Here is a 72,089-nt window from a genome sequence, read left to right on the forward strand (position 1 = left end):
CTTATCTTTCCATCTGAGCGAATATGCCTACAGTACTAAATATCTGGAAAGAGGGATAGGCAGGTGACTACCGACCTAGGCAATAATCATGGCACTCATCTGTTTAATGAGAGACCTATCCAGCTGGTGGAGCAGAGAGAGGCTTTAGGAGTGCCACCTTTCAGGCACCCAAAGTCAGTGTGGAATATAGATATAACAAACAAAATATCTGTATCTTATTCTAGCTATGTAGAACAATACAGATATGATAATAGGTTCCCTGCCTCGGCTAAGAAAATGTCTTGTCCCAGCCCTGCTATAGATAATTTCCTAGTAACTCCCGCCAGTCTTCATGCCACCACCTTTGTCATTGTGAAAATACATCTTTGATTATAGCTCATCAACCTGCTGTAGATGGACAACGCTAGGCATTAAGTACAATCGAAGGTCTTCTCGGCACCATACTGGATTTATCTGTACTGCAGCCAAACTACTTTAAATGAAACTATATAACTTCCACCAACTCCTTTCCATCGTCTCCTTGGTTTTAAAGTAACTAAGGGTCCACAGTTTTTTCTTTTGCACACAATAGTCTATATTCCATGACGTCTAATAGGGTATTTGTAACAGATCTATAAGAGTGAGAACATTGTGCCAAGTGATTTGCTTGTAATTCAGATACAAATATTCTGCTGAATTTCTGAAGTTCATCATAATGTCAGTAGATGGGCATACCGGCCTCTGGTACTTTGGTATTCCAGCCCAGCCCTGTCCAAATCAGGGTAATCAAATAAGGCAAGGGAAATAACGTGCCCATTGAAATTAGGGGGTCAATCATGGAAATAGTTTAAAGCATTAAATTATTACTTTTTATAGGGTATACAGACAGTAGTGATGAGTGGAGTGGTTAGGCTGGGTTTGAACCCAAATTTTAAACACCTGTGTGACACCTACAATCGGTGTCACAGTGTAGTGGCAAAGTCGCCAGTAGAGTTAAATTAGTCGCGCACACTGGCACTGATATGTTTGTAATGCTGCACAGTGACCTTTTGGTGAAGATCGTCACTCCCGATTACATCATTGAGAACTACGATCCTCCCCAAAATGGGGGCGCTCTATGCTACTGCCATGCTAGTGCCAGGGTCCTGGCTTTGCCATTTAAATAACGCTGGTGGCTTTGCCAATGGCAATTAAACAGTTAACATCTGTGATCAGTGCTGGCAGCACCTATTGCAAACCATAAACGTTGGGAGAGTTTGAACCAAACATCTTCATGTTCCCCAACTTCGCACCTGCAGAGTTCGGTATGAACTTGAACTTTGCCATTTGGGTCCTCTCATAACTCATTGAAAGGTCTTTAAAAACTCAAAAGCTTTTTTTGAGGCTTCTCACAAGAGAACATGGCATGTTCTGGACAGCACAGCCATTTATTTCTTATTGTAGAGTTGACTTTTAGATTGACCATGTACTTGTTATTTACCAATAATTCTTCTTGCTATGACGTCAGCCAAGACTGAAGTCATGGAGAGAATAGCCAATATTCATTACAAATTGTCGCTTGTCTGGTTCCTCTATAATACATAAAAGGAATACATTAAAAACTTACATCTTACCCTGAAGGATTTGCTTTCAGCTATGGATCAAGGCTTCTTTATGGCAAGTGTTTTGCACTTAGTACTGTCCGAGGGGAGATTGCATATCTCCTTATCACCGTCCTTTCATTTCATGCAAAGCGCTCTGAGCCCACGTACACATAAAAGCAACCTTGTCTGCTCATATTTCTTCCAACATCCAACCTGACAACCCCTGTGCTCCACCAGGACACTCTCTATGTTGAAATTTTCATGACCACATGAGAAGACTTTCAAAAAATTTGTGTGTACAGAACATGTGTCCAGAAAACAGCATTAAGGAAAACTAATCCTGCCATATCACTGACAGATAAACACTGCTGCCTACCCATTGACTTGTAAGTGAGATGTATGCACAAATACACATTACAGAACTCATGGTTTACATCAAATGGAATCTGAGTATATGTCTCTTAAATAATCCATTCCCAAAACGTCTAGAAACCAAGAAAAAGATAACAAAGATAACAAAAGGCCTTGAGCGGATTTTTACTCAAAAGTGGTTCTAGGTATTTATTGGGAGCAGTTTGTGCTTTGTGACCATATGTCCCAAACTGAGCAGAAGGAGCTGTATTTGTTGTTTTGGATAGAAATAGCGTTTTTATATGTTCTATTGATGTTTGCTATGACTTCCCCAACACTCGGGCTTCTAGTGTCCTTCCAGAATCTTGTGATTGCTAATTTTGTAGCCATTAAATGTGGGATAAAAGGAGCGTTTATCCAGCAACCAGGCTTGTGAATCTTGCAATAAAACTTCTGTTTATTTCATCATGTAGTAAAAAAAGGTTAAAAAAGGTACCATGTAGTAGACATCTGACGTCAGATGTCTACTACATGGTACCTTTTTTAACCTTTTTTTACTACATGATGAAATAAACAGAAGTTTTATTGCAAGATTCACAAGCCTGGTTGCTGGATAAACGCTCCTTTTGTCCTAAATACACTGATCCGGCTCAGCATATCCGTGCACCGGCACCTGATGTATGGCCATGGAAGGGTGAGCTGATTTACTACATTTTTTCCCTGTTTGCATTAAATGTGGGATGTTATGTTTCGGGTCCTAAGAGGGAGTTCATTAAGATCTATCAGGAGTAAGGCTGTGGTTGCAGTGAAAGGAACATTTACGTTGCTCACATTTTTTATTAGGTTATAAGTTTCCTGTCAGAAATGTTTAATTTTGGGGCAGGACCATAAGGTGTGTACTAATAGGTCGTATTTTACCATATATACTCAAATATAAGCCTAGTTTTTCAGCACAAAAAAATGTGCTGAAAACCCAAACTTGACTTTTCAAAACTCACCTTTCTGGCTTCCCCCGCTGATGGCTATATACTGGGGCAGGGGGCTGGCTATATATTGGGGGATATGGGCTGGCAGGCTATATACTGGGGGGGCAGGTGTTGGCTACATATTATAGGGCAGGGTCCGACAGGCTATATACTGGGAGACGGTGACCAATGCATTTCCCACCCTCGGCTTATACTCGAGTCCATAGGTTTTCCCAAGTTTTTGTGGTAACATTAGGGGCCTCGGCTTATACTTGGGTCAGCTTATACTTGAGTATATACGGTAGTTACTTATTTACTGGATTTGCATATACTCATCTGAAAATGTATGGAAATAAGATCTAACAATACAGTGAAATAGCCAAAATTCTATGTCACCTCATTCCACTAATCTGTACATTGTCCATCACAGATATTTTGGATCCCTTGCCACAAAAATATATGTATGTAAATCTTTATTGGTTGTCAAAAATACTTCTTGCAGTCTGTAACCATAAAATACAGTAGGACATTTTTGATCTTTCTCAAGTCTCTTTACAAAGCTGATTTTTTAATTTTAATAGCAATGTAGAAAATTGACAGACTGATGGATACAGGGGCACATTTACTAAGAATGTAGGAAACTTTACTAAAAGTGCTCTGCCTGTGTATAATGCTCGGTGTGCCAGATTCATTAAGATTGTGCGCCAGAAATCATGAATCTGGCGCTTCCCTGTATTGGTCAGACAGGGTTCACCAGCTTTTTTTGGGTGCACCTTTAACATAGGGCGTGCGACAGACTTTGCATGTTAAATCTGGAGCACCGGAACGCCTCCTAATTTGTTCACCAAGTACACTTACATGCTGATGCCTGCCCCCTATGGCAGGATCTGCTCTTCCTTTATCTTCTTAAGCCCCTGTCTTTAGAAAAAAAAGGATTTAAAAAATATGCAAAGGAGACTGAGGGGCTCCAGACTCAAAATATGTCAATCAAGCTTGGAAACCATCAGCCCTATTTACTTAATTTTTAAACCCTTTTTTAAAAAAAAGGGCTTAAGAAGTTAAAAGAAGAGCGGATCCTGGCAGAGGGGGCACACACCAGTGTTCTTGGTTTACAAACCTTCATCCTGGTGGGAGATTTAGATTCCTTTAACTGGTTCGCGCCCGCCGTGTATTCACGGCGGTGGTCAGGTCCCGCTGCATGGAGAGGGCTCACGGGCTGAGCCCTCTCCATAGCCGGTAAGTCTTTGCTGCATATTGCGTAAGGTTTTCTGTAAAAACTTTTCTGTAAAATTTTCTGTTGTCTCAGACCCCCTAAAGTGGTCAGAGTTGTTTTGGATACACATAGGGTTAATAGGTGGCAGTTCTATATTGGTTGGAGTTCCATCCTCCTTGTCCTGCTTACCTAGCTTTTCCTCTAACTTTCAGGATCAGTTGACCTTCCCGCCCATCCCATTTGATGACATCGGAGCAGGACATGCCGGCAGCATGATGTCCAGCAAATCTATGGTTGAGGGGGCAGTAGTTCATCCTAAAGGGTAGCCAAAGATACAATGAAAAGAGGAGCAACTTTGAAAATCAAAGTGGGTGGGTCAGTAATAATTTGGAGTTTCATCTTTGGTGATTGCTAAATAGATCTTTATGCATAAAGACTGTAATTTTTATCTTACTATTTTTGGCATCCTAACTTCCCATTTTAATTTGCAATAAAACCTATTGCAGACCAAATTGACAAATGAGTCTCCATTTTAACATTCATTCCAATCATCTTCTGAATAATTTGATAGGATTTTCGGCACTAAATTGCCCTCCGCGGAATAAGCTGCTTTTTGAAAATATGATTGAGGCTACCTCGTGGGATCCAGGTTTTAGATGGGTAATTTGTGCAGCAAGATAGCTTTTACTATATCACAGGAAATGCTGAACCATCCCAACCCCACAGTGTGAGCGATTTATCTATAAGGCGTTTACAACACAGAATGTTTACAGAGCGGTTCTAGAAAATATCTATCTCCTGAATATTATCACATAGAGCATTTCACATAAACCCCAGTCTAAAGATGGTCTACATTCCAAAACAGTGGTGGATTAATATTCTTCCACAGCCCTGTGATGCCATGTGAGACTTCATCACTTTTTTATGTTCACCTTTGACATCTAGGTGGTTGCGATTTGTGCCCATACATGTCACTGTGATAGTTAACATGGTGGAATTTGATATTAGTGTGTTCAAAAAAATTATCTCTTATTGGGTTCACCGCCGGCAATAACCAATTTTATATTATGATAGATCGGGCATTCTGAGACTGAGGCTATACCTAAAGTGCCTGATTTTTACTGTTTATTACTAGAGATGAGCGAACACTAAAATGCTCGGGTACTCGTTATTCGAGACGAACTTTTCCCGATGCTCGAGTGCTCGTCTCGAATAACGAACCCCATTGAAGTCAATGGGAGACTCGAGCATTTTTCAAGGGGACCAAGGCTCTGCACAGGGAAGCTTGGCCAAACACCTGGGAACCTCAGAAAAGGATGGAAACACCATGGAAATGGACAGGAAACAGCAGGGGCAGCATGCATGGATGCCTCTGAGGCTGCCTAATCGCACCATTATGCCAAAATTATGGGCAACAGCATGGCCATGACAGAGTGACAGAATGAAGCTAGATAGCATCTAAAACATCCAATAATTGACCCTGACACTATAGGAGACGGCATGCAGAGGCAGCGGCAGCAGGCTTCAAACCAATGGGTGTCAGAGAGGAACCAAAGGAGGTGAGCAAGAAGCGCTCAAATAATATCGGTACATGATAAAAGTTTGCCAGTATATTTTGTGGATTACACAGCAGGGTGGCGACAAAGTTAACATGGAAGCCATGAAAACAACCCAAAATTCTGCCTGACACAGCTCGTTTGATAAGGGGACCATGTATGCTTACAGTTCATGCCAGTCGCTGCACTGGCTGCCAGTCTCCTTTCGAATACAGTTTAAAATAATAATAACCCTCATCCATAAAGCTCTGTATAATGCTGCACCCCCCTACCTCTCCTCTCTTATCTCAGTCTATCGCCCAACCCGTGCTCTTAGATCCGCCAGTGATCTTAGATTAACCTCTACCCTAGTGCGGACCTCCCACTCGCGTCTCCAAGACTTCTCTAGAGCTGCACCAATTCTATGGAATGCTCTGCCCCGGACTATCAGACTAATACCTAACCTCCAAAGTTTCAAACGTGCTCTTAAAACCCATTTCTTTAGGCAAACCTATAACACTCATTAACTGCATGAAGTTTTAACTCTTCTACTAACCCGTCCTGTGTCGTCCTCCCATCTGTTATCCAGCAACCAACAGGCACCAGACTTCTCTGCAGTCCCATTCACCCTGGACCTGGTATATAAGATGACGGCTGAGTGGTTCAAGCGACAGCAATTCCATTTATTATATTTTTTTCTATTCCCTAAGAAGAATGGCTTGACCATTAAATATTCTTTTACCTCGTGTTACCCCATCATCTTCATAAACCGTAAGCTCTGGCGAGCAGGGACCTCACTCCTGTTGTTCCATACAAATGTTGTGCTCTGTTACATTACATTTGTATTTGTTTCCTATGATTTGTAAAGCGCTACAGAATATGATGACGCTATATAAATAAAGATTATTATTATTATTATTATGGAGGCAGTGAACTAGTAGTAGATTAAAGGTGCTGCAACTATGTTAGTTGGATCTTGGGATGGAGCTGGCGCTCTGCAGCCAGGCGAGCTTTCGCCAATCCAAGCCCCTGTCTCTAGGCTACTCCCCAAACAGCACTTCTAAGAACCTTTTGTATAAGATCAAGTGTAGTAGCGTTCTTATAAGTTTAGGATATGGCGGGTGAGGGGAATGTAAACAGATGCGCAAGAAGCGCTGAAATAATATCCCTAAATGGTAAAAGTTTGCCAGTATATTTTGTGGATTACACAGCAGGGTGGCGACAAAGTTAACAACTTTGATGTGGAATGCCCTGTAATAGCTCTTGGGCGGTGTGCCTTTTATCGCCTAGGCTCAGCAGTTTCAGCACCGCCTGCTGTCGCTTAGCGACGGCACTGCTGCTGTGCCTAGAGCTACCGACTGATGGCGCCATGCCCACGGATGGTAATTCGGAGGAGGAGGAGGTGGAGGAGGGGTGGGAGGAGGTATAGTAGGCCTTTGAGACCTGGACCGAGGTAGGCCCCGCAATTCTCTGCGTCGCCAGTATATGAGCAGCCCCAGGGTCAGACTCGGTCCCAGCCTGCACCAAGTTAAGTGTAGTAGCGTTCTTATAAGTTTGGGATATGGCGGGTGAGGGGAATGTAAACAGATGCGCAAGAAGCGCATGATGCGCATGGAGCTGGCGCTCCGCTGCCAGGCGAGCTTTCGCCAATCCAAGCCCCTGTCTCTAGGCTACTCCCCAAACAGCACTTCTAAGAACCTTTTGTATAAGATCAAGTGTAGTAGCGTTCTTATAAGTTTAGGATATGCCGGGTGAGGGGAATGTAAACAGATGCGCAAGAAGCGCTGAAATAATATCCCTAAATGGTAAAAGTTTGCCAGTATATTTTGTGGATAACACAGCAGGGTGGCGACAAAGTTAACAACTTTGATGTGGAATCCATGAAAACAACCCAAATTTCTGCCTGACACACCTCGTTTGATAAAGGGACGATGTATGGAGGCAGCTATATGGACGACTTTTGGAGGTAGCAATGGAGGCAACGTGTGGAGGCTGCTATGGAGACAATTTAATTTGGATAGTGCCTGTATGTGGCAGTCCCAAACATTTTTTCAAACCAGAGGAGCAGGTAGGTGGCCCTCCAGTAAAATGGAATAGATTGAGTGCCTGTATGTGGCAGTCCCAAAAATTTTTCAAACCAGAGGAGCAGGTAGGTGGCCCTCCAGTAAAATGGAATAGATTGAGTGCCTGTATGTGGCAGTCCCAAACATTTTTCAAACCAGAGGAGCAGGTAGGTGGCCCTCCAGTAAAATGGAATAGATTGAGTGCCTGTATGTGGCAGTCCCAAAAATGTTTCAAACCAGAGGAGCAGGTAGGTGGCCCTGCAGTAAAATGGAATAGATTGAGTGCCTGTATGTGGCAGTCCCAAACATTTTTCAAACCAGAGGAGCAGGTAGGTGGCCCTCCAGTAAAATGGAATAGATTGAGTGCCTGTATGTGGCAGTCCCAAACATTTTTCAAACCAGAGGAGCAGGTAGGTGGCCCTCCAGTAAAATGGAATAGATTGAGTGCCTGTATGTGGCAGTCCCAAAAATTTTTTAAAACAGAGGACCGGGTAGGTGGCCCTCCAGAAAAATGGAATAGATTGAGTGCCTGTATGTGGCACTCACAAAAATTGTTTCAAACAGAGGACCGGGTAGGTGGCCCTCCAGAAAAATTAAATGCATGAAGTACTATAGCAAGAGCCAGTGGGCCCTGTCAAAAAATAGCCATTTTCCTCTGCTTTACTGTACAAAGAGGAGGAGAAGGAGGAAAATGAGGAGGAGGAGGAGTGGATCAATTATTCAGGTTGAGCTTCCTTCACCTGGTGGAGATTGGAAATTCTGAGAAATCCAGCCTTTATTCATTTTAATAAGCGTCAGCCTGTCAGCGCTGTCAGTCGACAGGCGTGTACGCTTATCGGTGATGATGCCACCAGCTGCACTGAAAACCCGCTCGGACAAGACGCTAGCGGCAGGGCAGGCAAGAACCTCCAAGGCGTACAGCGCCAGTTCGTGCCACATGTCCAGCTTTGAAACCCAGTAGTTGTAGGGAGCTGTGTGATCATTTAGGACGATGGTATGGTCAGCTACGTACTCCCTCACCATCTTTCTGTAAAGATCAGCCCTACTCTGCCGAGACTGGGGACAGGTGACAGTGTCTTGCTGGGGTGACATAAAGCTGGCAAAAGCCTTGTAAAGCGTACCCTTGCCAGTGCTGGACAAGCTGCCTGCTCGCCTACTCTCCCTCGCTACTTGTCCCGCAGAACTACGCACTCTGCCGCTAGCGCTGTCAGAAGGGAAATACTGTTTCAGCTTGTGCACCAGGGCCTGCTGGTATTCATGCATTCTCACACTCCTTTCCTCTGCAGGGATGAGAGTGGAAAGATTTTGCTTGTACCGTGGGTCCAGGAGAGTGAACACCCAGTAATCGGTGCTGGAATAAATTCTTTGAACGCGAGGGTCACGGGATAGGCAGCCTAGCATGAAATCTGCCATATGCGCCAGAGTACCAACGCGTAAGAATTCACTCCCCTCACTGGCCTGACTGTCCATTTCCTCCTCCTCCAACTCCTCCAACTCCTCTTCTTCTGCCCATACACGCTGAACAGTGAAGGACTCAACAATGGTCCCCTCTTGTGTCTCGCCAACATTCTCCTCCTCTTCCTCCTCATCCTCCTCCACCTCCACCTCCTCCGATATGCGCTGAGAAACAGACCTGAGGGTGCTTTGGCTATCAACAAGGGAATATTCTTCCCCTGTCTCTTGTGACGAGCGCAAAGCTTCCGACTTCATGCTGACCAGAGAGTTTTTCAACAGGCCAAGCAGCGGGATGGTGAGGCTGATGATGGCGGCATCGCCACTGACCATCTGTGTTGACTCCTCAAAGTTACTCAGCACCTGACAGATATCAGACATCCACGTCCACTCCTCATTGTAGACTTGAGGAAGCTGACTGACCTGACTACCAGTTCTGGTGGAAGTTGACATCTGGCAGTCTACAATCGCTCTGCGCTGCTGGTAAACTCTGGATAACATGGTCAGTGTTGAATTCCACCTCGTGGGCACGTCGCACAACAGTCGGTGAGCGGGCAGTTGGAGGCGGCGCTGCGCTGCCCTGAGAGTGGCAGCATCTGGGCTGGACTTCCTGAAATGCGCACAGATGCGGCGCACCTTCGTGAGCAAATCAGACAGATTGGGGTATGTCTTGAGGAAACGCTGAACTATCAGATTTAACACATGGGCCAGGCATGGCACATGTGTCAGTCTGCCGAGTTGCAGAGCCGCCACCAGGTTACGGCCGTTGTCACACACAACCATTCCCGGCTTGAGGTTCAGCGGTGCCAGCCACAGATCAGTCTGCGCCGTGATGCCCTGTAATAGCTCTTGGGCGGTGTGCCTTTTGTCGCCTAGGCTCAGCAGTTTGAGCACCGCCTGCTGTCGCTTAGCGACGGCACTGCTGCTGTGCCTAGAGCTACCGACTGATGGCGCCGTGCCCACGGATGGTAGTTCGGAGGAGGAGGTGGAGGAGGGGTGGGAGGAGGAGGAGGCATAGTAGGCCTGAAACACCTGGACCGAGGTAGGCCCCGCAATCCTCGGCGTCGGCAGTATATGAGCAGCCCCAGGGTCAGACTCGGTCCCAGCCTCCACCAAGTTAACCCAATGTGCCGTCAGCGATATATAGTGGCCCTGCCCGGCAGCACTCGTCCACGTGTCCGTGGTCAGGTGGACCTTGTCAGAAACGGCGTTGGTCAGGGCACGGATGATGTTGTCTGACACGTGCTGGTGCAGGGCTGGGACGGCACATCGGGAAAAGTAGTGGCGGCTGGGGACCGAATACCGAGGGGCGGCCGCCGCCATGAGGTTGCGAAAGGCCTCGGTCTCTACTAGCCTATAGGGCAGCATCTCCAGGCTAAGCAATCTGGAGATGTGCACATTAAGGGCTTGGGCGTGCGGGTGGGTTGCACTATATTTGCGTTTCCGCTCCAGCGTCTGGGGTATGGAGAGCTGAACACTGGTGGATGCTGTGGAGGATCGTGGAGGCGACGATGGGGTTTTTGTGCCAGGGTCCTGGGCAGGGGGCTGACTATCAGCTGACACAGGGGAAGGAGCAGTGGTGTGCACGGCCGGAGGTGAACGGGCTTGTTGCCACTGAGTGGGGTGTTTAGCATTCATATGCCTGCACATACTGGTGGTAGTTAAGCTAGTAGTGGTGGAACCCCTGCTGAGCCTGGTTTGGCAAATGTTGCACACCACAGTCCGTCGGTCATCCAGTGTTTCCTTAAAGAACCTCCAGACTTCTGAAGATCTAGCCCTCGCCGCAAGAGCCCTCGCCACGGGAGCTTCACTAGTTGACACATTTGGCGCTGATGCACCAGCTCTGGCCCTGCCTCTCCGTCTGGCCCCACCACTGCCTCTTCCAACCTGTTCTGGTCGAGGACTCTCCTCCGTCTCAGAAGCACTGTGTTCACCCGGCCTCTCAACCCAGCTTGGGTCTGTCACCTCATCATCCTCCGATCCCTCAGTCTGCTCCCCCCTCGGACTTCCTGCCCTGACAACAACTTCCCCACTGTCTGACAACCGTGTCTCCTCATCGTCGGACACCTCTTTACACACTTCCACTACGTCAAGAAGGTCATCATCACCCACAGACTGTGACTGGTGGAAAACCTGGGCATCGGAAAATTGCTCAGCAGCAACCGGACAAGTGGTTTGTGACTGTGGGAAGGGTCCAGAAAACAGTTCCTCAGAGTATGCCGGTTCAAATGCCAAATTTTCCTGGGAGGGGGCAGACTGGGGGGGAGGAGGCTGAGGTGCAGGAGCTGGAGGAGTGGCGATTTCGGTGACATGGGTGGACTGCGTGGAAGACTGACTGGTGGTGGACAAATTGCTCGAAGCATTGTCAGCAATCCACGACATCACCTGTTCGCACTGTTCTGGCCTCAACAGTGCTCTACCACGAGTCCCAGTAACTTCAGACATGAACCTAGGGAGTGTAGCTCTGCGGCGTTCCCCTGCTCCCTCATCAGCAGGTGGTGTCTCACCCCGCCCAGGACCACGGCCTCTGACCCCTGCAGTAGTTGGACGCCCACGTCCCCGCCCTCGTCCTCTACCCCTAGCCCTCGGGTTAAACATTTTTAAAATGAGAGTTATAACTTTATTTTTTTTTTAACTTTTTTTTGTTTTTTTTTGTGTTTTTTGTTTTTTTTGAGTTTTTAAAACCAAACAATGCTATCCTATTGCTATAGCTATTTTCTAGCCAAGTATCAAAGCACACTACTATGCCAGATGAGATGACACTGAGTTAGTGCCTAATTGAAATCCAACCCCTACTAAATTTTCCCACTTCGGTCTTTGCTATGGATATGTGCGTCACTAAGCGCAGAACACAGCGGTCGCAAGTCTCACTACAAATTGCTCAGAATTGGCTAGTACATGCACTGCAGAAAGTACAGCCACCAGCAGATCAACCAGAAATCAAATATATAGAACGCTACTGTAGGCGTAAGTAAGCTGTTTGTATTCTCCTATGGCTATTTTCTAGCCAAGTATCAAAGCACACTACTATGCCAGATGAGATGACACTGAGGTAGTGCCTAATTGAAATCCAACCCCTACTAAATTTTCCCACTTCGGTCTTTGCTATGGATATGTGCGTCACTAAGCGCAGAACACAGCGGTCGCAAGTCTCACTACAAATTGCTCAGAATTGGCTAGTACATGCACTGCAGAAAGTACAGCCACCAGCAGATCAACCAGAAATCAAATATATAGAACGCTACTGTAGGCGTAAGTAAGCTGTTTGTATTCTCCTATGGCTATTTTCTAGCCAAGTATCAAAGCACACTACTATGCCAGATGAGATGACACTGAGTTAGTGCCTAATTGAAATCCAACCCCTACTAAATTTTCCCACTTCGGTCTTTGCTATGGATATGTGTGCCACTAAGAGCTAAACACAACGGTAGCAAGTCCCCCTGCTAATTCCTCACAAAATGGTACTAGATGCAAATTAAAATAAAAAAAGTAGAACGTTATTGTAGCCCTAAGAAGGGCTGTTGGGTTCTTTGAGAATCACTCCTGCCTAACAGTAAGCTAATAGAACACCCTAACGCTTTCCCTGACCAGCAGCAGCTCTCTCCCTAGCGGCATCCAGACACAGAATGATCCGAGCAGCGCGGGCAGCGGCTAGTCTATCCCAGGGTCACCTGATCTGGCCAGCCAACCACTGCTATCGACGTGTAAGGGTACCACGTCATGCTGGGTGGAGTGCAGAGTCTCCTGGCTTGTGATTGGCTCTGTTTCTGGCCGCCAAAAAGCAAAACGGCGGGAGCTGCCATTTTCTCGAGCGGGCGAAGTATTCGTCCGAGCAACGAGCAGTTTCGAGTACCCTAATGCTCGACCGAGCATCAAGCTCGGACGAGCATGTTCGCTCATCTCTATTTATTACGTTACGGGGACCGAGTAGGGGACATTACTATGGGGGCTGTGATGGGGACATTACTTTGGGGGCTGGTCAGGGGACATTACTTTAGGGGCTTCCACGAGGACATTACTATGGGAGCTACCATGAGGACATTACTATGCTGCTGCCACGGAACATTTCTATGGGGGCTACCATGGGGAAATTACTATGGGGGCTGCACTGTATACATTACTATATGGGGCTGGGCAGGAGACACTACTGTGTGGGCTGTAATGGGGACAAAGCTGTGGGGGCTGTAATGAGGACAATACTGTGGGGGTTGTGATGTTGGCATTACTATGGGGCTATAATGGGGACATTACTATTGGGGGCTGTGCATTTTGAGGGGGGCTCTGCTTTGGACATTTTATTAATGAGGTGAGGCTGCTGGACATTTCGTTAATGAGTAGAGGCTGCATTTCCCACACCAAACTCAAGTCAATAAGTTTCCCAATTTATTATGTGGTAAAATTAGGTGCCTCGGCTTATACTCAGGCCGACTTATACTCAAGTATATGTGGTATAAAAAGGGGTACGATGGTTCCAGTCCCTGGAAAATTATTTTGGGTCTAGACGGTCCCCAAATACAAAAAGATTGGGAACCACTGCTCTAGGGTACTATAACCCTGGATGGTCTGATCGTTCCTGCCATATACTGCAATACTACTGTAGTCAGTGGAAATGTAGAAATCATGATGGAGTCATTTTTAAGCACAGAAGAGGCTGTGCCTCAAGAAATAAGGGCTGTATGTATAAAGATATACTGGGCCTGATATGCAGTCAGCTAGACTTACAGGGAAGTTTCACCTGCTACTCCTTTTCACAGGGACTCTCTCAACTCCCCGTTTAAATACAAACTAAAAATAAACCTGTGTATGTCAACTGTTCTGCATAAAAACTATACATTAGTTGAGAACCTGTGACCAATATATATATAGAAACATGTAAAATATGAACTGGCAGATTCCATTTGAGTAATTCTGGATCATGACAAGGGCTGCTATTGTGCCTCCATGGAAGAACAACAAGTTAGATTACATATAAAGATTTTTTGCCAATAATTTAATGCAGGAATTTATCATGGCTTCTACAAGCTTTGAAAGAGTTGACATTTCTTTCATCAAGTGGGCCAGGGCAGGGTACATTTAGTATAGCCTGTGCCAGGAACCCGGTTATAACACAATTCTATGCCAGGCCAGGGGCCTCTCAGTTTATTGGGTACATCGTGCGGAAGCCAAAGAAAGTATCATGACTGGTGCAGAAAAGCCCCACTGAGATTATACTCTGATATATAAAAATAAACGTAGAACTCACCTTTCTGACGGCCTCCGCAGGTCCTCTATGTGATTCCTGTGCGCCCAGCAGCGACAGGTCTGTGCGTGCTGGCTGCTCACACACTATGATGTCAGCAAGCAACTGATAACATAGTCTGTGCACCACCAGCGCACATGGACCCGTTGCTGCTGGGTGCATAGGAATCAAGAAGAGGACCTGCTGGGGGGTGTCGGAAAGGTGAGTACTAACTTTATTTTTTATGTGCTGGGCCTACTGGCAGCTGACTGGCTACATACTGGGAGTAGGGGGCTGGCAGGCTATATACTGGAAGCAGGCAGGGGCTGGCAGGCTATATACTCGGAGCAGGCAGGGGGCTGGCTATATACTATGGGGCATGGGCTGGCAGGCTATATACTGGGAGTAGGGGGCTGGCAGGCTATATACTGAGGGCATGGGTTGGGAGGCTATATACTGGGAGCAGGCAGGGGCTGATAGGTTATATACTAGGGAGCAGTCATACCATTTGAACAATTGTACAACCGTTTGATAAATTGCTATAAAAATTTTTATGGAAGGCAAAGTTGTGAATTTAGGCATTTGGAAGTTACACCATTCATGGTGGAGAATAATAATTTTTATATTTTGATGGATTGGATGCGGTGATACCTAACTTGACTTAGTTTTTATTTGTCTATTTATATGCATTCTAGGGAAGGAGGGTTAGATTTGTATTTAAATTATTTACTATTTGTTTTGGTTTTTAACACTAAGTGTGTTTGGTTTACAATTAGAGATGAGCGAACACTAAAATGCTCGGGTACTCGTTATTCGAGACGAACTTTTCCCGATGCTCGAGTGCTCGTCTCGAATAACGAACCCCATTGAAGTCAATGGGAGACTCGAGCATTTTTCAAGGGGACCAAGGCTCTGCACAGGGAAGCTTGGCCAAACACCTGGGAACCTCAGAAAAGGATGGAAACACCACGGAAATGGACAGGAAACAGCAGGGGCAGCATGCATGGATGCCTCTGAGGCTGCCTAATCGCACCATTATGCCAAAATTATGGGCAACAGCATGGCCATGACAGAGTGACAGAATGAAGCTAGATAGCATCTAAAACATCCAATAATTGACCCTGACACTATAGGGGACGGCATGCAGAGGCAGCGGCAGCAGCGGCAGGCTAGAGAGTGGCATGGCGACATACCCTAAATGGACTCAGGCTTCAAACCAATGGGTGGCAGAGAGGAACCAAAGGAGGTGAGCAAGAAGCGCTCAAATAATATCGCTACATGATAAAAGTTTGCCAGTATATTTTGTGGATTACACAGCAGGGTGGCGACAAAGTTAACATGGAAGCCATGAAAACAACCCCAAATTCTGCCTGACACAGCTCGTTTGATAAGGGGACCATGTATGCTTACAGTTCATGCCAGTCGCTGCACTTGCTGCCAGTCTCCTTTCGAATAGTTTAAAATAATAATAACCCTCATCCATAAAGCTCTGTATAATGCTGCACCCCCCTACCTCTCCTCTCTTATCTCAGTCTATCGCCCAACCCGTGCTCTTAGATCCGCCAGTGATCTTAGATTAACCTCTACCCTAGTGCGGACCTCCCACTCGCGTCTCCAAGACTTCTCTAGAGCTGCACCAATTCTATGGAATGCTCTGCCCCGGACTATCAGACTAATACCTAACCTCCAAAGTTTCAAACGTGCTCTTAAAACCCATTTCTTTAGGCAAGCCTATAACACTCATTAACTGCATGAAGTTTTAACTCTTCTACTAACCCGTCCTGTGTCGTCCTCCCATCTGTTATCCAGCAACCAACAGGCACCAGACTTCTCTGCAGTCCCATTCACCCTGGACCTGGTATATAAGATGACGGCTGAGTGTTTCAAGCGACAGCAATTCCATTTATTATATATTTTTCTATTCCCTAAGAAGAATGGCTTGACCATTAAATATTCTTTTACCTCGTGTTACCCCATCATCTTCATAAACCGTAAGCTCTGGCGAGCAGGGACCTCACTCCTGTTGTTCCATACAAATGTTGTGCTCTGTTACATTACATTTGTATTTGTTTCCTATGATTTGTAAAGCGCTGCAGAATATGATGACGCTATATAAATAAAGATTATTATTATTATGGAGGCAGTGAACTAGTAGTAGATTAAAGGTGCTGCAACTATGTTAGTTGGATCTTGTGATGGAGCTGGCGCTCTGCAGCCAGGCGAGCTTTCGCCAATCCAAGCCCCTGTTTCTAGGCTACTCCCCAAACAGCACTTCTAAGAACCTTTTGTATAAGATCAAGTGTAGTAGCGTTCTTATAAGTTTAGGATATGCCGGGTGAGGGGAATGTAAACAGATGCGCAAGAAGCGCTGAAATAATATCCCTAAATGGTAAAAGTTTGCCAGTATATTTTGTGGATTACACAGCAGGGTGGCGACAAAGTTAACAACTTTGATGTGGAATGCCCTGTAATAGCTCTTGGGCGGTGTGCCTTTTATCGCCTAGGCTCAGCAGTTTCAGCACCGCCTGCTGTCGCTTAGCGACGGCACTGCTGCTGTGCCTAGAGCTACCGACTGATGGCGCCATGCCCACGGATGGTAATTCGGAGGAGGAGGAGGTGGAGGAGGGGTGGGAGGAGGTATAGTAGGCCTTTGAGACCTGGACCGAGGTAGGCCCCGCAATTCTCTGCGTCGCCAGTATATGAGCAGCCCCAGGGTCAGACTCGGTCCCAGCCTGCACCAAGTTAAGTGTAGTAGCGTTCTTATAAGTTTGGGATATGGCGGGTGAGGGGAATGTAAACAGATGCGCAAGAAGCGCATGATGCGCATGGAGCTGGCGCTCCGCTGCCAGGCGAGCTTTCGCCAATCCAAGCCCCTGTCTCTAGGCTACTCCCCAAACAGCACTTCTAAGAACCTTTTGTATAAGATCAAGTGTAGTAGCGTTCTTATAAGTTTAGGATATGCCGGGTGAGGGGAATGTAAACAGATGCGCAAGAAGCGCTGAAATAATATCCCTAAATGGTAAAAGTTTGCCAGTATATTTTGTGGATAACACAGCAGGGTGGCGACAAAGTTAACAACTTTGATGTGGAATCCATGAAAACAACCCAAATTTCTGCCTGACACACCTCGTTTGATAAAGGGACGATGTATGGAGGCAGCTATATGGACGACTTTTGGAGGTAGCAATGGAGACAACGTGTGGAGGCTGCTATGGAGACAATTTAATTTGGATAGTGCCTGTATGTGGCAGTCCCAAACATTTTTCAAACCAGAGGAGCAGGTAGGTGGCCCTCCAGTAAAATGGAATAGATTGAGTGCCTGTATGTGGCAGTCCCAAAAATGTTTCAAACCAGAGGAGCAGGTAGGTGGCCCTCCAGTAAAATGGAATAGATTGAGTGCCTGTATGTGGCAGTCCCAAAAATTCTTCAAACCAGAGGAGCAGGTAGGTGGCCCTCCAGTAAAATGGAATAGATTGAGTGCCTGTATGTGGCAGTCCCAAAAATTGTTCAAACCAGAGGAGCAGGTAGGTGGCCCTGCAGTAAAATGGAATAGATTGAGTGCCTGTATGTGGCAGTCCCAAAAATGTTTCAAACCAGAGGAGCAGGTAGGTGGCCCTCCAGTAAAATGGAATAGATTGAGTGCCTGTATGTGGCAGTCCCAAAAATTGTTCAAACCAGAGGAGCAGGTAGGTGGCCCTGCAGTAAAATGGAATAGATTGAGTGCCTGTATGTGGCAGTCCCAAAAATGTTTCAAACCAGAGGAGCAGGTAGGTGGCCCTCCAGTAAAATGGAATAGATTGAGTGCCTGTATGTGGCAGTCCCAAAAATTGTTCAAACCAGAGGAGCAGGTAGGTGGCCCTGCAGTAAAATGGAATAGATTGAGTGCCTGTATGTGGCAGTCCCAAAAATGTTTCAAACCAGAGGAGCAGGTAGGTGGCCCTCCAGTAAAATGGAATAGATTGAGTGCCTGTATGTGGCAGTCCCAAAAATTTTTTAAAACAGAGGACCGGGTAGGTGGCCCTCCAGAAAAATGGAATAGATTGAGTGCCTGTATGTGGCACTCACAAAAATTGTTTCAAACAGAGGACCGGGTAGGTGGCCCTCCAGAAAAATTAAATGCATGAAGTACTATAGCAAGAGCCAGTGGGCCCTGTCAAAAAATAGCCATTTTCCTCTGCTTTACTGTACAAAGAGGAGGAGAAGGAGGAAAATGAGGAGGAGGAGGAGGAGTGGATCAATTATTCAGGTTGAGCTTCCTTCACCTGGTGGAGATTGGAAATTCTGAGAAATCCAGCCTTTATTCATTTTAATAAGCGTCAGCCTGTCAGCGCTGTCAGTCGACAGGCGTGTACGCTTATCGGTGATGATGCCACCAGCTGCACTGAAAACCCGCTCGGACAAGACGCTAGCGGCAGGGCAGGCAAGAACCTCCAAGGCGTACAGCGCCAGTTCGTGCCACATGTCCAGCTTTGAAACCCAGTAGTTGTAGGGAGCTGTGTGATCATTTAGGACGATGGTATGGTCAGCTACGTACTCCCTCACCATCTTTCTGTAAAGATCAGCCCTACTCTGCCGAGACTGGGGACAGGTGACAGTGTCTTGCTGGGGTGACATAAAGCTGGCAAAAGCCTTGTAAAGCGTACCCTTGCCAGTGCTGGACAAGCTGCCTGCTCGCCTACTCTCCCTCGCTACTTGTCCCGCAGAACTACGCACTCTGCCGCTAGCGCTGTCAGAAGGGAAATACTGTTTCAGCTTGTGCACCAGGGCCTGCTGGTATTCATGCATTCTCACACTCCTTTCCTCTGCAGGGATGAGAGTGGAAAGATTTTGCTTGTACCGTGGGTCCAGGAGAGTGAACACCCAGTAATCGGTGCTGGAATAAATTCTTTGAACGCGAGGGTCACGGGATAGGCAGCCTAGCATGAAATCTGCCATATGCGCCAGAGTACCAACGTGTAAGAATTCACTCCCCTCACTGGCCTGACTGTCCATTTCCTCCTCCTCCAACTCCTCCAACTCCTCTTCTTCTGCCCATACACGCTGAACAGTGAAGGACTCAACAATGGTCCCCTCTTGTGTCTCGCCAACATTCTCCTCCTCTTCCTCCTCATCCTCCTCCACCTCCACCTCCTCCGATATGCGCTGAGAAACAGACCTCAGGGTGCTTTGGCTATCAACAAGGGAATATTCTTCCCCCGTCTCTTGTGACGAGCGCAAAGCTTCCGACTTCATGCTGACCAGAGAGTTTTTCAACAGGCCAAGCAGCGGGATGGTGAGGCTGATGATGGCGGCATCGCCACTGACCATCTGTGTTGACTCCTCAAAGTTACTCAGCACCTGACAGATATCAGACATCCACGTCCACTCCTCATTGTAGACTTGAGGAAGCTGACTGACCTGACTACCACTTCTGGTGGAAGTTGACATCTGGCAGTCTACAATCGCTCTGCGCTGCTGGTAAACTCTGGATAACATGGTCAGTGTTGAATTCCACCTCGTGGGCACGTCGCACAACAGTCGGTGAGCGGGCAGTTGGAGGCGGCGCTGCGCTGCCCTGAGAGTGGCAGCATCTGGGCTGGACTTCCTGAAATGCGCACAGATGCGGCGCACCTTCGTGAGCAAATCAGACAGATTGGGGTATGTCTTGAGGAAACGCTGAACTATCAGATTTAACACATGGGCCAGGCATGGCACATGTGTCAGTCTGCCGAGTTGCAGAGCCGCCACCAGGTTACGGCCGTTGTCACACACAACCATTCCCGGCTTGAGGTTCAGCGGTGCCAGCCACAGATCAGTCTGCGCCGTGATGCCCTGTAATAGCTCTTGGGCGGTGTGCCTTTTGTCGCCTAGGCTCAGCAGTTTGAGCACCGCCTGCTGTCGCTTAGCGACGGCACTGCTGCTGTGCCTAGAGCTACCGACTGATGGCGCCGTGCCCACGGATGGTAGTTCGGAGGAGGAGGTGGAGGAGGGGTGGGAGGAGGAGGAGGCATAGTAGGCCTGAAACACCTGGACCGAGGTAGGCCCCGCAATCCTCGGCGTCGGCAGTATATGAGCAGCCCCAGGGTCAGACTCGGTCCCAGCCTCCACCAAGTTAACCCAATGTGCCGTCAGCGATATATAGTGGCCCTGCCCGGCAGCACTCGTCCACGTGTCCGTGGTCAGGTGGACCTTGTCAGAAACGGCGTTGGTCAGGGCACGGATGATGTTGTCTGACACGTGCTGGTGCAGGGCTGGGACGGCACATCGGGAAAAGTAGTGGCGGCTGGGGACCGAATACCGAGGGGCGGCCGCCGCCATGAGGTTGCGAAAGGCCTCGGTCTCTACTAGCCTATAGGGCAGCATCTCCAGGCTAAGCAATCTGGAGATGTGCACATTAAGGGCTTGGGCGTGCGGGTGGGTTGCACTATATTTGCGTTTCCGCTCCAGCGTCTGGGGTATGGAGAGCTGAACGCTGGTGGATGCTGTGGAGGATCGTGGAGGCGACGATGGGGTTTTTGTGCCAGGGTCCTGGGCAGGGGGCTGACTAGCAGCTGACACAGGGGAAGGAGCAGTGGTGTGCACGGCCGGAGGTGAACGGGCTTGTTGCCACTGAGTGGGGTGCTTAGCATTCATATGCCTGCGCATACTGGTGGTAGTTAAGCTAGTAGTGGTGGAACCCCTGCTGAGCCTGGTTTGGCAAATGTTGCACACCACAGTCCGTCGGTCATCCGGTGTTTCCTTAAAGAACCTCCACACTTCTGAAGATCTAGCCCTCGCCGCAAGAGCCCTCACCACGGGAGCTTCACTAGTTGACAGTGGCGCTGATGCACCAGCTCTGGCCCTGCCTCTCCGTCTGGCCCCACCACTGCCTCTTCCAACCTGTTCAGGTCGAGGACTCTCCTCCGTCTCAGAAGCACTGTGTTCACCCGGCCTCTCAACCCAGCTTGGGTCTGTCACCTCATCATCCTCCGATCCCTCAGTCTGCTCCCCCCTCGGACTTCCTGCCCTGACAACAACTTCCCCACTGTCTGACAACCGTGTCTCCTCATCGTCGGACACCTCTTTACACACTTCCACTACGTCAAGAAGGTCATCATCACCCACAGACTGTGACTGGTGGAAAACCTGGGCATCGGAAAATTGCTCAGCAGCAACCGGACAAGTGGTTTGTGACTGTGGGAAGGGTCCAGAAAACAGTTCCTCAGAGTATGCCGGTTCAAATGCCAAATTTTCCTGGGAGGGGGCAGACTGGGGGGGAGGAGGCTGAGGTGCAGGAGCTGGAGGAGTGGGGATTTCGGTGACATGGGTGGACTGCGTGGAAGACTGACTGGTGGTGGACAAATTGCTCGAAGCATTGTCAGCAATCCACGACATCACCTGTTCGCACTGTTCTGGCCTCAACAGTGCTCTACCACGAGTCCCAGTAACTTCAGACATGAACCTAGGGAGTGTAGCTCTGCGGCGTTCCCCTGCTCCCTCATCAGCAGGTGGTGTCTCACCCCGCCCAGGACCACGGCCTCTGACCCCTGCAGTAGTTGGACGCCCACGTCCCCGCCCTCGTCCTCTACCCCTAGCCCTCGGGTTAAACATTTTTAAAATGAGAGTTATAACTTTTTTTTTTTTTTTACTTCTTTTTGTTTTTTTTTGTGTTTTTTTGTGTTTTTTTTTTTTTTTTGTGTTTTTTGTTTTTTTTTGAGTTTTTAAAACCAAACAATCCTATCCTATTGCTATGGCTATTTTCTAGCCAAGTATCAAAGGAAGCACACTACTATGCCAGATGAGATGACACTGAGTTAGTGCCTAATAGAAATCCAACCCCTACTGAATTTTGCCACTTCGGCCTTTGCTATGGATATGTGCGCCACTAAGCGCAGAACACAGCGGTCGCAAGTCTCACTACAAATTGCTCAGAATTGGCAAGTACATGCACTGCAGAAACTACAGCCACCAGCAGATCAACCAGAAATCAAATATATAGAACGCTACTGTAGGCTTCAAGAAGCTGTTTGTATTCTCCTATGGCTATTTTCTAGCCAAGTATCAAAGGAAGCACACTACTATGCCAGATGAGATGACACTGAGTTATTGCCTAATAGAAATCCAACCCCTACTGAATTTTCCCACTTCGGCCTTTGCTATGGATAAGTGCGCCACTAAGCGCAGAACACAGCGGTCGCAAGTCTCACTACAAATTGCTCAGAATTGGCAAGTACATGCACTGCAGAAACTACAGCCACCAGCAGATCAACCAGAAATCAAATATATAGAACGCTACTGTAGGCTTCAAGAAGCTGTTTGTATTCTCCTATGGCTATTTTCTAGCCAAGTATCAAAGGAAGCACACTACTATGCCAGATGAGATGACACTGAGTTATTGCCTAATAGAAATCCAACCCCTACTGAATTTTCCCACTTCGGCCTTTGCTATGGATATGTGCGCCACTAAGCGCAGAACACAGCGGTCGCAAGTCTCACTACAAATTGCTCAGAATTGGCAAGTACATGCACTGCAGAAACTACAGCCACCAGCAGATCAACCAGAAATCAAATATATAGAACGCTACTGTAGGCTTCAAGAAGCTGTTTGTATTCTCCTATGGCTATTTTCTAGCCAAGTATCAAAGGAAGCACACTACTATGCCAGATGAGATGACACTGAGTTATTGCCTAATAGAAATCCAACCCCTACTGAATTTTCCCACTTCGGCCTTTGCTATGGATATGTGCGCCACTAAGCGCAGAACACAGCGGTCGCAAGTCTCACTACAAATTGCTCAGAATTGGCAAGTACATGCACTGCAGAAACTACAGCCACCAGCAGATCAACCAGAAATCAAATATATAGAACGCTACTGTAGGCTTCAAGAAGCTGTTTGTATTCTCCTATGGCTATTTTCTAGCCAAGTATCAAAGGAAGCACACTACTATGCCAGATGAGATGACACTGAGTTATTGCCTAATAGAAATCCAACCCCTACTGAATTTTCCCACTTCGGCCTTTGCTATGGATATGTGCGCCACTAAGCGCAGAACACAGCGGTCGCAAGTCTCACTACAAATTGCTCAGAATTGGCAAGTACATGCACTGCAGAAACTACAGCCACCAGCAGATCAACCAGAAATCAAATATATAGAACGCTACTGTAGGCTTCAAGAAGCTGTTTGTATTCTCCTATGGCTATTTTCTAGCCAAGTATCAAAGGAAGCACACTACTATGCCAGATGAGATGACACTGAGTTATTGCCTAATAGAAATCCAACCCCTACTGAATTTTCCCACTTCGGCCTTTGCTATGGATATGTGCGCCACTAAGCGCAGAACACAGCGGTCGCAAGTCTCACTACAAATTGCTCAGAATTGGCAAGTACATGCACTGCAGAAACTACAGCCACCAGCAGATCAACCAGAAATCAAATATATAGAACGCTACTGTAGGCTTCAAGAAGCTGTTTGTATTCTCCTATGGCTATTTTCTAGCCAAGTATCAAAGGAAGCACACTACTATGCCAGATGAGATGACACTGAGTTATTGCCTAATAGAAATCCAACCCCTACTGAATTTTCCCACTTCGGCCTTTGCTATGGATATGTGCGCCACTAAGCGCAGAACACAGCGGTCGCAAGTCTCACTACAAATTGCTCAGAATTGGCAAGTACATGCACTGCAGAAACTACAGCCACCAGCAGATCAACCAGAAATCAAATATATAGAACGCTACTGTAGGCTTCAAGAAGCTGTTTGTATTCTCCTATGGCTATTTTCTAGCCAAGTATCAAAGGAAGCACACTACTATGCCAGATGAGATGACACTGAGTTATTGCCTAATAGAAATCCAACCCCTACTGAATTTTCCCACTTCGGCCTTTGCTATGGATATGTGCGCCACTAAGCGCAGAACACAGCGGTCGCAAGTCTCACTACAAATTGCTCAGAATTGGCAAGTACATGCACTGCAGAAACTACAGCCACCAGCAGATCAACCAGAAATCAAATATATAGAACGCTACTGTAGGCTTCAAGAAGCTGTTTGTATTCTCCTATGGCTATTTTCTAGCCAAGTATCAAAGGAAGCACACTACTATGCCAGATGAGATGACACTGAGTTAGTGCCTAATAGAAATCCAACCCCTACTGAATTTTCCCACTTCGGTCTTTGCTATGGATATGTGTGCCACTAAGAGCTAAACACAACGGTAGCAAGTCCCCCTGCTAATTCCTCACAAAATGGTAATAGATGCAAATTAAAATAAAAAAAGTAGAACGTTATTGTAGCCCTAAGAAGGGCTGTTGGGTTCTTTGAGAATCACTCCTGCCTAACAGTAAGCTAATAGAACACCCTAACGCTTTCCCTGACCAGCAGCAGCTCTCTCCCTAGCGGCATCCAGAGACAGAATGATCCGAGCAGCGCAGCCAGCGGCTAGTCTATCCCAGGGTCACCTGATCTGGCCAGCCAACCACTGCTATCGACGTGTAAGGGTACCACGTCATGCTGGGTGGAGTGCAGAGTCTCCTGGCTTGTGATTGGCTCTGTTTCTGGCCGCCAAAAAGCAAAACGGCGGGAGCTGCCATTTTCTCGAGCGGGCGAAGTATTCGTCCGAGTAACGAGCAGTTTCGAGTACCCTAATGCTCGACCGAGCATCAAGCTCGGACGAGCATGTTCGCTCATCTCTATTTACAATCCTTCATCTTGGTGGTAGATGTCCTTCAAAGCTTTGCTGTGGTCGGTTTCCATCTTGGTACCTAACATGTCACTTGCAGAGATCAGTGCCATCACTGACCGCAGCAGTTACTGGCAGGTATCTCACGTAAAACAGAGCTGACACCCGCCTCCCATGTTAATTCATGTGACCTGTTCGTAAACGGCGCGGGGGGGAGGGGGGTAAATCGTTTTTTTGCATACTATATAGACCTATAATAGCCAAGGTGCCTTACCAGAGAATCCATAGTTCTTTAGGTCACTGTGTGCTTATCTGAGGTGTAATTTCCCTTTTAGAACGTAAAAGCAAATTATAAAAACAAGAATTATTTTTTATTTTTCATTTGATTTTTTTTTTAATTATTCATTTCTCTAGTTGAAAATAACTTCTGCTCGGCTTCAACTGTAATTGGTTCAATTATCCCAACCATTTGCTGTATTACTGCTGCTCTGTATCGCACTCAGTGCTGCTGTTTGATAATGGCGATCCTTAGCCGGCGCATACAGTAGTTGTTCTGTTGGTTTTATACACAGCTTCCCTTGATTTCAATTCACACTTCAGTGAGCGATGCCACTCTATTTGGCTTGGGTCCCACAAAAGCGCATTGCAGTTACTACTGCAGTGTGAAAAAGAAATGCAGGAATTGAATATAACTTTATGTGTCGGGATACTTAGGTCTGTATGTATATTTAGAGGGATAACTGGCTACATAGCAGCTTCTTAGAGGTGTTGGGGAAATTGTGTGTTATGGTGTCAAAGTCCAGAAAAAACAAATATCACATATGACGACTTGAGAGGAGATGGCAGGATGTGTCTCCATAGCTGCTGATTGTGACCATAGACTCTAAATGGAGGCTTTTTAAACAAAAATGTTTTTTTGATGTACTTAGTAAAGAGGAAGGGAGTAACGAGAACAGGTATAATGTAGATTTAAAGGGAATCTATCGGTAAGCAAAAAAATAGGTAGATTAGATGGCCCTTTAATAATGCCGATGTACGTTCATTTATTTTTTCTCTTGTCAAAAAGCAAATCTATCGGTCCTGGAGAGTTATTTCATTGCTTCTTTGTGTATGTCAGCAGCAAGAAGTAAAATTTACTTATAAATTTTAGCTATAATCAGTGTATGTCCTCACACTTCTGTGCTCTTAGCTCTGTGCATCCGGCTGCATTTTATAACAAGCTAGTCATGGAACTGGACAATGGGGGTCATTTACTAAGGGCCCGAATCACGTTCTTGTTACCCGAATATTTCCGATTTGCGCCAATTTTCCCTGAATTGCCCCGGGATTTTGGCGCACACCATCGGATTGTGGCGCATCGGCGCCGGCATGCCCGCAACGGAAATTGGGGGGCGTGCCCATGACGGATTCGGAAAAACCGCCATATTTAGAAAAAAAGTGTTGCTTGACACGCGCTTACCTGCACCCAGCGTAGGACGGTGAACTTCAGTGCATTCCGATGGTCTTCAGCGCAGCGGCGACACCTTGTGGACATCGGGCGCACTACCTTCGTGGATAGCCGGAAGACCTGAATCCTCCACTGAGAATGCGCCGCTGGATCGCGACAGGACCGGGTTAAGTAAATTCGCCCCAATGTGTTATGTTTAACGGTAATCTGTCATTAGTTTTGATCAGACAATGAAAGGTAATTTTGGAGACCTGTGTAACCGATGTGAGCTTGTTAATAGCAGCAGGACTAAGAAAAATACATTTTTATTCTAGGGTTGTAGCTGGACTTGGTTTATTGGTGTGTGAGATCTCTTCAGTGAAAACAGCACAGCCGATGTCCCTTGAGTAGCTGCTGTAGTGCTTACACAGTAATCTGCAGAGCAGAAGGGAGGGGCTGTGCAACAGTACAGGCGGTCCCAGACTTAAGGACACCTGACTTAAATGACTCCACTGTGACCTCTGGTGAAGCTCTCTGGATACTTTACTTTAATTCCAGGCTATAATGATCAGTTGTAAGGTGTTTGTAATGAAGTTTTATTGATAATTCTAGTTCCCATGACAGCAAAAAATTTTGAAAATCCAATTGTCACAGGGACAAAAAACAATGTTGTTAGGAGTTACAATTATAAAATATAGCAGTTCTGCATATACCATCTTGCATACAAATTCAAGTCTATCACAGTCCTGCTGCCACTCACAAAAGTAGGAATACACAGTTTTCCAGGGCAAATATTCAACACAAATGACAGATTTCCTTTACTATATTGCAGCATTGCATGGAATATGTGCACTACCATTTCTACAAACAGCTGACGATTTATTGAACTTTAGGAATATTTAAGATCAACTTCTATCAAATAGAAAGGTCCAAACTCAAGAACTCTCTTTAATGATAAAATTATAACGGTAGTGTTCCTCACTGTATGGCGGTAGTGTTCCTCACTGTATGGGGGTAGTGTTCCTCACTGTATGGGGATAGTGTTCCTCACTGTATGGGGGTAGTGTTCCTCACTGTATGGCATTAGTGTTCCTCACTGTATGGGGGTAGTGTTCCTCACTGTATGGAGGTAGTGTTCCTCACTGCGTGGCGGTAGTGTTCCTCACTGTATGGTGGTAGTGTTCCTCAATGTATGGGGATAGTGTTCCTCACTGTATGGGGGTAGTGTTCCTCACTGTATGGTGGTAGTGTTCCTCACTGTATGGCAGTAGTGTTCCTCACTGTATGGGGGTAGTGTTCCTCACTGTATGGGGATAGTGTTCCTCACTGTATGGGGTTAGAGTTCCTCACTGTATGGCGCTAGTGTTCCTCACTGTATGGAGGTAGTGCTCCTCACTGTATGGTGGTAGTGTTCCTCACTGTATGGGGGTAGTGTTCCTCACTGTATGGGGGTAGTGTTCCTCACTGTATGGCGGTAGTGCTCCTCACTGTATGGTGGTAGTGTTCCTCACTGTATGGGGGTAGTGTTCCTCACTGCATGGGGGTAGTGTTCCTCACTGTATGGCGGTAGTGTTCCTCACTGTATGGGGGTAGTGTTCCTCACTGTATGGGGGTAGTGTTCCTCACTGTATGGCGGTAGTGTTCCTCACTGTATGGGGATAGTGTTCCTCACTGTATGGGGATAGTGTTCCTCACTGTATGGCGGTAGTGTTCCTCACTGTATGGGGGTAGTGTTATTCACTGTATGGCGGTAGTGTTCCTCACTGTATGGGGGTAGTGTTCCTCACTGTATGGGGGTAGTGTTCCTCACTGTATGGCGGTAGTGTTCCTCACTGTATGGGGGTAGTGTTCCTCACTGTATGGCGGTAGTGTTCCTCACTGTATGGGGATAGTGTTCCTCACTGTATGGGGATAGTGTTCCTCACTGTATGGCGGTAGTGTTCCTCACTGTATGGCGGTAGTGTTCCTCACTGTATGGGGGTAGTGTTATTCACTGTATGGCGGTAGTGTTCCTCAATGTATGGCGGAAGTGTTCCTCACTGTATGGGGATAGTGTTCCTAACTGTATGGGGGTAGTGTTCCTCACTGTATGGGGGTAGTGTTCCTCACTGTATGGGGGTAGTGTTCCTCACTGTATGGCGGTAGTGTTCCTCACTGTATGGGGATAGTGTTCCTCACTGTATGGGGATAGTGTTCCTCACTGTATGGCGGTAGTGTTCCTCACTGTATGGCGGTAGTGTTCCTCACTGTATGGGGGTAGTGTTATTCACTGTATGGCGGTAGTGTTCCTCACTGTATGGATGTAGTGTTCCTCACTGTATGGCGGTAGTGTTCCTCAATGTATGGCGGAAGTGTTCCTCACTGTATGGGGATAGTGTTCCTCACTGTATGGGGTAGTGTTCCTCACTGTATGGGGATAGTGTTCCTCACTGTATGGGGGTAGTGTTCCTCACTGTATGGGGGTAGTGTTCCTCACTGCATGGGGGTAGTGTTCCTCACTGTATGGGGGTAGTGTTCCTCACTGTATGGGGATAGTGTTCCTCACTGTATGGGGATAGTGTTCCTCACTGTATGGGGGTAGTGTTCCTCACTGTATGGGGGTAGTGTTCCTCACTGTATGGGGGTAGTGTTCCTCACTGTATGGCGTTAGTGTTCCTCACTGTATGGCGGTAGTGTTCCTCACTGTATGGGGGAAGTGTTCCTCACTGTATTTCGGTAACATTCCTCACTTTCAGCTTTTTTTCCTCACCCTTTTCAAAGGATTTCTCCTTGTCTACCTTCAACTGATCCGGAGACAACAGCGGACACGTGGGTACCCAAAGAGGCCACCCCACAGAAACACGTATCCCTGAACACCATCCCCGCTGACCCTTATGCCTGTGCAGGCAGCAACAATGTCACCCCTAGGGACACCACAGGGACACCACCTCCATTTTTTCCGACGTATTCAGAAAAATCGACGTATTTTTTTTAAAAAAATGTGTCGCTTGACACGCACTTACCTGCACCCAGCCTAGCTTGGTGAACTCTGGTGGACCTCGGCGGAGAACCCGCCGCTGGATCGCGAATGGACCGGGTAAGTAAATCTGCCCCATTGTGATACATGTCAAATTAGAAAAAAATTGAGTCTAGATATTAACCCCTTAACGACGCATGCCGTTAATAGTAAGGCGCACGCTGGGTGCGGTACATGGAGAGGGCTCACAGGCTGTAAAAATCATAAAAACGTTTGGTATCGCCGCCTCCGAAAATGGCCGATCGATCAAAATATAATAACGTTTTTTCACTGCATTTGAACCCGTAGCGGAAAAAAGCGCCCAAAGTCTAAAATGGACTTTTTTTGGCATTTTGAAAAAGATAACAAATTTAATGAAAAGTGACCAAAAGGTTTTACTGTCCTAAAATGGTAGCATTAAAAGTCGCAAAAAAAATTACACCACCCACTGATCCGGTGCACCAATGTATGAAAAAGTAATTAGTGACAGAAGATGGCAAAATGCCCCCAAATTTTTTTTTATGGGAGATTTTCATTTTTGTAAATGTATGAAAACAAATGTGTTTTTTCACCAATTTCACTGCATTTGGAATTTTTTTCCCGCTTCCCAGTACATGTCATGGAATATTATATACCATCACTGTGAAGTGCAATTTGTTACGCAGATAATAAGCCACCCCAGAGCTCTTCACATGTAAAAATAAATTTCCATAAAAAATGGAAATGAAAAAACAAAAAGGGTCAAGTTGTTAAGGGGTTAAGCTGAAAACAGGCATAGGTTATAAGGGGTGGTGCCACCCCCCAGACTGTATGCTGTATACTGTGTACTGGACAGGGGCGGCCCTGTATACAGTGTAGAGCCTGCAGTCTGTGAAATCCCTGTAGTGGGCGGCCAGAGGGCATCCCAGGGCACTGGTGCCACCCCCCAGACTGTAAGCTGTATACTGTGTACTGTACAGGGGGCGGCCCCGTATACAGTGTAGAGCCTGCAGTCTGTGAAATCCCTGTAGTGGGCGGCCAGAAGGCATCCCAGGGCACTGGTGTCACCCCCCAGACTGTATTCTGTATACTGTGTACTGGACAGAGGGCGACCCAGTATACAGTGTAGAGCCTGCAGCCTGTGACATCCCTGTAGTGGGTGGCCAGAAGGCATCCCAGGGCACTGGTGCCACCCCCAAGACTGTAAGCTGTATACTGTGTACTAGACAAGGGGCGGCCCCGTATACAGTGTAGAGCCTGCAGCCTGTGACATCCCTGTAGTGGGTGGCCTGAGGGCATCCCAGGGCACTGGTGCCACCCCCCCCCCAGACTGCATGCTGTATAGTGTGTAGTCCCATGCCCAGTATACAGTGTACAATCAGCATCAGGTGGCACAGACTGCTAGGGCTGTTCCCAGTTCTGTACTGTAAACTGTGCAGGTGACAATAAATAGTGGAAGGTCCATCCTAACTACAGGCAATTCCTTTTTCATTGTAGCAATATTGTAAAACCCATAGTGACAATCATGTCTAACACGTTTCATTCGAGAAAATCAGGGACAATCATGGCCAAGATTAAGAATGGTTGTTTCTAGTTGAATAAAATAATATGGTCATACCGGGTCTGGGGGAGATTTTATTTCAATAAAAATGATTTGTAATCTGTGTGTTATTTCTTTTACCACTTTGTAACCGCAGTAATGTTTTCTATCTTAGAGACGGCAGCCATTACTAAGGCTGGGGCTTAGGGCAAGCCAGAAAATAATTACCCCTGCACCCACCAGGGGTGTCGGGAAGATCTGGGTATCGCCTGTACCCGACTGTCTGAGGTGATGGTCGGGCACCAGGGCGGCAGGTAGATGGCAGGATTAGGCTGCCAGGGACCAATAACCACGGTATGTGACAGCCTAGTGCTATCAGCTCGCTGCTTGTTGTTGTGTCAGGCTGTAGACAGAAAAATAAGGGGACCCAATGCTTTTTGCTTTGTTAAATAAATAAATAAACCCCCCCCCCCCAATTTTTCCATCCAAAGCCGGATACAACAAGCGGCAGTGGTCTGATAACTCTCGCGGTTTTTATAAATCCTCAGAATTCCTCCTGTGATTATTATCTATAGCGCAGCAGCCGGGAAATTCTATATAACTTGTTATGACTAACAAATATAATATAAATAAAGTTTATTGAATATAGAATGTGATGGAATGTTGATCTCCTGTTATGTCATCACACGGGTATATAAGAAGCTGCGGAACTTAGAAGCCTCTGAGGGTTTGTTGTAGGAGATAGAGGTAAGTCCACTGTGTCCTGAGCTCCTGTTGTGTCCATCATTCTCTTCTATCATGTCTCCTACTTTTCAGTAATGGCCATTTCTTTACTTCTCCTCTATTATAGATTTGGTGCTAGTGAGTGAGAGATTGAGATTGCGGTAAGTAACAATCTGCCGCTTGACATTAGGGGTTTTCCTACAGTCATCACCAATGGGAGCTCAGTGTATACAGCTGCCATGTAGTATGATCGTACCTGTATGAATCCATATGTACAGAGCGCCTCCTAGTGGTGACTACCAGCTGTATATTGGGAATTATTACCCTTCTGAGTTCTGCTATAGGTTCCTATATATTAGTGATATATATGGAGAATGGAAGGAATAATGGGAAACAGAATTGTTATCCTATTCTATATTGTATTATGGGTATCCATGGTTACCTTTGTTTATCAGCTCATTAGTGCAATATATTTTCCATTAACCCTGTATATTATATGGTTTTCCAGGAAGAGTTGTCATAGTGTAGATGGGGACATTATTATGTGCATTACATTATCCCTGTGCTAGTCATACAGTAAAGTGGCTTCTGTAAGGGGGTCTCATAGGTGATGCCAATGTCTATAGGATTCCCAGAAGTTCCCATAATCTTATAGATTTCCCAGAAGTTCCCATAAGCTTATAGACTTCCCAGAAGTTCCCATAACCTATGAGACAGTTGGAGACATATGATGTAATTATAGGGATAAGCTATAGATGAGGCTTCTGGTCTGGATGTGACTGGCCTTGTATAACAGTACTTACATGTGGGGTTATTGGTGCCATTGAGTCAATACTGAGGGTCTTGGGTTCTGTGGAAGTCCATAGAGATTGCTATAGATTTGGATCTAGTACAGGTATAGGAGGGGTAGTGAGAGAAGTATTGAAGAGGGAATCTTGAAGTCTTCAGGTCTGGGGATGAGAAATGGTTATAAAGGTTTAGTAAATGTCCACTAATGTCTGATGTCTATCATGTCTCCACCTGTAGAAATCATAGAGAATGTCCTGGACACTCACTGTCTTATCTAATTATAGGATGGAGGACGAGGAAGAGATGGAGGTGAGGGAGGGGGTGATGGCGGAGGAGGTCTTGAACAACTGGGTGGAAGGTTTTATGGATGAGCTGATGGAGGATAACATCGAGCAGGAGATTGAGGAGGTGATGGAGGAGGAAGAGGAGGAGGATTATAAGACAGAGGATGAAGAAGAGGAGGAAAAGATTATAGAGATGAGGTAAGTTATCGGGGCACAGGTTACAGTATATGATGAAATAAGTTATTGGGGAGATTTATCATACAACTAAATGGGGAAAATAATCTTGAGTAAGTGAGAGGGGGAATTAATCGTAACTTCTGGGGGTTCACTGATAATTGCGATTATTTCAGGGCTTGGTTACAAAGGTTTAGTAAATGAGACTTTTCTTCTCTTGTCCACTAATGTCTGATGTCTATCATGTCTCCACCTATAGAAATCATAGAGAATGTCCTGGACACTCACTGTCTTATCTACTTATAGGATGGAGGACAAGGAAGAGATGGAGGTGTGGGAGGGGGTGATGGCGGAGGAGGTCTTGAACAACTGGGTGGAAAGTTTTATGGATGAGCTGATGGAGGATAACATCGAGCAGGAGATTGAGGAGGTGATGGAGGAGGAAGAGGAGGAGGATGATAAGACCGAGGATGAAGAAGAGGAGGAAAAGATTGTAGAGATGAGGTAAGTTATCGGGGCACAGGTTACAGTATATGAGACAAGTCATTGGGGAGGGGGTTATCATACAATCAAATGGGGAAAATAATCTTGAGTGAGAGGGGGAAATAATAGTAACTTCTGGGGGTTCGCTTATAATTGCGATTATTTCAGGGCTTGTTTGCAGGAAAACTGTCCAACAGGCCCTGAAAAATCTCCCCCATTTATTTTACTGATTTACCTACAATGGAGCTAATAAAGAAATGAAGCCATTGCTTGTAGCAACCAATCAGATCACATTTTACATCGTCCAATCGGCTTTAGACTAATGGTGGACTCCACCTTTACTTTCCTGTAGCTTTGATAGAGAAATAGGGAGGCCGAGGACATGGAGGACCAGTGGTCTTATACATAAGTGATCTGATTGGCTGCCTCTGTGGTATATGTACAATGTATAGTGATATCACATTGTATTATTAAAAAAAAAAATTGTGTTGCAGTGTCCAGAAAAAGGGAGGCAAATACTGGAGGAGCTACTAACTTGGCACACTCCTAAATTAGCCAGAAAAACACACATAAAAAACAATGTTAGTGCTCTAACTCCACAATAAAATGTTAAAATTGAGAATTCCACAAAACAGTCTCACCCAGTTCCTTATAGATCGGAGATTGAAGAAATTTCCTCAGTAATTCCTCCTGTCACGATGTTCACTTCACTATACTGGATCCTGTGGGAGACCACGCTACACTGTTGTGCACACGATCACAGCACCGGTCCTGTATCAGGAAGAATGTGGACAGATGGTGCAGATCATCAAGGATAAGAGTAAAATGAATTTTATTCCAGCATACTCACAAACAGAATATTTGTCGGGCGTTTTTAACCATTTTGATATGCTGTTTGTGAATATGCTGGAATAAAATTCATTTTACCCTTATCCTTGGTGATCTGCACCATCTGTCTACATTCTTCCTAATACAGGACCGGTGCTGTGATCGTGTGCATGAGAGTGTAGCGTGGTCTCCCACAGGATCCAGTATAGAGAAGTGAACATCGGGACAGGAGGAATTACTGAGGAAATTTCTTCAATCTCCGATCTATAAGGAACTGGGTGAGACCGTTCTGTGGAATTCTCAATCTTAACATTTTATTGTGGAGTTAGAGCACTAACATTATCACATTGTATCATGTCTATAAATATCCTGACCTGTATATTTCATGTGTCCCATCATATTCTCTTAACAGACGGTGGTGGCGGAGAGTCAGGGCATCAGGCGCCCCAATACGGTAGTTATACGATACTATTATTCTATATACAGCTAATGACCTTATAACCAGGGGGGTAATGAAGAGGGTTAAGTAAATGTGGGACATCAGAGGTATATAGAAGGGTATATGGTGGCTATAAGTGGTATATGGTGGGTATAAGGGGTATATGGGGGACATGTAGGGTATTTAGAAGAAATGAGGGGAATATGGGGGCATGAAGGGTATATGGGGGCATAGGGTTTATATGGAGGACATGAGGGGTATATGGGAGACATGGGGGTATATGGAGGGCATGAGTAGCATATGGGTGGCATAAGGGGTATATGGGGGCATAACAAGCATATGGTAGACATGAGAGGTATATAGGGTGCATATGGGTTATATGGAGAACATGAGGGGTATATGAAGAACGTGAGGGGTATATATAGGACATAAGGGGTATATGAAGGACATAAGTGGTATATGAAGGACATAAGGGTTATATGGGGGGAATATGTAGGGCAGTTCCAGTTACCAGCGCTGTGTTTCTCTTTTAGAATAACAACAGTAAGAAAATTAAGATTCTTTGACTTATTTGATAACATGTGAGTATAGAAACGGTTTTGAACATTTCCTTTATCCCATTAAGTTAAAGAATAATCTAGAACAAGTGTCCTACAATCCCTTCTCACCAGTCTCCATATTATCTAATCCCAGAATATAACAATGATTTATAATAGAGATTTCATTCCTATTCTGTCTCATATAGCGAGGAGGGAGATGAAGCTGAAGAAGAGGAGGAGGAGGAATGGGAAGAGCTGAAAGTGGAGGAGGAGGAGGAGGAGGAAGAATGGAAAGAGCTGGAAGTGGAGGAGGAGGAGGAGGAAGAATGGAAAGAGATGGAAGTGGAGGAGGAAGATGAGGATGTGGAGGACATATGTGTTGATGAGAACATCATAGAAAGTCCTAGAAGGTAAATGTAGAGTACAAATACATCAGCTGATTACACACAGACATTATGAATATATACAGTCATCATCATAGATTTTTATTTTTTTATATTGATCTCAGTGTTTTCTTTTGTAGACCTTCAGGACTGGGAGTGGTTGAGGCCTGGGCGAGCGAGGAGTCTTTACAGTAAGTATGAGGAATAAATAGGAGCAGATTTACTAAAGTCCACAATGGGGGTCACATACTCTTATGCATCTCTGCCCCTACACATAACCCATATTAACCCATAACCCCCCACATCATTTATCTACTTATTTTTTCTTGTAGGCCAAGACGCAGATGGTGGAGACCCAAATGTCTGAGCCGGGGCAGCAGCAGCAAGAGGTGAGCAACAATTTACCTTCTGGCTACCCGTAGTGCTCACTTGGGGGGGGGGGGTGCTCATTCAAAATAGTGATGCACATCCCTTTAGAATATATATATATATATATATATATATATATATATATATATATATAATATATATATACGTCCATTTTGTATTTTAAGTCTCTTCTTGAGATTTTCAGCCCTTGGGGATTACCTCTAATTCTACTTCACTGACATTAATAATAATAATAATAGTTTTTTATCTTTCTTCAGCAGAAGCAGTGGAGGTGACAGAAGACCCTTTAGGTAAGTACATGACTTAGCAAAATCCTTTTTACTTTTACCCTATGAGATGAGGTAGATTTAGCAGTCTCTGACAAAACTCCCCTGCTTATGTCTCCTGCAGGTTCCTCAGTTTCCTTCTATGCTGCTGTGCTCCTAAAGTAATGGAGTAAATTAAACATGAGTCCCACCCTCCATGAGGGTAGGGGGCGGGCCACACCGACACACTCCCGCCGGGGCATTGCAACAGCTGGCAGTGGGGTGTAGTAACACCCACCTCATCTGTGCCCACCTGCCTGCCCAATCTCCCTCATTCCTCCCTACCCATGTGCTGCCATCGGCCAGCATTCATCCGTAGCCGTGCAGCCAATCCTTGCAGGTGCTGACGCCCTCCCTTACACTACACATGCGGCTAATCTGTGCTCTTCGGCTCCATGGACGGAGTAGTGGCAGCCGGCTGCCTCATCCTTGGCCCGGTATACAGCTCAATTGCGCCTTACTCCGCGGCCGCCGCTCATGTGACCATAGCTGCCTCATCCACAGCCCAACTCATGTGACCACGGCCGGCCTCTTCCGTTGCCGGATCAGCGGCAGCCCTCCTCATCTGCAGCTACCAGCACAGCAGTATCTATAGCCAAGCCAGAAAATGTAAGTATCTTTAGATATGTGTGTGTATGTATGTATTTTTATATGGTGTATATATATATATATATATATATATATATATATATATATATATATATCTGAGCAGCTGATACACACATACACATCATAAGCACATAATGATGTATATGTGTGTATCTGCTGCATCTGTGTGTATAAGCTGTATTTATGCAGTTACCACCAGCACAGAGGCCGGGAATTGTAACTTCTCCCCCCCGGAACACCAATCGGCCGGGGAGGTGGAGTTGCTGCACTGTGCTGCATTCTTGCCCTGCCGCGCCTACACATTGCCTTTAGCCTGCAGCTGTTCAGGTGCAGGCTATAGCGCAATTCTGAACCCGGTCTGACGTGGCACCACAGCACATTAGCTTCCTCATAGATCCGGGGAAGGGGGAAGCATCATTTACCAGTGCATGTGTGTATATGGTGTTTATACTTTATGTGTAAGTATATGATGTATATATACTATATGTATGTATGTATATAATGTCTATGTACTATGTAGCATGGCCCCATTTATTAAAGCCCCTGCGCCAGGTTTTTGTCTGCAGTTTGCATTTTCCTTTCAGTGCAAAGTCAGACACAAAACTGGCGCAAACACTTTAACTAATGTGGGGCACTGTGTGTATATACTGTATGATTTAAGTGTATTAATGTATATCAGTGCATAATTGTGTATGTACCGTATTTTCCGGGCCATTAGGCGCACCGGAATATAAGGCGCATCAGTCCGATGCGCCTTATATATGTAATAATTCCATATATAAGGCGCATCGGACTATAAGGCGCAGGGTCCGGGGGCTTGGCGGAGGTCCGGGGGCGGAGCGGAGACCCGACGAGAAGAGACGCGACGCGACCCGAAGATGAGGCGCAGCAACGCGGGGAAGGTGAGCGGGGAAGGTGAGGGGGAGGTGGAGGAGGGCAGCGGACCATACTTACATAGGTCCCCGCTACCGGAGACAGCAGATCTCCAGCGGGAACTGCAGACCGACGCGGCAGAAGTTGTTCGTGCCGCGTGGTCTGCAGTTCCCGCTGGAGATCTGCTGTCTCCGGTAGCGGGGACCTATGTCCGCTGTCCTCATATAGGGCGCACCGGACTATAAGGCGCACTTTGGATTTCCAAGGAAATCCAAGGCTTTTATGTGCGCCTTATAGTCCGGAAAATACTGGATTAGTGAATAAATGTATGTATGAGTGTAAAAGTGTATAAAAGTTTCTGTATGAGTGTAGAACTTTATGTGAGTATATAAATGTCTATACAGATATGTATATATTTTTGAAGGGGAATGGGGGCCCCATGCAGAAGTCTGCGATGGGGGCCAGCCTCTCCTAGTTATGCCACTGATCAGTCCCACCATCCCGGCAGAAGAAAGAAGCATCAGGGTCTCCATACAGGTTGGCTTGACAGTAATTAGTGATAGATGTGTTACCGTAACTCGCATTCAATGGAAGACACTGAGGGCGCCTTGGCAACAAAGTAGCTACAACAGTTCCCCGGAACAGCTCCATGACCTTTAACAACAAAACGGCAATGAATCTCCTGGCTAAATTACTCCCTGGAGGCAGCCCACCTCAAGAAGAGGCTGCCTCTACCAATTAGTCCAGTGTGTACATGAGGGGTGACACTGTGGGGGTCATTTACTAAGGGCCCGATTCGCGGTTTCCCGACGTGTTACCCGAATATTTCCGATTTGCGCCGATTGTACCTGAATTGCCCCGGGATTGTGGCGCACGCGATCGGATTGTGGCGCATCGGCGCCGGCATGCGCGCGACAGAAATCGGGGGGCGTGGCCGAACGAAAACCCGACGTATTCGGAAAAAACGCCGCATTTAAAAACCGAATAAGTGTCGCTTGGGGAGCGCTTACCTTCACCTGTTCCGAGGTGGTGCATTCCGGCGCGATGAGATGACTTTCAGCGCAGCAGCGCCACCTGGTGGACGGCGGAGGAACTACCTTCTTAAATCCCGGCCGGACCCGAATCCAGAGCAGAGAACGCGCCGCTGGATCGCGAATGGGCCGGGTAAGTAAATTTGCCCCTGTGTGTAGTCTATGGGGCACATTTACTAAGACCAGTGCAGTGTGTACTATGTGCAGTTACCTGTGTAGTGTGCAGGCGGCACCAGATTCAGGATATATGGTGCACGTTCTGCATGAATCTGGCGCCCCCTGCACTGCTCCGACAGAGTGCACCAACTTTTTTTTGGTGCACCATTAATATGGGGAATGCAACACAATTCTGTTGAACACTACATGATAAATCTGACGCACGGTCCGACTGAGCACAAGAACGCCCCCTTCCGAGCAGAAATTTGTGTCTCATGAAGAATAGCGCAGCCTCGACACAAAAGGGTCATGTGTGACACAAACTGGGCCTCAACTTCCAGGAATCCTCCAGCCAAACATCCTTTGGATGCCACAGTTATGGGGGGACATTGCATTTGGGAAAGTGGAGAGTAATTTGTCACCACAAATGTGTACTGTATGGTGTTATTGTGTGAGCACTGTATGGTGTTATTATGTGAGTACTGTATGGAGGTATTATGTGAGTACTGTATGGTGTTATTGTGTGAGCACTGTATGGTGTTATTATGTGAGTACTGTATGGTGGTATTATTTGAGCACTGTATGGTGGTATTATGTGAGTACTGTATGGTGGTATTATGTGAGTACTGTATGGAGGTATTATGTGAGTACTGTATGGTGGTATTATGTGAGCACTGTATGGTGGTATTATGTGAGTACTGTATGGTGGTATTATTTGAGCACTTGTATGGTGGTATTATGTGAGTACTGTATGGTGGTATTATGTGAGTACTGTATGGTGGTATTATGTGAGCATTGTATGGTGGTATTATGTGAGTACTGTATGGTGGTATTATGTGAGCACTATGTGGTGATATTATGGTGATAATAGTATTATTTGAGTGCTTTATGATGGTACCATTTGAACACTGCAAGAAAGTATTACGTACACCCTGTATGCTGGCAATATTTTAGCATTGTAAGCATGGTATTATTTGAACACTATGGGGCAGATTTACTAAGGGCCATGCTTTGCACGTTCTTTCTTGTGTAAACTGCTTGTACTTGTATTTAAGAAGTGTCTGCGCCACATATGTCTTGCATGTGACCCTTTTGTGTCACAGCTGCACTAGTCATCATGTGACACAAATTTCGGCACTGAAGGGGGCGCTCCAGTGCTCAGTCGGACCATGCACCATATTTAACATGCAGAATCCCACAGAGTTGTGTCACGCGCACCATGTTAAAGAGCAAAAAACTTGGTGCTCTCTGTCGGGGAAGTGAGCACCAGATTCATGAAGAACGTGCTCCAGAAATCCTGAATCTGGTGCCCCCTGCACACTGCACAGGTAACTGAACATAGTACACACTGCACTGTTCTTAGTAAATATAGGCCTATGTAGTGGCATTATTTGTGTTGCTCTTATTATTAAGGCACAGTGTGTTGGTATTATTATAGTACTGTATTATAGTACTCTGTCTTTTCCATGAAGACCACTAAGATGGATCAACATGAAGTCTTCTCTGAAGCTACAATTTTTATTGTGTCTCCATTCTTCCCCCATCGTTGTGCCTATATATCTACATTGTCATCTTCATTAACTGAAACATATAGAACATGTAATCGATAACTGTACGCAGATAGGACTACAAGCTCCGTCTGATGCACCAAATTAATGTACAATCTTCTCTTTTACAGGCAATACAGATGGTGGATGAAGATTTACATCTATCTCCAACTTCTGACCATTCTCTGCCATTACTGGTGGCAGTTTTATCCTTTCTAAAGAGGTGAATAATTATTATTATTATTATGTGTTCTGTGCTTTAGGGTTGGTACATCCCCTATTCTTACTGGGACAACCAGGTGTAAGGAGCCTACTAAGAGGGAATGTCTTATGAAACTGGTACCACATTTCTCTATCAATATAATATAAAGACCAAGAATGGTCTAAAACTTAATTTAAGATAGGAAGGTAAAACTTCACTCAAATGAAGGTGATGGATTTGTTTTAATTGGCAAGTGTCTGACCCCTGGCACAGTAGATAATAATGTATGAGTAATGAGTGGATAGAATCGACTCATTTATGGCTTTCTGAAAACAAATGGACAATTTTGAAATCAACTCTCCAAACCTATCGATCCTCATTTCTCCCAACATCTACCTTCAGAGGAGAGTTGTGAAGCGCCAAATGTAATAGACAGTCAGCTGAAAAAGCCCAATATTGATATATGCAAACAATTTTGATCTATCATGTATGAGGGGCCCTAACCAGAAACCATCCATCTGATGTCTCCAACTTGTGTAATCTTGTACTTTGCAGATCACTGATGCAGTTGAAGAAACTGGGATTTTATAATAATGGCCTTTGATGTGAAGCTGAGGATAGAAGACCCTGCTGTACATAGTTGTATTGGCCTTTTTCCTCTGGAACACATTCTATCATGTCTATCTTAAAACATTCAAAAACTTTGGAGGCCTCTGTGTCAACCCTTGACATTTGGAAAGCCAGGAAGTGTAAATTTTGGCCGTGCAGCAAACTTCTCTCTTCTAAATTCTTCTGCAATAACGAAAAATTTGCTTTTGTAAGATTCTAGATGGACCAGTATCTGCATGTATATGAAGCTGATAATTAAAAACTCTAGTTTCCTGTGTTGTAAAATGTAAGTTCCTGGGGGGTTGGTCTCTAAGAGTTGATTGCACATGAATGAGTTGCTGATATCATGAGTCTGGTGTGAGTGAGTGTTACCTGCAGTGTTACCTGGACTATGTTTTATGACTATGAGGCTTACAAGGTTTGAAGGAGTTTGGTGCTTTTTCCCAGCAAGTAAGGTCTAGAATTAGGCAATTTCCCCAATGGAGTGTGGCTGTTTTGGAGAACATAGAGTTGGTCCTTTGGGGGCACTAGTACAAAAGCAAGTATTCATTATCAAGACTGCTACACAGACAGTACGAGGATGGCAACCACCATATACTCAAGTTCCAAGTTAGACCAGCCAGTAACTAGACCTGGCCAAGTACCTAGACACTTTGGGGGTCATTTACTAAGGGCCCGATTCACGCTTTCCTGACGTGTTACCCGAATATTTCCGATTTGCGCCGATTTTCCCTGAATTGCCCTGGGTTTTTGGCACATGCGATCGGATTGTGGGACAACGGTGCCGGCGTGCGCGCGACGGAAATCGGGGGGGGGGGGGGGGGGGCGGCCGAACGAAAACCCAATGGATTCGAAGAAACCACCAAATTTTTTTTAAAAAAGGGTCGCTGGACACGCGCTTATCTTCACCAGGAATAGGACCTCGGTGGACTTCAGCGCAGCAGCGACACCTGGTGGATGTCGGAGGAACTGCCTTAGTGAATCGCCGGAAGACCCGAATCCACCGCAGAGAACGCGCTGCTGGATCGCGAATGGACCGGGTAAGTAAATCTGCCCCTTTGTTTTCCAACATTCACTTTATACACAAAATAGAAATAGACAATTTAGCAAGACAGATTGTTGCTACAAATCCTAGAGCTAGAACCTTCACAAGGATTGATGAAATAATGAATAAAATGCATGAGTCCAAAACATTGTTTTGAACCTGACGAAGGCGCTAGTACAGCGCCGAAACGCGTAGTTCCTTTTACCAATAATAACAATAGAGAGGCTTCCAAGTGATGACGCACCGTTGATGTGGATTCTTCAGCCTTGCCACTCACCTGTTTCAGCCGCGGGATAGAACATCGGACGCCTAATCCTCGTGGACCCACAGGCAGCGCATCACATCAATATACTACATGCTAAGCTACAAGGTAGCCGCAAGGTGAGCACCACATAACAGTCTTTTATACCACTGTTATTCTAATACTACACCTGAGTCGCGCACTTTGGTTCTCTCCCTCTTTTCTCTGATTCAGTGAATCGGTCCACCCTCTGTCAAAATAGAAATAGACAATTTAGCAAGACAGATTGTTGCTACAAATCCTAGAAGCTATAATGAATAAAATGCATGAGCCCAAGGGACTGATTTCCACTATATACAATAAATTAGTGAAAGACTCGCTAGGAAAAAGCAAGCTAGACTGTATAGGCAGCTGGGAAAAAGACATAGGAGTTACTTTCAGTGAGATAGAGATTTCTAAAATACACAAAAACTCATATGGTTTTTCTGGATGTGTGTCCAAGAGAACTTGTACAAATTAATGACCAGATTGCATAAAATACCTAAAGCTCTCAATCAGATGGGACTCACAATAAATGCTGAAGGGTCACATTTACACATATTCTGGGTCTCTCCTGGCGGAGGTCCGGGGGCGGAGCGGAGACCCGACGAGAAGAGACGCGACGCGACCCGAAGATGAGGCGCAGCAACGCGGGGAAGGTGAGCGGGGAAGGTGAGGGGGAGGTGGAGGAGGGCAGCGGACCATACTTACATAGGTCCCCGCTACCGGAGACAGCAGATCTCCAGCGGGAACTGCAGACCGACGCGGCAGAAGTTGTTCGTGCCGCGTGGTCTGCAGTTCCCGCTGGAGATCTGCTGTCTCCGGTAGCGGGGACCTATGTCCGCTGTCCTCATATAGGGCGCACCGGACTATAAGGCGCACTTTGGATTTCCAAGGAAATCCAAGGCTTTTATGTGCGCCTTATAGTCCGGAAAATACTGGATTAGTGAATAAATGTATGTATGAGTGTAAAAGTGTATAAAAGTTTCTGTATGAGTGTAGAACTTTATGTGAGTATATAAATGTCTATACAGATATGTATATATTTTTGAAGGGGAATGGGGGCCCCATGCAGAAGTCTGCGATGGGGGCCAGCCTCTCCTAGTTATGCCACTGATCAGTCCCACCATCCCGGCAGAAGAAAGAAGCATCAGGGTCTCCATACAGGTTGGCTTGACAGTAATTAGTGATAGATGTGTTACCGTAACTCGCATTCAATGGAAGACACTGAGGGCGCCTTGGCAACAAAGTAGCTACAACAGTTCCCCGGAACAGCTCCATGACCTTTAACAACAAAACGGCAATGAATCTCCTGGCTAAATTACTCCCTGGAGGCAGCCCACCTCAAGAAGAGGCTGCCTCTACCAATTAGTCCAGTGTGTACATGAGGGGTGACACTGTGGGGGTCATTTACTAAGGGCCCGATTCGCGGTTTCCCGACGTGTTACCCGAATATTTCCGATTTGCGCCGATTGTACCTGAATTGCCCCGGGATTGTGGCGCACGCGATCGGATTGTGGCGCATCGGCGCCGGCATGCGCGCGACAGAAATCGGGGGGCGTGGCCGAACGAAAACCCGACGTATTCGGAAAAAACGCCGCATTTAAAAACCGAAAAAGTGTCGCTTGGGGAGCGCTTACCTTCACCTGTTCCGAGGTGGTGCATTCCGGCGCGATGAGATGACTTTCAGCGCAGCAGCGCCACCTGGTGGACGGCGGAGGAACTACCTTCTTAAATCCCGGCCGGACCCGAATCCAGAGCAGAGAACGCGCCGCTGGATCGCGAATGGGCCGGGTAAGTAAATTTGCCCCTGTGTGTAGTCTATGGGGCACATTTACTAAGACCAGTGCAGTGTGTACTATGTGCAGTTACCTGTGTAGTGTGCAGGCGGCACCAGATTCAGGATATATGGTGCACGTTCTGCATGAATCTGGCGCCCCCTGCACTGCTCCGACAGAGTGCACCAACTTTTTTTTGGTGCACCATTAATATGGGGAATGCAACACAATTCTGTTGAACACTACATGATAAATCTGACGCACGGTCCGACTGAGCACAAGAACGCCCCCTTCCGAGCAGAAATTTGTGTCTCATGAAGAATAGCGCAGCCTCGACACAAAAGGGTCATGTGTGACACAAACTGGGCCTCAACTTCCAGGAATCCTCCAGCCAAACATCCTTTGGATGCCACAGTTATGGGGGGACATTGCATTTGGGAAAGTGGAGAGTAATTTGTCACCACAAATGTGTACTGTATGGTGTTATTGTGTGAGCACTGTATGGTGTTATTATGTGAGTACTGTATGGAGGTATTATGTGAGTACTGTATGGTGTTATTGTGTGAGCACTGTATGGTGTTATTATGTGAGTACTGTATGGTGGTATTATTTGAGCACTGTATGGTGGTATTATGTGAGTACTGTATGGTGGTATTATGTGAGTACTGTATGGAGGTATTATGTGAGTACTGTATGGTGGTATTATGTGAGCACTGTATGGTGGTATTATGTGAGTACTGTATGGTGGTATTATTTGAGCACTTGTATGGTGGTATTATGTGAGTACTGTATGGTGGTATTATGTGAGTACTGTATGGTGGTATTATGTGAGCATTGTATGGTGGTATTATGTGAGTACTGTATGGTGGTATTATGTGAGCACTATGTGGTGATATTATGGTGATAATAGTATTATTTGAGTGCTTTATGATGGTACCATTTGAACACTGCAAGAAAGTATTACGTACACCCTGTATGCTGGCAATATTTTAGCATTGTAAGCATGGTATTATTTGAACACTATGGGGCAGATTTACTAAGGGCCATGCTTTGCACGTTCTTTCTTGTGTAAACTGCTTGTACTTGTATTTAAGAAGTGTCTGCGCCACATATGTCTTGCATGTGACCCTTTTGTGTCACAGCTGCACTAGTCATCATGTGACACAAATTTCGGCACTGAAGGGGGCGCTCCAGTGCTCAGTCGGACCATGCACCATATTTAACATGCAGAATCCCACAGAGTTGTGTCACGCGCACCATGTTAAAGAGCAAAAAACTTGGTGCTCTCTGTCGGGGAAGTGAGCACCAGATTCATGAAGAACGTGCTCCAGAAATCCTGAATCTGGTGCCCCCTGCACACTGCACAGGTAACTGAACATAGTACACACTGCACTGTTCTTAGTAAATATAGGCCTATGTAGTGGCATTATTTGTGTTGCTCTTATTATTAAGGCACAGTGTGTTGGTATTATTATAGTACTGTATTATAGTACTCTGTCTTTTCCATGAAGACCACTAAGATGGATCAACATGAAGTCTTCTCTGAAGCTACAATTTTTATTGTGTCTCCATTCTTCCCCCATCGTTGTGCCTATATATCTACATTGTCATCTTCATTAACTGAAACATATAGAACATGTAATCGATAACTGTACGCAGATAGGACTACAAGCTCCGTCTGATGCACCAAATTAATGTACAATCTTCTCTTTTACAGGCAATACAGATGGTGGATGAAGATTTACATCTATCTCCAACTTCTGACCATTCTCTGCCATTACTGGTGGCAGTTTTATCCTTTCTAAAGAGGTGAATAATTATTATTATTATTATGTGTTCTGTGCTTTAGGGTTGGTACATCCCCTATTCTTACTGGGACAACCAGGTGTAAGGAGCCTACTAAGAGGGAATGTCTTATGAAACTGGTACCACATTTCTCTATCAATATAATATAAAGACCAAGAATGGTCTAAAACTTAATTTAAGATAGGAAGGTAAAACTTCACTCAAATGAAGGTGATGGATTTGTTTTAATTGGCAAGTGTCTGACCCCTGGCACAGTAGATAATAATGTATGAGTAATGAGTGGATAGAATCGACTCATTTATGGCTTTCTGAAAACAAATGGACAATTTTGAAATCAACTCTCCAAACCTATCGATCCTCATTTCTCCCAACATCTACCTTCAGAGGAGAGTTGTGAAGCGCCAAATGTAATAGACAGTCAGCTGAAAAAGCCCAATATTGATATATGCAAACAATTTTGATCTATCATGTATGAGGGGCCCTAACCAGAAACCATCCATCTGATGTCTCCAACTTGTGTAATCTTGTACTTTGCAGATCACTGATGCAGTTGAAGAAACTGGGATTTTATAATAATGGCCTTTGATGTGAAGCTGAGGATAGAAGACCCTGCTGTACATAGTTGTATTGGCCTTTTTCCTCTGGAACACATTCTATCATGTCTATCTTAAAACATTCAAAAACTTTGGAGGCCTCTGTGTCAACCCTTGACATTTGGAAAGCCAGGAAGTGTAAATTTTGGCCGTGCAGCAAACTTCTCTCTTCTAAATTCTTCTGCAATAACGAAAAATTTGCTTTTGTAAGATTCTAGATGGACCAGTATCTGCATGTATATGAAGCTGATAATTAAAAACTCTAGTTTCCTGTGTTGTAAAATGTAAGTTCCTGGGGGGTTGGTCTCTAAGAGTTGATTGCACATGAATGAGTTGCTGATATCATGAGTCTGGTGTGAGTGAGTGTTACCTGCAGTGTTACCTGGACTATGTTTTATGACTATGAGGCTTACAAGGTTTGAAGGAGTTTGGTGCTTTTTCCCAGCAAGTAAGGTCTAGAATTAGGCAATTTCCCCAATGGAGTGTGGCTGTTTTGGAGAACATAGAGTTGGTCCTTTGGGGGCACTAGTACAAAAGCAAGTATTCATTATCAAGACTGCTACACAGACAGTACGAGGATGGCAACCACCATATACTCAAGTTCCAAGTTAGACCAGCCAGTAACTAGACCTGGCCAAGTACCTAGACACTTTGGGGGTCATTTACTAAGGGCCCGATTCACGCTTTCCTGACGTGTTACCCGAATATTTCCGATTTGCGCCGATTTTCCCTGAATTGCCCTGGGTTTTTGGCACATGCGATCGGATTGTGGGACAACGGTGCCGGCGTGCGCGCGACGGAAATCGGGGGGGGGGGGGGGGGCGGCCGAACGAAAACCCAATGGATTCGAAGAAACCACCAAATTTTTTTTAAAAAAGGGTCGCTGGACACGCGCTTATCTTCACCAGGAATAGGACCTCGGTGGACTTCAGCGCAGCAGCGACACCTGGTGGATGTCGGAGGAACTGCCTTAGTGAATCGCCGGAAGACCCGAATCCACCGCAGAGAACGCGCTGCTGGATCGCGAATGGACCGGGTAAGTAAATCTGCCCCTTTGTTTTCCAACATTCACTTTATACACAAAATAGAAATAGACAATTTAGCAAGACAGATTGTTGCTACAAATCCTAGAGCTAGAACCTTCACAAGGATTGATGAAATAATGAATAAAATGCATGAGTCCAAAACATTGTTTTGAACCTGACGAAGGCGCTAGTACAGCGCCGAAACGCGTAGTTCCTTTTACCAATAATAACAATAGAGAGGCTTCCAAGTGATGACGCACCGTTGATGTGGATTCTTCAGCCTTGCCACTCACCTGTTTCAGCCGCGGGATAGAACATCGGACGCCTAATCCTCGTGGACCCACAGGCAGCGCATCACATCAATATACTACATGCTAAGCTACAAGGTAGCCGCAAGGTGAGCACCACATAACAGTCTTTTATACCACTGTTATTCTAATACTACACCTGAGTCGCGCACTTTGGTTCTCTCCCTCTTTTCTCTGATTCAGTGAATCGGTCCACCCTCTGTCAAAATAGAAATAGACAATTTAGCAAGACAGATTGTTGCTACAAATCCTAGAAGCTATAATGAATAAAATGCATGAGCCCAAGGGACTGATTTCCACTATATACAATAAATTAGTGAAAGACTCGCTAGGAAAAAGCAAGCTAGACTGTATAGGCAGCTGGGAAAAAGACATAGGAGTTACTTTCAGTGAGATAGAGATTTCTAAAATACACAAAAACTCATATGGTTTTTCTGGATGTGTGTCCAAGAGAACTTGTACAAATTAATGACCAGATTGCATAAAATACCTAAAGCTCTCAATCAGATGGGACTCACAATAAATGCTGAAGGGTCACATTTACACATATTCTGGGTCTCTCCTGGAATTCAAAAATTTTGGAAGGACATCTCTAAGTTAACTAACCAGATTATCTCCCAGGCCTTGCTCCTCATCCCAGCGAGTGTTACCCAATAAATCCTGGTTCCCCTCAAAAAGTAGTTTAGCTACAGCCTTTATCCAAGCTGCAAAACTGCTTATCCCCCTTTCTAGCTGGTCAGATAGAGCAGGAGAGAGGAGAGAAGAGCAGACATGCCTTGAGAAGAGCTGACACACTGCCTTGTATGAATAGCACACACCTTTAGGACACCCTGCTCCTTGAGAGAGGATGCCAGATAGGCTTACAAAGTAAATTTTCTCAGAATAGGAACAAAGCAGTTTTTCAAAAATTATGGGTACAAGGTATTATAGTGCAATAAGAAATTGTTATTAGGCTAATTAGTGAAAATCTGGTGACTGCTTCCCTTTAATGTATCCTTGGGTGTCTGGAAAATAGTAAAAGAGAATAAAAAAATGTAAAAAAAACATATAAAAACCTAAAAATTATAATCACCCCCACTTTCCTAGAACTGATATAAAAAATAAAGAGTAAAATTATAAATACGTTAGGTATTGCCACGTCCCAAAAGTCCCAATCTATAAAAATATAAGTCCAGTATCTGTGAACTCCACACATCCATCTATTACATGTGATTGCATCACGTTATTTGCTCTTTTTTTAGACGTGTGACGTTTCTATAATATAGTTACATTTTAAAATGACAGTAATAATATATGTATATTTATTATCTCATACCTTCTTTATGTATTTCCTTTTCATTCTGGTATTTATAATATCTATGTAATCTGTTATTTACTGTTGGATTTATATATTTTGTATACATATTTCCAATGCAGCCATTTATTCATTTATTTATTGAATCATTCATTTTCTTATCTATGTATGTATATATTTTATATATTACATGAATTAATCATCATAAAATCACTAAAATTTAAATGACCAAAAATCTGTTTTTTAGCTAGAAACTTAAGGACAGTCACAAGCTGCAAAAAATGAATAAACAGATTGTAAGTTAAGCATTGCCTAAAACCTTAATATTTATTGAAAGCAGACAGAGGAGTCTGAAGGAAGAGGACAGAGGGGTCTGGGAAGTGGCGTAACTATGAGAGGCAGGGCCCCATAGCAAACTTCTGAATGGGGCCTCCCTTCTCACTTAAAGAATATACATATTTGTATACTCACACACAGCCCCGGTGTTATGTGCAGGCAAAGTGGGCAATTGCCCAGGGCCCCCATCTGTAATAGGGTCTCCTAAGCTGCCTGCCTGCCTCTAACATTGAGAGCCTACCTGGACTCCACTGCATTGTATAGGCAGGGGGAAGTAGAAGCTTTTGCCTGTAAAACCAGACCGGAGGATGGGAAGGCAGAGGCACTTCTGAGAATAAGAAAGTTAGAAAGGGGTAGATATAAGTGCTGCCAAAGAGTGTGAGAAGGTAAGAGTTCTCCTTATGGAGAGGTTGCCAATTAAGGCCGCCTTAAAGGGTTGTGGAGACTTAAAGCCATAGATGCTCCACCACGGAATTCTGGGAAATATGCAAATACGTTTTCCAAGGTGTTAGATGGAAAACAATGCATCCTTTTGCTACCTTGATAGGCAGCCCCCTTAACAACAAGTATGGCCTACAAGAAGTCTAATATCATGATGTGGGATTAAGCCAAACTGTATATCTATTCCAGAAGGAACAGACTCCCAACTGTAGACACCACTGATACCCCAGGTTGGGTCTCCTCAGTACACCGTAGGGTCCCATGTTTTTAGACTTCTTGTAGGTTTTTAGACTTCTTGTCAGACTATGACTGAAATCCACTATGCACCCTCAGATCTCAGTATGAGCTCTGTATACAGCAAGACCTTACATCTGTCCGAAAGGCTATAGCATGAATTTAGGGCCCCTACCTGTAATTTTGCAAAGTGTCCCAATTTGTCTAGAACCGGCCAGTGCCTCAACATATATCAAGCTATATGCTTCATTATTCTGGTGTAATTTGCGCCAAAAGGTTACAAAAAAGGCATCACCTCGTAAAAACGGTGTGAGGTCTATGCAGTAAAATTTAAGTCAATGTGCCAAGTTATTACACAAGAAAAAATGTGCAGAGAACTAGACTTGCTAAAAGATTATGCAAACAGGCTTGGATTGGCCCACAGGTGAACAGGTGGATCCACCACTGGGCCCCTGAGTTAGGTGGGCCCCCAGGCCCTGCATAAGTAGTGCTGGACAAGGTATCCTCTCTGTAATTTATACATATATTTAGCATAGAGCATCTCAACTATCCTATGCATTTATTTGATTATATTAATACATTATGTAACAAACTTATAGCTGTCAGATTTTACTGGTGGGCCCAAGGTATCCCAGTCCGACACTGGGTGCAAAGTACAGCTCACCAGTACATTTAAGCATGGCAAAAAGTTTGTGTACGTGCCGAAACTTGGTGGTTTGGGTCCTCCAGACCTGACCCTGAACTTTACCAGAAGTTCGGGTCTGAGACCAGGTCAATCTGCTGCAGATATTGCCCGCAATTGGTGCTGGCATCCTGCGTGTTAACTGTTTAAAAGCATTTAAATTGATGTTGCCCGTGCACACGACGCTCGCATGCCAACAATGTGGCATGCCGCCATTTTGGGGAAGATCGGTGCTCCTCAATGACTTCACAGGGAGCGCAGATCCTCCCCAAAATGATGGTGTGCACATGCCGCATCTATTAAGATGCTGTCTGCAAATTCGCTAGCAGTATTTAGTAGTTACTGGGTGCGTGGTTGGGCTTAGGTACCCAGATCAGAATATAACTTCTATGGGTCCGCTCATCACTACTCACCAGTCCTAATCTACTCCAGATGTATCATCCTGCATCAAACATGATAAACATGGCACAGCAGAAGACGGGTCCAGTCCTACTCTGTGCTGGTCTAATGTGTGGAACATTGATAAATCTCCCCCACAGCGTTACTGTTATACATATACATTGAGAACACATAGAAGCCCTGGCAGTGTGTGCACTACCACAGTTCATAGGAATATTTTATTATGTTAAAGCACTTGCTGTGACTTTTAATGTGTTACAATGCGCCATCTGGTGGTGGAATTTGAGAACAGCCTGCAAAACTTTATATGCAATGCAGAGAAAATATGCAAGATACAGTCTATGGGTTTGCACTGACTCTTTTTTTATTTTATAGTTTTATAGTTTGATTATTTTTCCCAGTAAATCATATCTTTGTTTGCAACAGCAAGTGACATGGTGTGTTTCATGTAGCGTCTTCCACCGAAGAACTTCATGCTTAGAAGTGATGACAGCCTTGGTAGCAAGTGTACTTACTACTGGTAGATAGATAGCCTGTCCAACTCTTCTAAATAAGATGTCCCTGTATATATCAATCTGTCGTGTTAAAGTTTTTGCAATATCCTTTGATGATCACTGTTTAGTGTGTATAAAATGCTGTGAATATTCTGTTTCATGCATATCATCATGTCTGATGAAGAGGACTAGTATTCTTGAAAGCTCACCATCAAATATACTCAGTTAGCCACAAAAAATATTGTCTGATTTTTTCACTCTTTTTCTGCTCTTCATTGCTAACACGATACAAATCTACTCTACTAGCTCCTTACTATCTAGCAATTCAGGTCATGTCATCAGGGTGACATAATCTCAGGTCCTTTAGCCTCTTAAAAATAGAAAATGTACCCCATGCATGTATCTGACCACATGAAGTCACATCTGCTTCCATGGACTTCTACTTCTTTACATCCTCAATGGAGGCTGCGTGATTTTTTGTTATCACATACGTGCTGTACAATTTGCCATTGTTAGGAGGCTAAAGGACTTGCGATGATGTCACTCTGGTCACGTGACATGAATGTAACATAAGGCACCAAAAATTTGTCACAATATTTACTATAAGTAAATAGAGCTTTATAACCTGGGAGAGAGAAGAGTCACATCTGGGAGACATGAGTCAGGAAAGCTAATTTGCATATTTGAAAAATGGCTGTAATTAGGGTACAGTGCTCCAATGGCAGCTAATATTAGGTGATATGGAGAGGACTTATAACCCTTTATCAGCAGGCATTGTTAGTCAGGGGGGTAAAATTCCTACCCCCAAGTAGCCTACCCCTGATCCCCTGCTACATTTGTCCCACTTACAGACAAATCTTTAAAAAGCTCCCTCACCCTGATCAGAAGATGCCTTCTCCTTAGTTTTCTGGAGGAGAAGGAGACTAAATCTCTCCATCCCCACCAGTTCATAGGGTGTTCCCCAGGTGCACTGGTGGGGGTTTAAACACCACCGCTTGCTTCATTGACTATAGTCACTGCTGGAAAACTGTAGGGACATGGTCTCAAGATGTCTGACCTGATCAACTAAGGAACAGGAGCGTCTTAGTAGATCTGGACACTGGAGAGCCAGCAAGAAAAGTTTTAACTGGCATTTAAAACACCAGTTTTAATAAATTTCCCTAATTGTGTTTTGAAACCTAGTGCTAACAGCCTCATTAGTCCATAAATAACCTCCTCGCAGTCTATAGATAGCAAATTCATATTTTATATACCACCTTCCCAGTATATATAGAGTCTATACAGAGCAGTCTCATTGTTTAGAAACATACTATATTACACCTGGGTCTTCCAGAGTCTACAGAGTGGCACTGACAAATGGGTCTGTGCACATCAATGTCATCTGTGTTCTAAAGACACAGATGCAGAATGGTAAGCATACTCACTCGAAAAAAGCTGCCAATGACAAGCTAATGAAGAGACAGATGGCTGCAGAATAGGATACAGGATAAATGGCATGTTTTAAAATCTATAAGAATATCGAACCAGGCAATAACCTGAGGTAAACAGAAGTAAAAAAGCATATAATATGCTTAGAATTGGCAGATAAAAAGGCCAAAGATAAAACAAGATGAAAGCAATTCTAAATAACAAAAAAATCATCAAAAAAAGCTACCACCACAAACTCAGACACCCTGTGCTAGCTTCAGAACACCACATGGAGATGTAACAACCCCCATTATTTTGAACCACTATGTCTTATCAGAAGTTATACCCACTACCTTACAATAATACGACATCTGTGGAAAACAACCCTACTTCCAAAACCAGACCTAATCCAGGCCCCAAAGTCTTTTCATGAGTAGTCAGCTCACATTATATTATTATGTCTCCGCAGACTCTCTTCTGACCATTCATGACATACCTTCTACTTCACCTCCGCCTACACCCACAAATCTGAATACAGAAGATCATTTTTATACCCTGGGCTGCAATTTTCTAACAGTGACCTATCTACAGTAAAGGTCTTGACACTTTCTACTGACATAACTACTTTTTAAGTCCTACCCACAACAGTAAACCTGACTCCTTTCTATCAACTGATTCCCAAACTACAGGAGTTAATAATTTTATCCCCCCCCCCCTTAAATTTAAAAATTAAAAAACAAGAAGAGGAGGATGTATAGCTGGGACACATAAGTAATAGACCAGGAATATTTCTAAACATGTCCTCTCCCCATCTCAATTATCTCTTTTGTAGAAAAGTGTATCCTTCTGTCCCACAAATAGAGCAAACACATTTAAAGGAGTTGTCCACTTTCAGTAAATAATTTGTGGTTTGTGTAGTGAAAATTCCTCAAGGTTTTCCTCTAAGAATTTGCTTTACAGTATTATTGTGTGTTATATCTTACCTTGCATCCTGACAGAAGCCTCTGTGTAGCCCCAGGGGTTGGGCTTTGGTTTGGATGCATTTCAAAAAACAATGGGGCAGATTTATCAAGCAGTCTGAAAGTCAGAATATTTCCAGTTGCCCATGGCAACCAATCACAGCTCAGCTTTCATTTCACCAGTGCTCATGAATATTTTAAAGGGGAGCTGTGATTGGTTGCCATGGGCAATTGGAAATATTCTGACTTTCAGACTGCTTGATAAATCTGCCCCAATATGTGACTTGTCCCTGCTGTAGACTGCTTAGCTCTCGGCCCCCACCGTTGTGCTCCTGTATAGCTCCTCCCTCCTGCTCCTTCACAGATCTCATAGTGTGATGTGCTGACATCAGTGGGAGAGACAAAAAGAAAAAAAAGATGTGTTTCGAACATTTAGTTTTTACTTAAATATGGAACATCTGAACATTTAAAGCAGTGATCACCATGGGAAAAAGGAAGAAGAGGGAGGAAATATGTTAATGAGAAGAGTAAGAGAAGATTACCTTACCCAGAAATGAATACACAGAACACAATGGGGGTCATTTACTAAGGGCCCGATTCGCGTTTTCCCGACGTGTTACCCGAATATTTCCGATTTGCGCCAATTGTACCTGAATTGCCCCGGGTTTTTGGCGCACGCGATCGGAATTTGGCGCATCGGAGCCGGTATGCACGCGACGGAAATCGGGGGGCGTGGCCGAACGAAAACCCGACGTATTCGGAAAAACTGCCGCATTTTAAAAAAAAATTGTGTCGCGAAAATTTCACTCACCTTCATCCTGGATAGGCCGGTGTATTTCGAGGCATTCCAGCGAACTTCAGCGCAGCAGCGCCACCTGGTGGACGTCGGAGGAACTGCTTTGATGAATCCCGGCCGGACCCGAATCCAGTGCAGAGAACGCGCCGCTGGATTGCGAACGGACCGGGTAAGTAAATGTGCCCCAATGGGGGAATTTATCATTACAATTTGTGTTTGACTTGGTTGTCTATGTTCAATTCCATTTTTGTTTTATCTGAATTCATCAAGTGAGTCTATGTATGTTGTTGTATTTGTTTTTTTTTTTTTTGGTTTGTCTCATTTTTTTGCATTTGACACAAATGTTCTTTTTGTCCCGCATGTCACTCTAAGGAGCAATTTGTCTTGATAAAATTGTTAGTGGTTTTTGTCCTATTTCTATGCCAGGGGGTGACTGGAGTCATTTTGTGCCAAAACATTTGCCTAAATGAAAATTTGCACCAGATCGGGAATCATAAATTTACACTCACCGGCCACTTTATTAGGTACACCATGCTAGTAACGGGTTGGACCCCCTTTTGCCTTCAGAACTGCCTCAATTCTTCGTGGCATAGATTCAACAAGGTGCTGGAAGCTCCTCAGTGATTTTGGTCCATATTGACATGATGGCATCACACAGTTGCCGCAGATTTGTCGGCTGTACATCCATGATGCGAATCTCCCGTTCCACCACATCCCAAAGATGCTCTATTGGATTGAGATCTGGTGACTGTGGAGGCCATTTGAGTACAGTGACCTCATTGTCATGTTCAAGAAACCAGTCTGAGATGATTCCAGCTTTATGACATGGCGCATTATCCTGCTGAAAGTAGCCATCAGATGTTAGCCATGTCAGGGATGGACATGGTCAGCAACAATACTCAGGTAGGCTGTGGCGTTGCAACCATGCTCAATTGGAACCAAGGGGCCCAAAGAGTGCCAAGAAAATATTCCCCACACCATGACACCACCACCAGCCTGAACCGTTGATACAAGGCAGGATGGATCCATGCTTTCATGTTGTTGACGCCAAATTCTGACCCTACCATCCGAATGTCGCAGCAGAAATCGAGACTCATCAGACCAGGCAACGTTTTTCCAATCTTCTACTGTCCAATTTTGATGAGCTTGTGCAAATTGTAGCCTCAGTTTCCTGTTCTTAGCTGAAAGGAGTGGCACCCGGTGTGGTCTTCTGCTGCTGTAGCCCATCTGCCTCAAAGTTGGACGTACAGTGCGTTCAGAGATGCTCTTCTGCCTACCTTGGTTGTAACGGGTGGCGATTTGAGTCACTGTTGCCTTTCTATCAGCTCGAACCAGTCTGCCCATTCTCCTCTGACCTCTGGCATCAACAAGGCATTTCCGCCCACAGAACTGCCGCTCACTGGATGTTTTTTCTTTTTTGGACCATTCTCTGTAAACCCTAGAGATGGTTGTGCGTGAAAATCCCAGTAGATCAGCAGTTTCTGAAATACTCAGACCAGCCCTTCTGGCACCAACAACCAGGCCACGTTCAAAGGCCTCAAATCACCTTTCTTCCCCATACTGATGCTCGGTTTGAACTGCAGGAGATTGTCTTGACCTTGTCTATATACCTAAATGCACTGAGTTGCTGCCATGTGATTGGCTGATTAGAAATTAAGTGTTAACGAGCAGTTGGACAGGTGTACCTAATAAAGTGGCCGGTGAGTGTAGTTCAGTATTGTGAAACCTTGTCTAAGCAAGTATGTCCTATGTTCATTTGGCAAAATGGAAAGTCACAAAACAGCATTTGTACTACAACTGTGCCAAAACAGGGCCAAACATAGATTAAAAACCTTATGATAACCCCCCCCCCCATATATGTAAAACATAAAGGGGCAGATTTATCATACTGTCTGAAAGTCAGAATATTTTTAGTTGCCCATGGTTGCCAATTACAGCTCAGCTTTCATTTTACCAGTATTCATAAATATTTTAAAGGGGAGATATGATTGGTTGTCATGGTCAACTAAGAATATTCTGACTTTCAGACAGCTTGATAAATCTGTCCCAATATGTTATTAATAAATTAATTTCATGTTATTAATTAATACAAAATATCAGATCTGAGATTTAATCCATATGGGTAACTAGTAATCAGTGTCAAAATCCAATAAGCCTCCCGTGTGCAGATCTTCCCCGATCTCTTTCTCTTTTGAGCAAGTCTTTCTATGACATTGACTGACATGTGGGTAATGGATCCTCTTTGTATATCTCTAAAGTGTTTATATACATTAGATAAATTCCACTTAATACATAAGGTAGTAATATTAGTATTGATCACGGAAGAGGCACCTTTAATGTGTTCATACATTTTGTTTTTCCATCTCTGTACTGTACAGCACAAATATTGGAGTCAACAAGAATTGCAACTACAAAGGTGAACAACATGATGACTATTGCAGTTGGCCCATTTTTAATACTGTGAGTGTTGCCCATATTGTTAGTTGTGGTTTTGGACATATACCCACAGGTGCCACATCTATTGTAGCCACGTTTAAAGTTGCCATTATGTTGGAGCCACATAGTCTTTGTTATGTTATCTTCCAGGATGTGAGCATATTAGGAGAGGGTATTATTCCGAGTGTGGGGGCTCTTTTAGCCAAAAACCTCACTCCTTTACACAAAAGATGGAATCATGGATTAGAATAGGTAAGTTGTTTCTGAGAATGTCTACAATAGTATTGTAGTTCGAACTAAAGATAGTAATAAAAGTCACTTGCTCCTTTTTAGATTTATCTTTTATCCTAGAACTATAAAGATAATGTTCTCAGCCCCTCGATTCCACCATCCGTTTAGCTCTCTATACCATGTGAAAGGAATAAAATCTAGCTTTAAGGCAATTGTCTATAGCAGTGGCGTCTTTTTTGTATGCCATTAGGTCAGTACATGAGCGATATACTCTAATGTATTCCCCAACTGGAAGATTACGGTTTACGTGTTTAGGATGGCAACTAGTTGCATGCAGTGTAGTATTCCTCGATGTGGGCTTTCTATATAAGCAAGTTGCGATTTTGTCAGTGTCAGAGCTTTCCAGAAATGGTGATGGAAAAAAACATAATATTATGCAAATTAAAGTGAAATGTAAATGCAAGATTCTGGCCATTGTTATTTAAAGGAAATTTACCACCAGGATGAAGGATTGTACACTTACATGCTGGTGTGTGCCCCCTCTGGTCGGAACTGCTGTTCTTTTAGATTTTGATGCCCTTGCGTTTACAAAAAAAGTTTTAAAAATCATGCAAATGAACCTGAGGGGCTCTAGGCTCCATAGATATTAATTCAGTCTGAAGCCCCTCAGACTCTTTTGTATAATTTGTAAAGCCTGTTTTTGTAAAAACAAGAGCTTAGAAAGTTAAAAGAAGAGTGGATCCTGCCAGAGGGGCACACACCAGTATGTCAGTATGCTTGGTTTAAATACTTTATCCTGGAGGTAGATGCCCTTTAACCCATTAAGGATGCAGCCATTTAGCTTAATGCTCAGTCCCATTTTTTATATTCTGACTTGCGTGTCTTTATATGGTTATACCTTTTGAACACTGTTACTCATCAAAACGATTCTGAGATAGTTTTTTCCCCACATGTTGCACTTGATTTTAGTGGTAAATGTTGGATGATAAGTTTTGCATTTATTTACAAAAAAAAGAAAAAATTATGAATTTTTTGAAAAATTTGCCATTTTTGAAATTCAAAATCATCGCGTTTTCAGGCAAATAGATTAACCACCTAACTAAATTGCTGAATAACATTTCCCATATGTCTACTTTACATTTTCATAATTTTTGAAACATCTGGATAATTTATTTTGATGTCACATGGCTTACAAATAGATGATCTATTTTCCGTTTTTTCAGAATTGATAAATACCGTTTTCAATGAAATATTACATATTTAGCCTCAAAACCCCCTATATAACCAACCCATTTTCAAATCTGCACCCCTCAAACTATCAGAAACAGATTTTAGGAAGAACGTTAACCCCTTGAGATCATCATTGTAATTGAATCAAAATGGAGGTGAAATTTAGAATGGTCAAATTGTGCCGGTTATACGTTCATTTAGCCCTAAAATGTACACATTTCCAAAAGATAAAAAGAGAAAACCCACCATACAATTTGTTATGCAATTTCTCCCAAGTACAGACACCCCCCACATGTGGATGTTACTTGTTTTATTGGCACACGGCGAAGCACAGAAGGGAAGAAGCACCCTGCAGCTGCCAGGATTTTAGTTTTCTCGTTGCCTCATTTTGTAGGCTATAAAATTTTTGCTTTTTCGTTATTGGAGCCATGTGACAGCATTTTTTTTGCGGGATGAGATGCTTTTTCCAGTGTTGCCATTTTGGGGTTGGTATCACCTATTGTTGAAAATTTAGGAACTCATTCTGGAGGGCAGGAGTAGAAAAGCATCAATTCTGTACTGGATTTTTGACTTTTTTTTCATGTTCACTGGTTAGCCTAATAATCATGTTATCTTTATTCTATGGGTCGATATGATTACGGGGATACCAGACTTGAATATATTTTCTTACATTTTACTAAATTTGTCAAATTAAACCGTAATGTGGGGAAAAATCTATCAATTTTGCATTGCCGTCTTCCAAGTGGCATAACATTTTTACTTTTTTGGCTATGGAGCTGCTTGATGGCTTGTTTTTTCAGGATAGGTAAAAATGATCATTTTTGGTGGCAGCCGATAATTGGCGCTGGCCTGATTTAAATTCCAGCCACTTCCTGTTACCCTTGTCGGATCTTCAAACTTCCTGAAGAGAAAGCTCTCCTGTGAATCCTGATTCCTGTGTTCCTGTGATTCCTGTGTGCCAGTCCGTTCCTGTGTTCCTGTGTGCCAGTCCTTTCCTGCATTCCTGTGTGCCAGTCCGTTCCTGTGGTCCTTCGTTCCTGAGTGCCAGCTCCTGCGATTCCTGACGTGAGTCCTAGTGTGCCTTCCACTGCTATTCTCCTGGTACCACTCCGGGTACAGACTGTCTCCTGTGTTACTACCTTGGCAGCCACCGCGGGCTAGTCGCGGAACGACCTGGTGGTATCCCGCCACAGCAAGTCCATCCCGCTTTGCGGCGGGCTCTGGTGAAAACCGGGTGCCTCTTAGACTCCAGTCCTAGGTCGGCTAGTACCATCTCCCAAGGTGGTCCAGAGGGTCAACAGACTCCCAGTCGTAACAATTTAAATAAAAGTTTTATCTATGACCCTTAACATTGTTAACATGTTTTCTGCTAATTATGAGTACATTATAGGCTTTTATATACCTTTTTACCCCATGGTCACCTGGTGTGATATTCTAGTAGATTTTAATCTACTGTCAATCCCATCTTCTCTGGCCATCTGCCTCTACACTAGAATTTACTTGGCAATTGTGCCACAGTATGGATATTTTATTACCAATTGTACTTGTGCCTGAAATGTGTATACTTTGGAAAATAAAGGGAAGCATGTCTTTTTACTTGTGGATAGGGTGAGGGAGAATATGCATATCGTCTTCCCGCCGGGAGTTCCTTTGCTGAAATCCTGTGCATTATCCTCTCATTTGTCCTTTAATCTATGTCCTACGTGTGATCCGGGGTGCACAAGTCATGAGATGAGTAAAGCCTCTTGCCTCAGGCAGCACCACATGCAGAAAGATGTGGAGCAGCATCAGGGGTGCAGTTACTTTCTACAAAGCAGGACCTGACACTTAAAAATAGTATTTTAACACCCAATGTCAGCATTGATGTTAGACTTGGCTTGGAGATCCAGCATAACTTGATATATTACTAGTGGATGGGGCCATAAGGCACCATACTTTTGCTTGCCTTAGGCATCAGAGAGTTTAGGTTCATCTCTACATGTCTAATCTTTCTTTGACAAATTTTGCATACTTGTCCAGGAAGTCCAATCCAATTACACGGAAGACATGCGGCTCGGGCTCCTGGATATAGCTCCTTCCTTGTGTTGTGTGAAGATTGGGAGGAGGGGGAGCCCTGAGATATATAGAGATAGAAACAGCAAGAAAACCAATAAATGATAGAATATAGATATATTTGCCCTGTGTGAGAAATATCATATTTCTCTCCAGACGCCATCTTGTTCACTGTCATCCATTTCATGATTAAGTTACCATCTTGTGTATCCTGCCTAGAGGTAAATTGTCCTTGCTGCTGTTTTACTTCTTCTCTGCAGCATTCATTTTGTTTTGACTTCTGGGAAGCCTTCTCAATACATTTAGTGATAATATCCTGTTCCCTGGAGAACAGTGCTTTTTAGAAGAAAAGATATGTAGAGCATGTCAACATTATTTTGGGAAAAGTAGTAGGGGAGTTTCTGGGAGTTGCTCAAAATATATTCAAGCTAAGCTATAGCATCTCAGTATCCTATCACCTTTTCACACCCTATGCAAAGCTGCACAACCTGAATAAAAAGTGATTGAGGACAGCTACGACCTTGAGTGAAGGGTCTACTGTTTTACTCAGTCATCACCAGTACTGGAAGCCATTTTGTTTTCCCTTACAACAACTAATTTGGAGATCACCTTACATCTGATGGAGGGTTGTAGGAGCCGTGGACAAAATCTCTAACAGCTGTAATATCAAACTATAATTCTACTGAAGCTTTTACTCATAGTAAAGTGGAGGTGCTATGAAGCAGCCCAGTGAATAGAGTGAAGGGCACAGCCCTATAAAGGCAAGCCCTCAATGCACTTAGAGAAGCTGCATCCTGGCATAGAAATGCATTTTTCACAGTTCTTCTAGCAGAACACAAAAAGTTAAACAACTCTCAAGGGCTGCTAACTACCACTGTCTAAAGTTTTTCATGGTAAAAATTGGTGACAAAATCCATTTTTATTCTATGTGAGAAGTTCACCTTTGGCACATAATAACTGAATTGTTCCTCCTATTATATTCAGCGGCCGTCAAATTGCAAATCATGTCACAGAATGGTCAAAATGTGCTCATCTTATAATAAAGTCCTAGCTGTGTGATTTCTGTGCTGGATTCCTATACTGTATAATCCCATAGACAGACTTCATTAATGACCGAAGAGAATGAGTCGTGTGATGTACGGTGCGGGTGACACAGCGCACAAGGTGGCATCGTCATCGAGACTTAAACTCAATCTCCATTAATGAAGAATAAAAAATCGATCACTTGCAATATGCATATGCTAAAAGCATCGTTTGCATTGATTCATAGCGGCCATAAAAGTAAAGGTCAGAGATCTGGAGCCTTTTGCATATATAATACTGTACCTTGACATTCCCTGTTCTACAGAATTCTCCTCCACATGAAGAATCAAGAAGTCCGTTTATGGCAGTTCATTTCATAAGAGCCGGCACAAGGCTCCCTGCAATTTAATTATGCTTTAAGTCAATAAATTTTAAGAAGTCTCTTCCTCTGCCGACACCATCAATATGCACCAAGACTGCAGAAGAAATATCTGTATATGTTACTTTCAGACACAAGTATTATGTGTGACTTCTTTGGTGACCTATACATTCAACTATTAAATACCTTCACCTTGATACCTGTATTACTACGTGACCACACCAACCATAATCAATCGCACAGGAGAAGAGGTTTTCTTTATAACTGTCATTTTATTTAAGAGGTCAAGGTTCAGAAGAGCACAGAGTTTACTTGATAATCAACCACAATAGAAGATACACAGCTGCATTCTTTACTACGTTGCAATGTAAGCACAATAGTAAACCTCTCCGCAATTATAAATAGAATTAATTATTGGAAAGAAACTGAAAAATTTTCGATTGTTAACCTCCCTCACCTAATGGCCAAGTTAACCTCCCTCACCTAATGGCCAAGTCCAAACCAATGCAGATCCTAAGGTCACCATATTTTAATAATATGCGTCTGACCCCTTGAAGTCTCTTAAAAGATATACACAGGTAGAACAAGGTGATCCTCTCCAAGCCACCTGGCTCCAGTCTGAATTTGAAGAATCAATATAGGACTTTGTTTCTCCAGTTAAGCACTACACTAGATATCTGGTGTATCATTGAAGAGTAATTGTAGAAAGGAAGGAGTTTGATAATACAGCTTATTCTCCTTGCATAACACAGGGTTATAAGGTCATCAGGGTATTTTTCATAATTTTATGAATGACCTCATAGAGGGTTCATACAGTAAAACTTCAATATTTGCAGATGATACTAAGCTCTGTAAAATAATTACCGTATATACTCGTGTATAAGCCGAGTTTTTCAGCACAAAAAATGTGCTGAAAAACGTCCCCTCGGCTTATACACGAGTCTATAACAAAAAAAATTACCCACTTAAAAAAAATAAACTTAAATACTCACCCTCCGATGTCAGCGCGGCTCCCCGATGTCGGTGCGGCTTACCGATGTCCCCGATGTCAGCGCGTCCCGTCTTCTTTCTTCTCCGCGGCTCCTCTTCTCTCTTCTATCTTCCGGCATGGAGGCGGCCATGGTTTCTTAGTGGCCGCGCATACTATGACGTCAGCAGCGGCCGCGTCATAGTATGCGCATGGTAGAAGAAGAGATGGCCGCGTCCATGCCGGAAGAGAGAAGAGGAGCCGTGGAGAAGAAAGATGACGGGACGCGCTGACATCGGGAACATCGGGACATCGGGGAGCCGCTCTGACATCGGAGGGTGAGTATATAAGTTTATTTTTTAAGGGCCGTGTGGGCAGGCTGGCTGTATACTACTAGGGGCTGCTGTATACTTCTAGGGGCTGCTGTATACTTCTAGGGGTTGCTGTATACTACTAGGGGCTTGCTGTATACTACTAGGGGCTGCTGTATACTACTAGGGGCTTGCTGTATACTACTAGGGGCTTGCTGTATACTACTAGGGGCTTGCTGTATACTACTAGGGTTGCTGTATACTACTAAGGGGCTGCTGTATACTACTAGGGGCTGCTGTATACTACTAGGGGCTGCTAAATACTACATGGGGGCTGGCAGGCTGTATACTACTGGGGGCTGGCAGGCTGTATACTACTGGGGGCTGGCAGGCTGTATACTACTGGGGGGGGTTTGACCAATGCATTTCCCACCCTCGGCTTATACTCGAATCAGTAGTTTTTCCCAGTTTTTGGTGGTAAAATTAGGGGTCTCGGCTTATACTCGGGTCAGCTTATACTTGAGTATATACGGTAATACAGAGGTGGATAGTATAACGTTACAGAGGGATTTGTGGAATCTGGAGAAATGGGCAGTGAAATGCCTGATGAGGTTTAATGTAGATAAATGTACGGTTATGCAGTTGGGTCAAGGAAACAAAAAATATAATTATGTTCTAAATAGTAAATTAGTTGGTAAAACTGAAGCAGAAAAAGACTTGGGGATATTGGTGTATGATAAACTTAATTTTAGTGACTAGTTCCAGGCAGCTGCTAAAAAAAAGTGTGATGTATCAGGAGATGCATAAATTCTCATGATAAAGACATTGTTTTCCCCATAAACAAATCACTGGTAAGACCCCACATGGAATATTGGGGCACATTTACTAAGGGTTTTACGCCAGTTCTTGGACTTTGCACATTCTTTCAGTGCAAACTGCTTACACAGGTATTTAAGAACTGTCCTTGCCACATATGTGTTGCACACAACCCTTTTGTGTTGCTTCGGTACTATTCTTCATGCAACACAAATTTCTACATTGAAGGGGACGTTCCGGTGCTCAGTCAGCCCATGCACCAGGTTTAACATGCAAAGTCCAACAGAAAAGTATTGCATGCTCCATGTTAAAGGTGCACCAAAAGAAAGTGGCGCACTCTGTCGGAGCAGTGCAGGAGGTGCCAGATTCATGAAGAATGGGTGCTAGCAATCCTGAATATGGCGACCTCTGCACACTACACAGGCAAACTGTATATAGTGAAGTTTGCACTTTTCTTAGCATAGGTGCCCCATTGTATACAGTTTTGGGCCCCAGTGTATAAAATGACATAGTGGAACTGGAATAGGTTTTGGGAGAGAAACCAAGCTCATTAAGGGAATTGGTGGACTGGAATACAAGGATAAGTGACAAAACATAGGGGCATTCAGCTTAGAAAACATTTACAGCAACCTTACAATGTACAAATATCTGAATGGTTAGTACAGAAATATCACCAAAGATCTTTTTATACCTAGGTCTATTGCCAAGACAAGGCGGCATCTTCTATGCCTAGAGGATAAGCGGTTCTACCATTGGTACAGATTCTTTACCACCACAGGAGGTTGTTATGGCGGTTACTTTGCATATGTTCAAGAGGGGCCTGGATACCTTTCACGGGTTATGGGGAAAATACTTTTTGTTTAATCTTAGAAATTGGTCTTGATAGACCTGTGTCTTTTTCCAGCCTTATCTACTATGATACTATAATAAACAGCTGGTATATGCTGGTCGATTTTGCACAGGCATTCAAAGGGCTTAGGTGCAGATTAAAAGTGAGCCATGTATAGCGTAAAAGAAGTGTTTAATCTACTATGACAACAAACATGAAAACCCTTTGACATGCCCGATTTGAGACATGTGCTTTGTTAATCCTTCATGGTACATTGATTTTACACACATCAGCCTAAATTTCGACCTCTATTCCAGATATCTCTTATAAAATTCATATCATCAAACAGGAAGTAATTTGAGTATTCTCCTGATGTTACAGAGGACCTGTCACAAGATTTTGACCACCGTTAATAACAATGCCTGCTGATAAAGAGTTACAAGTCCTCCCCGTATATACCCCATATACCTTAATTACAGATGTTTTTATGATATGCAAATTAGCTTTTGTGACTCATGTCTGATATCTGTGACTCATCTCTCTCCCAGGTTGGCAGTGAACCACGCATCATTATTGTGACTGACAGCTCTGTGTCTCTCCAAATCGCTGCTCTGCTTCCTTGTACTTAGGGACTGTCTACAAATATTCAACTACAGACATATAACTACAGATGATGTCCCTCTGGTCACATAACATGAACTATGACCAGTAATGAAGCATAAGGCATGGGGAGTATTAGATGGGAGGGGCCAGATGAGCAGGACATGCCCCCCTCTGATGTCAGGTAATATAAGATAAAAGGTGATTTATGTGGATGTAAGTGAAACTATTTTTAGCTAAAAGAAGGGTGTCAGTAAGTGAATAGAGCTCTATAGGAACCTGTCACTGTCTGTATACGTGCAAATGTGGTGACAGGTTCCCTTTAAAGGAAACCTACTATTATGAATCTACCTATTAAGCTAGATCTGGTGGTAGTTTCCCATTACCATCCTAAGTCCTAAACTGTCTTCCCCTAATCCTATAATAGATTCTACCTTATCTACTCTTTAGCTAACTAATATGCTAATTTAGGCTACTAGAGCTGTGGCAGCCTCTCCGGGGAGCACTACTGGTCGAAGATTCAAACTCTTAAAATTCTGGGCATGTACAGTAGCTCCGGCTTTAGTGACTCACGTGCAAATCATCGCTACCGCACTGAGGCCGCAGCTAATGCACATGCGCAGAGCTCCGGGAGCCAGTGGAGCAATAGAAGCTTTGATTTGGGTGCGCAGGTAGGAGGGACAACTTAAACTACAAGGGCATAGAGTAGCTACTCCACTCCCTAGTAGCCTCAGTAGAAAATATGCATATTAGTTAGATAAAGTGTAGATAAGGTTAGAAAGTATTATAGGATTATGGAAATATAGTTTAGGGATTAGGATGTTACTGGGAATTTAACAATCTTAATAGATTGGGGTGGGTTAGTGATGTCCATACAAGTTTTTGCCACTATCATCATCAATTTGGCCAAAATATACCTATTATGTTCCCAAATTAAGCATAGGAGGGAAGCTTGTGAGCCTCCTTGTTACTAAAGGAGTACAGGTAGTCCCCAGTTTACGTACAAGATGGGGTCTGTAGGTTTGTTCTTAAGTTGAATTTGTATGTATAAGTCGGAACTGTATATTTTATAATTGTAACTCCAGCCAAATTTTTTTTGGTCTCTGAGAACCAGGATTAACAATAAAGCTTGATTACAGACACCTGTGATAACTGTTACAGCTGTTTGTTGGTACAGTAAACTACCAATTACCAGAGGTCCATTTGTAACTAGGGGTCTTCTGTAAGTCGGGTGTTCTTAAGTAGGGGGCCATCTGTACATGGAAAAGCAGTGTCTCAACCATATACACACCTAAAGACAATTAATCAAATCCTGCCAAATAAAGAGATTGCCAAATGATTCCACTTACCCAGAAGGAGTCTTCTATCCCTAAAGAGCATTGGGTGGTTTTGGGAATACACAGTATGGTAAGCACTGGTAAGATAAATACACAATAGGTACTCTTTTTGTGATTGTATTCAGATTGGTATTATATTATTAGTAAGTGTATAACAGAGGGGAAAAGTTGGATGGCACTACTTCGTATAATTAGATTTCCATTCTCTAATTGTCAGACTTGTGTATGGAATATATCAAACTTAGGAGATCAGCAGGGTGGTGCTTTTATTCAAGGAAAAGAGAAAATCTTGTTATAATGGAAAAAAACAGTAGAATGGCACTCACCCCAGTTCTTCCTTTTTCAATCCGGTTTATTAGTGATACTCACAAAACCATGACGTGTCAAGGGACTCACAAATGTACAAGGTGCATGACAGCTGTTTCGCACAGCAGCGCTTCGTCTGACTTGCCTGTTCCACAACATATGATAGTATGGCTTTTTAAACCTCCCAGAAGCCCGCCCCTTCTGACTGTGAACTTCCTATTGGTGTTCACAAAGCATATTAGTAATCCTGTTTGCTTGAATAAAACTCACATGTCCTCTGCTAAAGGGATGTAATACACATATTGTTAGTACTCACTGCGGTTACAATCGTGTACTGCGGTCTCCTCGCAGTAAGCGCTCGCCTAGCAGGGTGAGTGGCCTGGATGGTGCCAACCCCAAGATGGCGCTGGCTGCACCTCCGGGAGCGTGGCCCATACTCCAACCACTCCCCAATTGACTTGCGCTGTGGAGGGGTGACGGCTATATCACGATAGTTCGCAGTTAGCGTACCGGAATAGACTCTGTTGTGTGATTTCCATAGGAACCTTATGCAGCAGGGAAGGACAGCGTTAATGCTCAAAAAGAGGGGGGTGAGCGAATCAGGTTGAAGACAGATATAGGGGGGGGTAAGTGGGATGGTTTCGCCATTTTCAAATATTAAAATGTCACAATTTCTTAGTGACAGTAACAAAAAGTGGGAATTGCGTGTCTGGAGTATAACAATGAATCCGAACACACTCCCACTAACCAATGTACATAGCAACTGTTTGCCTGTTATTCAATTCTCAATGATAATGTATATAGGTCTGGGAGAGCTATTTATATCTCTAAAAGGTGATAGCTGCACTGGAAGTGGACTATAATGCTGAGGGGGATAATTTAGAGAAAGACACTCATGTCTATTCTATCATTCAACCCTAAAGGTCCTAAAGCCCCGGTCTGTAAAATCCATCTCCCTTCTTTTTGCACATGGTTTTGTGAGTGTCACTAATAAACCGTATTATATTATTATATTGATATTTTATTATAATATTGGTATTTTATTATAATATTGGTATAAGTGTGAGGAGTATGTCATTCACAAAAAGTGAGAGTTTGAGTTCTGCGTCTCTAACCCATACTCCAATGATACTAAGACATGTTGTAGGGCTTTATAACTACATGACCAGCCTGCAGTGTAGAAGGGCTAACGTTAATGTACAGTTATGGCCATAAGTTTTGAGAATGGCACAAATATTATATTTTCACATGATCTGTTGCCCTCTGGTTTTTATGTTTTCATCACATACAGAAATACAAGTGCAATCATATTATGAGTAACAAAAGCTTTTATTGACAGTAAGAATGAGTTACTGCAGCAAGTCAATATTTGCAGTGTTAACCCTTCTTCTTCAGGACCTCTGCAATTCTCCCTGGCAGCTCTCAATCAACTTCTGGACCAAATCCTGACTGATAGCCGTCCATTCTTGCACAATCAATGCTTGCATTTTGTCACAATATGTTGGTTTTTGTTTGTCCACCCGTCTCTTGATGATTGACCACAAGTTCTCAATGGGATTAAGATCTGAAGAGTTTCGAGGCCATGGACCCAAAATCTCTGTTTAGTTTCCTGAGTCATTTAGTTATCACCTTTGCTTTATGGCAAGGTGCTCCATCATGCTGGAAAAGGCATTGTTGATCACCAAACTGCTCTATGACGGTTGGGAGAAGTTGCTATTGGAGGACATTCTGGTACCATTCTTTATTCATGGACATGTTTTTAGGCAAGACTGTGAGAGAGCCAATTCACTTGGCTGAGAAGCCGCACCACACATGAATGGTGGCAGGATGCTTTACAGTTGGCATGAGACAAGACTGGTGGTATCGCTCACCTTGTCTTCTCCAAACAAGCTGTTTTCCAGATGTTCCAAACAATCGGAGAGGGAATTCCTCAGAAGTCTACTCCCTGTACCTTTGCAGAATATCAGTCTGTCCCTGGGGTTTTTTCTGGAGAGAAGTGGCTTCTTTGCTGCCCTCCTTGACACCAGGCCTTGCTCCAAGAGTCTCCACCTCACAGTGCGTGCAGATGCACTCACACCTGCCTGCTGCCATTCCTGAGCAAGCTCTGCACTGCTGGTAGCCCAATCCCGAAGCTGAAACATTTTTAAGAGACGGTCCTGGCGCTTGATGGTCCTTCTTGGGCGCCCTGGAGCCTTTTTGGCAACAATGGAACCCCTCTCCTTGAATTTCTTGATGATGCGACAGATTGTTGATTGTGGTGCAATCTTTCTAGCTGCGATACTCTTCCCTGTTGGGCCAGTTTTGTGCAGTGCAATGATGACTGTACGTGTTTCTTTAGAGATAACCATGGTTAACAGAAGAGAAACAATGATGCCAAGCACCAGCCTCCTTTTAAGGCAGGCCTGCAATGAAGTTGGAATGTGTTTTGGGGGAAAAAGTTCATTTTCTAGGCAAATATTGACTTTGCAATTAATTGCTGTTAAGCTGATCACTCTTTATGACATTCTGGAGTATATGCAAATTGCCATTATAAAACCTGATGCAGTAGACTTTGTAAATATTAACATTTGTATAATTCTCAAAACTTTTAGCCATGACTGTAACATCATACTAAATGGAGATATGAGGTCACATAGTCTCACCTTGGAATAAAACCAGTGGCATAAGGAGCATTAACCCAGTACATCCCACCTGTCCTGACTCCTCATGTATCAAATGCCATCAGGTCCTGCTTGCATGTGTACAATATTTTCTAATCAACCGCCGAGCAGTGCCGCCATATAGATCTAGAACGTAATGATTGTTCCTTTGTCAAGCTGTTATCAATTTGTTCCCGCTGATCTAACACCTGTCCGCTCATTGCGATCCGTCTATTAGTCTGCTTTTTATGCTCATTCTGATTTATGGACAGGACACTAAATTTCTCCCCCTGGAATAACAGCTCAGGTTTTATGACATATGGATTGGTATGCAGGCCATATCATGATCTGTCAGTACATTCACATGAACTATTGTGGCCAGGTTGGCAGAGATCATTTACTCGGCTGTAGAAAATGCACAGAACTACATGAATCTTACTGTAATGTTAAATTTGTTTTAAAATGTTCAATAAAGGCAGAATGATTGAATGTGTTCCCAAATCATATAAGAACATAGCTATAATAATAATTATTATTATTAATGACTTTAATTCCAGCGTCCCCATACTTTGTTATTACTGCTCACTGTTTATAAGCACATGGCCACCAAACCCACCAGGTAACCAGAGCATGGAGAGCTGGTTTCCAAATATAGACATGGTACAAGTAATGAAACTGCCAGTGTGAAATATATTATCCCATATTATTACACCATATCCATCATCCATATAGCTCAATGTTGTCTCTATCTACTACCCTTTCTCTGTTCTCCATTCCATGATACACTACTAACATCAGAATATCAACCTCCCATATCTATCTTCTTGATATAATTTTGAATTGCTCCACTTGTCCAAAATGTGTTGCAGTACATTGGGGCTTATTTACTAAGGGTCGCAGGGGTCGACGGACTGTTCACAGTTTTCGGTATTTGCACGGCTTTGACATGTAACCGCGCTGGGATTGTGTCGCACGCTATCGGATTTTGGCTGGCTTTCATGCAACGCAAATTGGGGGGCGTGACGTTGGGCTATCCAACTGATTTGGACTGAGCACGAGATTTAACTTTCAAATTGTGTTGCAAGACAATGCACTTACATGCACCAGGAAGAAGAAGGTGAACTCTGTTGGACCTGAGCAGGGAAGCGACACATGCAGGATATCGGGCACACAATCTGTGCGAATTGCGGCAGAGTACATTATCGTTGGACAATGCACACTTAGACAACACTTTCGGTGTGCCCCATTATGTTATTTTGATGCCTAATGTCAACACTTTCAAGAGTGTCCTAAAAATGCATCTGTTTAGACAGACTTATCACTGTTCCTTCCTGTGATATATGATGCAGGTGACCCAGTGTAAAAGGTCATATCTTTTTAGGGACTTAGGCTTAATCATAATATGAACCTCTCTACTTAAATTTCGCAATTTCATGAGTGCCCTAAAAAAAAATTTTTACAGGGTTAGCAAATGTAATAGTTTTGCGCTTAGCCGCCTTTTACATCATTCCTTTCAACCTGATTCCTTACTCTGATCCTAACCCCTATACTCCATGCTTTCAAAGACACTTATTTTTGCAGATAACACGGTGTATTGGCCATTGACTCAACAGAGAGATACCCCAGTTGGCATTCAGTAAGGCGAAAATGGACTTGATATGAAGAAAAATTACACCCTATGCATGAATCCTATGATTTATCAGGACATTGTAAGAAAAACATCTGATTCATATCATGCAACAACAGATAAAGAA

The 72,089-nt window shown here is 44.2% G+C and overlaps 1 protein-coding gene and 1 long non-coding RNA gene across 2 annotated transcripts; both read left to right on the plus strand.

Annotated features, from left to right (window-relative positions):
• Window positions 1–33,218: 33,218 nt before the first annotated feature.
• LOC140068780 (uncharacterized) lies at window positions 33,219–41,574 on the plus strand. Its single transcript, XM_072114176.1, has 10 exons — window positions 33,219–33,412; window positions 34,632–34,673; window positions 35,192–35,239; window positions 35,404–35,607; window positions 35,721–35,771; window positions 35,913–35,969; window positions 36,228–36,260; window positions 36,361–36,884; window positions 40,623–40,714; window positions 41,249–41,574. Exons 1-8 carry the CDS (start codon window positions 33,234–33,236, stop codon window positions 36,407–36,409), a joined length of 663 nt encoding a protein of 220 aa, XP_071970277.1. The 5' UTR covers window positions 33,219–33,233; the 3' UTR covers window positions 36,410–36,884; window positions 40,623–40,714; window positions 41,249–41,574.
• A 4,346-nt stretch (window positions 41,575–45,920) lies between these two features.
• On the plus strand, window positions 45,921–47,074 carry LOC140068781 (uncharacterized). The gene is made up of 2 exons (XR_011848556.1): window positions 45,921–46,214; window positions 46,749–47,074. It is a non-coding gene; the product is annotated as an uncharacterized lncRNA (long non-coding RNA).
• The last annotated feature ends 25,015 nt before the right edge of the window (window positions 47,075–72,089 follow it).

This window comes from Engystomops pustulosus, chromosome 7 (assembly GCF_040894005.1).
Source record: "Engystomops pustulosus chromosome 7, aEngPut4.maternal, whole genome shotgun sequence".
NCBI classification, from domain to species: domain Eukaryota; kingdom Metazoa; phylum Chordata; class Amphibia; order Anura; family Leptodactylidae; genus Engystomops; species Engystomops pustulosus.

What these genes read in the sequence shown, in the direction of transcription:
- LOC140068780 (XM_072114176.1), top strand. Translation starts at nt 33,234, where the DNA reads ATGGAGGTGTGGGAGGGGGTGATGGCGGAGGAGGTCTTGAACAACTGG. An exon ending in CGGGGCAGCAGCAGCAAGAG is followed by an intron (nt 35,970 to 36,227) that starts GTGAGCAACAAT and finishes ATCTTTCTTCAG; the next exon opens with CAGAAGCAGTGGAGGTGACA. An exon ending in GGTGACAGAAGACCCTTTAG is followed by an intron (nt 36,261 to 36,360) that starts GTAAGTACATGA and finishes TGTCTCCTGCAG; the next exon opens with GTTCCTCAGTTTCCTTCTAT.